Genomic DNA, 72089 nt, shown 5'->3' on the forward strand with positions numbered 1-72089 from the left:
AAGGCAAGGTTTCTAAAATTGGCCAACTTTCAAGCCCTTCTGTTTTGATGATGCAAGCTTCAAATGAAAAACCCTCCAACATCAAAGTTGTAGATCTTTTCAAGACCATCAAAATGGACTTAAAGTTTGAATCATTTGGAGTTTTTATGAATAAGTTATGGGCACTTGAAGTTGGACTTTTTTAACTTTTAATGCCTTTGACACAAAAGGACCTATATGTCTTGCATTATCACATGTATTTCCTTTGAGATTTTGAAATTTTGTTCAACATAACATTTGAATTAGACATCTTAAGATTTCCAATTAATTTGATCCCACCTCAAAATTATAAAAAATAAATGAGTTATGTCCTTGGGAAGTTGACCCAAAATTAGGGTTTCAGTCAAAATGACCTATAATGTATTGGAATGGCAGATGGTTTTCCAAGCTTCAAATCAAATTTTGATGAACATGAAAGTTGTTCATATTATCCTTAAGAACATTTTTACTTTTAGAACCATCTCCATTTGACCAATCACATAAAAAGTTAGGTCTTAGTGCATTTCAAAATAGTCAGATGAATTGACTGATCAACTTCTCAAATCCATGACTCATACCTTGATGAATTGATGATTGAGGATACTCAAATAAGTGCAAATATGCATGAAATGAAGAGTTAAAGAACTTCCCTTGATTGTATTTGACCATGGGCTGAGGTTACTTCATGAGCAAGGCATTGTGGTGCACAGATGGATTAGGGTTTCTTTGAAGAACAAGGCTTCAAACCCTTTGACTTGCTTTGATCAAAATGATGAATTGAGATGCTAGGAAGGCATATTTGATGGATGAGAGCCTTGGGAACCATTACCATGCTTGCTTTCATCTTCTCTTGGCCATATCATTGCACAAAGGATCTCCTAGAAGCTTCTGACCTTGTGATTGCTCAAGCTACAAACAAAAGATGTTAGTGACATATTTTTGTGCTTTTGGTTAGTAAATAAAATGTGAAAAACAATGATGATACAATTCAAGCATGCTTGGTATTCTCAAACCACTCACAAGGAGTCTCACCCAAAGGTAAAGGGGACTAAGATGCCCAATGATCCTTGAGGCTATGCAATGCAATGTTATGATGCTATGAGGGATCTTAGGGACAAAATTGGGGTCTTACACATTGCTAGCAGTTCAGGAAGAGATTTGTCCATATCATTCATATTGAAATTTAGGACAAATTGACTGAATCTATCTGGCAACGATTGCAAGATCAAATTAGTCGCAAGTTCCTTTCCGAGGGGAAAATCCAATCTCTCAAGGTTTTCCACATACCCAATCATTTTGAGCACATGGGGATCTACAGGGGCTCCCTTAGCTAACTTGCCTTGAAAAAGGGCTTTTGAAACTTCAAACCTTTCATGCCTTGCTTGCTCTTGATAGAGCATTTTAAGGTGTTCGATCATATCGAACGCTGCCATGTTCTCAATGTCCTTTTGCAATTCTGAGTTCATGGTAGCTAGCATGAGACAAGCAGTTTCATTGGCATCATCGACATGCTTCTTATAAGCATCTCTTTCTACCTTAGGTGCAGAACTAGGAGGTTCCTCTTCAGGAACAGGTTTCTCCAAGACATACAACTTTTTATCATGTTTGAGGATAATCCTCAGGTTTCAGTGTCAATCCAGAAAATTTGTCCCAGACAATTTCTCCTTGTCAAGGATTGATCGCAAGATGTTGTTAGAGGTGTTTGTTGTCATGGTAATCTACATAAGGATTAATGAAAATATAAGTATCATTGACATATTTAATTAGGCCTTTAATTAAATATGCTCCCACTATTTTACTCAAAACAAATGACCCTCATCATTTGATTCGGAAAATCCCGTTGAAAGATTTTCTAGTGGGTCGAGATCCATATTTCACTTCGTTCTAAGTCCACGTAGGCGGATTACACAAAACTAGGTTATTTAGGTAGGAACTCCTTCCAGTTGTATCTCATACAACTCTCAAAAATTTCAGTTGGGTGAATAACTCCTTATTCCAATCCATCATATGGATCATTCCCAACTCTTGCTTCTAAACATATATAATATTATTATAATTAAGTTTGACCCATCGTTTTAGCAGTTGGATATTACAATTATCCCATCGCACCTTACCAATATAGAAAATGCACCTCGCGTAGGCGAAACCTACATTATCCGATACTAGTCTTGATGAGTGCTAAAAATTGGAAAGCAAACATATATAATATTATTATAATTTGTTTATTTAAGTTTGACCCATTGTTTTAACAGTTGGATATTACAATTATCCCATCGCACCTTACTAATATAGAACATGCACCTCGTGTAGGCGAAACCTACATTATCCAATACTAGTCTTGATGAGTGTTAAAACTTGGAAAGCATAAACTTAATATTTAACTTGAGGGAATTGCAATTTTTCTGATCTCACCGACTTATTTATCATATAAATCGTCTCTCACATGCATCAACATACATACACATGCATCAACATACATATATAATGAAACAATTATGGCCCCTAGCGCAATTGTTCTCCCAAGCCAATGAGAGAACCTAAGCTAACCTAATAACGATCTAAGCTTCTCCAAGCAAGATCTTCAAGGTTGTCCTCCTTTGGCACTGACTTCTTTGCTTTCTTCATAACATTATATTACATAAAGAAACTCGTTTTACATACGAGGGAGTGAGATGAGAAAAGAAGTTACATTGAGAGATTAAAAGAGAGGCACGACACGCAGGTCGTATTTTAAAACCCAAAACAAAATAAAGGAAAACTAAGGCCATAACCGATCACCACAAGACAATAGTAAACACATTATTATTATTATTATCAATTTTAATTCTTTTAATCAATTAAAACCAAATTAAATCTCGACGACCGATCACATTACACAGAGTTAGCCGAACGGGTGAATTTTGCCTTGCATTAACCGGTTAACCTAATGCATTAACCGATTAACACTGTTGAAAAACTGTTAGAAAATTTTCTTACTGTCTTGCGTTAACCGGTTAACACAGTTTGAAAATCTGTTTAAAATTTGTTTTCTGTCTTGCGTTAACTGGTTAACCAAATGCGTTAACCGGTTAACACTGTTTGAAAAACTGTTAGAAAGTTGTATTCCGTTTCACGTTAACCGGTTAACCATATGCGTTAACCGGTTAATACTGTTTGAAAACCTTTTAGAAAACAGTATTCCGTCTTGCGTTAACCGGTTAACCATATGCGTTAACCGGTTAACACTGTTCGAAAAATTGTTTAGAAAGCACAACTCTTGTGCAGTCACAACCCCAATCGCATAACTCTCTGACAACACAACCCTTGTGCCGTCACTAACCCTAATGCACCAATTTCAGACCGTCAAACACATCTCGATTGTTGATTTAGTATAATTGATCAACACGTCATTGCTTCACCATACTAATGTCGGATCAAGAAGCAAACGACCATTGATCGCTCAAAGGAAAACAACCATTGAGTGTTTGAATGAACGAAACAAGAACACTATATCATATATAATGTATTTTGCATCAGGATTACTTATATCATATATATAAATTGATCGATCTCAATTTAATCTTTGATTCATTCTGTCTTTAATCGTATTAATACAGAAAATAAACAGTTATCAGATTCATGGTTTCGTAAGTGGCTTTGATACCACTGAAGGAGAATTGCCATCCAAGGCGCAACGGAATTTAAAATTTTCTCCATTTAGTGATCCTTACGAATGGGCATGATCAGTGATAGAATCGTTACCTCTTGTGGCGATCACGAACGTTGAACGATGACAACGCCTCTACTCAGTCCACACGAACGGATTCCTTCAATCTCAGTGCTAGCTGCTATGAATGAAGGCTTTGAGTGAGAGAGAGAGAGAGAGAGAAACGAAAAATGCAAGAGTCATCTCAATGCTTCTGCACAAGGGTTCTATTTATAGAACCACTTGTGTGGGCTTCAAGCTAAAAAGCCCACTTAAGTGTATTTTGGCCCATATCTTATAATATACCCAAAATCACTTAAGTGTGTGGTACCTTACCATATTTCCATTTAAGTGCACCGTACCTTACGGTGTTCCTTAGTTACTCTATCTCTCATCAATCCGTCCTTTTTGTGTGACCATGTAGGTTTCGCAACGTTGGCAATTATATTAAATCACACATTTAACATAATAAACAGTGAGCGGTATCTAGCAACACATCACTGCTACCCAAGTCACGAAAATGTCATGTGATCTGACAAATCCTTCTGTGATAATAATTATGTGTATAATTACCCTTTTTCCCTTATGTCTATATTGAACACAAGGCATAGACCGTGTCATCCTTGTCCAGTTCAATATTGGGCCCATAGACATTTATCCTGTTACGCAGGATGGGCAAATTCCATCTAGGCCACTCATGTCCCTCAGCATGCTTTGTGGAGTACCCATCAACTGTCTTTATGGTTATCCAGTTACGTACAACGTTGGATCAGCAATAAAGCACTCGACTCCACATCTAGGGTCCATAGTGGTTTCAGGTCGAAGAGTGGTATACACCATTATCACCATGAGAATAACTTATGACACTTTGCATAACTTTCTATACAGTATTCTCATAGCGGGTCAATCCAGTATAAATATTACTCTTAATATTCATACCTATGTTTAAGACTTGATAACTCTTTATCCATGATCCATGAGATGTGATCATCAGTCTACAAACATAATAGTCTCAATGCTTTAATGTTATCCCACTTCACAATAAAGCTCGACTACGGATACTTTAAGAATAATGTCCTTATGTTTAATGTGATCTCATGATTAAGTCATACTTGATACATTAAACGGACTAGCTATTCTAGGGACTTTATTAAACAACCATAATAAAGAAAAAGCCTTTTATTATTAATAAATAATTCGATACAAGTACCAAAAGTATTGGCCTCTAGGGCTTACAGCAACAGAAGCTTGGAAGAAATTGCAAGAGAAATTTAAGGTAATGATGGAGAATAACTTTTAATAAAAAAGGCTTATGCATTAGGGGTAGGGTAGAGGAGTCCTCAACCTCCAATAGGAATTGTATTAGTTATGTTTTATTGTGTTGTTGTTGTATGATTTTTTTGTGCTTTATTGAGTGATATGTGTGCATTCTTATATTTTGATTCGATACATATGTTGATGTCGTTGATAAGGCAAAGTTAATTTGATAACCTTGTTGATTTCATATTCTTGAATACCTTGTATAGGGTTAGGAATAACTATTTATTTTTGGGATTTCTGTCTTGCCTAGTAATTAGGTGATGATTGTGTTTGTGCCCTTTGGAACAAGTTTTTCTAATAATAATTAAATCAAGGTATATACCTATTTGGAGCCTGATAGATGTGTTTTTAAGGGAGGTTAGAACTCAAATATGTAAAATATATGAATTTCGAAATATGTTCAATAGGGAGGAAAGCGCAAATTAATTTTATTTGTTTTGGAATAAACTTTAACTATGTTAAATTTTTGTAAAAATGTCAATAAATTTTTATTATAATAATTTGTTGTGGATTGTAATTTAGAAAATAATATGAATCAATCATATATAAATATATATTTATAACATTGAATTGATATGCACTCATAGTATAAAAATCTCTCTCTCTCTCTCTCCCCCTAGTTGGAAGAGAATATGAAAATAAAACAATCTAGAAGGGGGAGGGAAAGAGGGGATTTAATAGATTGATCCCCTTATACCATTTTCAAAAATATTTTCTTTTAGAAAATTATGTTTATGTGGATTATTCAAATGCTAATAACTAAGATCTTCAATGATCTTGATACAAAAAACTTGTTAGACACAATAATCATGCTTCAAATTTCAATTCTGCAACAACCTTTACTCGGATCTGATGAAGACTTGTCTGAGCCATTGTTCTAAACAAGAATGATTGGACAACTTCCAACTTTGTTATTCGAAAATCTTTACTCTGATCAACCAAAGTCTTCCTTGGAGTATAGAGGAACTCTCCTCTTGCTTGATAAGCACCAACAAATACTTTAGAGAAAAATCAATCCTTTCTCCTGATATAAACAACAAACTTCACAGAAAAAAAACATCAGCTTCCCTAATGTATCTTGAATCTACTTATCACACTCAATCTTTAGAGTTGAGTGAAGGAGATTAGCAATCCAAAACGCAACGGAATTTAAAATTTTCTCCTTTAGTGATCCTTACGAATGGGCATGATTAGTGATAGAATCATTACCTCTTGTGACAATTGAAACCTTTGATGCAGATCTACAGAGCGATCACGAACGTTGAACGACGACAATGCCTCTACTCAGTCCACACGAACGGATTCCTTCAATCTCAGTGCTAGCTGCTACGAATGAAGGCTCTGAGTGAGAGAGAGAGAGAGAGAGAGAGAGAGAGAGAGAGAGAGAGAGAGAGAGAAACGAAATTGTAACTGCACAAATGCTTCTGCACAAGGGTTCTATTTATAGAACCACTTGTGTGGGCTATAAGCTAAAAATCCCACTTAAGTGTATGTGGCCCATATATTATAATATGCCAAAATCACTTAAGCGCGTGGTACCTTACCATATTTCGTATTCCACTTGAGTACATCGTACCTTACGATGTTCTACAATTCACTTAAGTGCACCGTACCTTACGGTGTTCCTTAGTTACTCTATCTCTCATCAATCCGTCCTTTGTGTATGACCCTGTAGGTTTTCGCGGCATTGACAATTATATTAAATCACGTATTTAACATAATAAATAGTGAGCGGTATCTAGCAACACATCACTGCTACCCAAGACACGAAAATATCATGTGATCTGACAAATCCTTCTGTGATAATACTTATATGTATAATTATCCTTTTACCCTTATGTCTATATTGAACACAAGGCATAGACCGTGCCATCCTTGTCCAGTTCAATATTGGGCCCATAGACATTTATCCTGTTAAGCCGGATGGGCAAATTCCATCTAGGTCACTCATGTCCCTTAGCATGCTTCGTGGAGTACCCATCAACCGTCTTTATGGTCATCCAGTTACGGACAATGTTTGATCAGCAACAAGACACTCGACTCTACATCTATGGTCCATAGTGGTTTCAGGTCGAAGGGTGGTATACACCATTATCACCATGAGAATAACTTATGACACTTTGCATAACATTCTATATAGTATTCTCATAGCGAGTCAATCCAGTATAAATATTACTCTTAATATTCATACCTATGTTTAAGACTTGATAACTCCTTATCCATGATCCATGAGATGTGATCATCAGTCTATATACATAATAGTCTTCATGCTTTAATGTTATCCCACATCACAATAAAGCTCGACTACAGATACTTTAAGAATAGTATCCTTATGTTTAATGTATCTCATGATTAAGTCACACACTTGATACATTAAACGGACTAGCTATTCTAGGGACTTTATTAAACAAACATAATAAAGAAAAAGCCTTTTATTACTAATAAATAATTCGATACAAGTACCAAAAGTATTGAGCATCACAACATGGTTTCTTGGTATAAGATTGAAAATGATGAAGATTATCTAAAGGATCTCACACAATACAACTATGAATTCTCATGATATCAATATTCTAGGAAGTTCTCACAAGGTTGAATCAAGGATATAACATGTTTGTGAATCAAGAAATCTATGATGGTTTCTCTCAAGATTCTTGACATAAAGAGTACTTAATTGGTTATTGGTGAATATCATGGGTTAATCATTCTAATTTAATTGACCAACTCCCATGATCAATCAATTGAATAACCTTCTAGCTAACTAACCAAAATAATTAACCTTGATTTAACTATTCAAACTTTTGATTCATGCTACACTCAACATTTTGACTTACACCAAATTTTAAAGGCTAAAAAAACACTATCATGGGTCCAAATCTAATACATTAAATGTAGGGGTATCTCAAGGTACGTGTCTAAATAAATAATGAAACGATCCACTTACAAACAAAGAACAAATGAAATACAAATATGTGATCAATCAAATTACACACACAGATCAAATTTGGACAGTACATTAAATAAAATGATATTCAATGCAATGTGATATTAGTCTCCCATTTTTTATGTTTGGAAAATTTGAGATATTATTAATTCAATTTGATTTATGAAGATGATTTGAAATTTATAACTTGTATTCTGGTTCAATATGATTCGGGATTTATTTATCAACATATAACAAATAATACAACACTTGGAACTTAACTGTTTATTGAGCTCTTAAGTCCCTCTACATTAAACACTTATTGAGCATAAATATAAAAATATTATCTTACAACTTTCTCCCCCTTTGAAAAGTATGAAAAAGAGAAAGGCAAAAACAGATAAGACGCATTATATGCACACATACAAATGAACCCACGACAACATATAAACCAATATCACATCTAGATAAACCTTCACATCAGGAGGCATGACATTACAAATGGTAAAAGATGGAGCAGATGGACCAGCTAGAGCAAAGACCTTCCCAAGGACATAACCTTTAGGAGAGTCTATTAGTACTGAAAATGTGGAACCATTATATCCTTAGTGCATATGGACTTGCATTTTATGGAATTCAAATTTGATTTATTCAAATTTGATGACGTTGTTGTCAAAATGATAAACCAGTAATTACCTACGTGGAAACAATTATTAGCTCACACTATTCTGTATTAGCCTCTATGGTAATTACTTTTCTATTTGTGCTTTAATTGTATTCTAGCTTTTCCATTTGCAATAACTTATATCAAAATTGAATTAGAGATAGAATTAATAACTGATTAACAACAATTTATGGGGTTACGTTGTTTTGTTCACGTGCATATCTTATACAACCTATCAAAAATTGGAATAAGATTGAGCTAACTTCTATGAATCAAAATTCTTTAATAAAGAATAATTGGTACATTGATGATAATCAAAATAACCTAATCTTAAAAATGAATGCATCCTAATTAGTAATGAAACCAAAAATTCAAAGTAATCCTTGTAACGGTTTTAACACCTTGGGATAAAGTAGTAGAATTCGAGGATAACGTGGAGGATAGGAAAAAGAAAGATTTCCTTAGTGAAGTCCTTAGACGGAAGGATCCAATGGAACAATCTAGGAAAACAGAATTTGCAAAGGAGTGTGATGCATAAATTTTCAAACAACACGATTTTGAGATTCAACATTGTGGAGGTAGAGTTGAGATTGAAGCGGTGCATGAGCATGGTGGAGGCAACCATAGGAAAGAGCATGCGTTGAGCAGTGATATTGAACGATGGATTGATCCAACGGACGAGGCGAGGGACGTAGATGTGAAAAAAGAATGTGAGACATGTGTACAAAATTAACTCTGCAGTCATATTCATTGTATCGAATGTATGTATCCAATCCATGAGAGGAGGGAGAAAGAACTCAAAAGAGAGTGTGTAGGTTATATGATAAAGTAATTCCTTGATTTCCATTGAATCTCACAAAGAACCGAAAGAGAGACACTGCTGCTACTACTACAAAATTATGTTATCCCAACTCAATAATACTTTCTTCTTTCTCGCTAACCCTATATATAGAGATATTATCACACATAATCTCTTTCTTAAAGGATAATTCAAACAAGAAGAAGTCTGTCATTGGGTTGATTTTTAGCCTAAAATATCTCAACAAACTATTCATATCTATTTTTTCAATAAACTTTTTTTATTAATGTCTAAAATTTTAGAAATTAATTTGTTTAATATAATTTAATTTTGTTATTTTTAAATTTCATCATTTTTTTAAATATAAATACTATTTATTTTATTTAACAAAACTAAACTACACGCGTTTACTTTAATTTATCCAACGAAAACTCTTTCTTTTTGGAAACTAACCAAGTTGTTATTAACAAACTCAAACTCAAGCGAGACTTAAACCTTACTTGGGGGAGGGAATTGTTCATTGTTTAAATGTTATGTGTTTTTCACAAATTTTATAAAAATTATAAAATATTCATGATTAAAATTATCTTTGGAATGCTTCATTTACAATTTTGTTCAATTGGTCTCGCGCAAAAAGTACATCCCTTAATTTAATGTTATCTTTAATTTAATCATTATATATATATATATATATATATATATATATATATATATATATATATATATATATATATATATATATATATATATATATATATATATATATATATATATATATATATATATATATATATATATATATATATATATATATATATATATATATATATATATTATTATTTTATTTGACAAAATTAAATTACACACATCTACTTTATGATTGCACATGGAAATTGAAAAGTATTGGTCGTACTCTTCCTGTAGTAAATTGAAGCGACAAGCATATTTTGGACCAGTTCTCGACAGTTGAATTAGGTCAAAGATACCCATTTCTTTCTAGTGTCACCCATCTTACAGCCAAGAGATATAATCATTATTTATTTTTTAGGGGGGGGGGGGGGGGGGGGGGGAAGCGGAGCGAAAAACTCGCAGGTTATTAGTCTGGTACTCTAAATCTAGTGATTTCTTAATGCTAGTCACATGCCTAGTCCTAAGATACAATAGGGATACGTCTTTGCATTTAGAAAGCTCCTCTTTAGGGTCAAGCATGCGACCCGTCAGAGCATGTTCGTTACCAGAGATAATAAAAGGGATAAGTACCTGGGATTTGAAGATCCTGAGTTTTTCTTCAAGATTGGGAGGTTCCGGTACGTATTCCTAGTTCCCAACCGCATTGACATGCTCCAATGTGTAAGCTTGAGGAACATGTTCTTTTCCTGGAGTGTTTTTGTTGGAAGGTTCCATTAGAAGAATCCAAATCTTTAGTGAAGAAAGTGTGAAGAAATTTGTCTGAAGATTTTCTTTGCGGTTGAAGATGTGAGGAGAAAATGGGGAAAAAGTGTTTGAAGGGTTGAAGATGACCTATTTATAGGGAAAACGAGAAAACTCATCGGTTTCCTCTAACTAGTTGTACAAGAGAGTGGGGTGACGTGTCGCCAAAGTGAAAGCAACAGGTGGTAGGTTACTGCATGTAGCTGACCCGATCCTATTTATCCGAGGTCGTGATAATGAGGGTTATGTGAAGTGGAAAAAGACGTGGTCTTGAGGTGACAGTTGAAAAGAAATGTCATGATGAGATGATGTCATCCCACTAGGTGAACATTTGTGTCAAAAATGCCCCTACCTTCTAAGAAAGTGTCGAAATAGGCCTTTTGCGGGGACAATTTGTTAGTTGGGATTTCGACCAATGAGGAAGACCCAACAAACAAGGGAAAGTCTTGGAAGAGGTATTAGTTTGAAGGATGCAATGTCGTGGATTGTTTTTTACGAACTATCATTGATTAACTATAAATTATCTCAATGATCCCAAGTTGAGCCAGATTTTTATAACCATCCATATTATTTGATTTTCCTCATCAAGTTTAAGAATACATATCTAATTAATGGCCTCCATGTCTATTGGTAATGTTAAGAATTTCATGTCGAACAATATATGACATGAATTTATGCTTATAAGGGGGTGGCATTTCTTATCCTACTAGTCAGTTTTGTAGGGTTGAGTTAGGTCGAACCACATTTCTTAACATGGTATCAAGAGTCTCGTTTAAAATTTGACGGAACACCTACTATCAGATTTTCATTATCGGGTAACCCACCATTTATTTTCACGCTCCAAATATACAGTCATGGGCGTAAGGAATGTCTTAAGAGTTTTATATCATACAATATATGATCTAAACATGTTCTTATAAGTGGAGGTCTATAACTCTATTCATCCTTCAACCTAGAGTTTATGTGTTGCGATTTTAAACTCACACTAGTTAGGAATCCAATTGTCTTTCTCAGCTCTAGCAGTGATTCATTTTTCTAATTATCCAACATGCACTTTATGCATAATCTAATTAGCTGAAGTGATGCTTTTTTATATGTCATTAGGGGATCTTTCAAGGTTGGTCTATGATAAACTTACAAAATCTGAGTTTGACTTATATCTATTTTTTCAATAAATTTTTTCTTTAATGTCTTATACTTTAGAAATTAATTAGTTCAAATATAATTTAATTTTGTTATTTTTTTAATTTCATCATTTTTTAATTTCATCATTCAAAAAAAATATAATTTCTTTTTTTTAGAATGTGATATTTCCTTGAATTGTCAGATACTCCTATTTTTGATTATTCCTTGAATTGAATCATAATTATATCCACTATTCTGATATTCAAATTGGATAGAAATGAAATTCGAACAATGAATCTTTTTTTCTTTTTAATACCTTTTTGGTTCTAACTCGGCAAGTATTTGTCAATATTACGGATAAAATCTTATTGTTTCTAGGAATCAAAAGATGGAATGTTATAAGAAAAAGTTTAATAGTCGTTGTTTAGAAATATCCAAATTTTGATTCCAAATACCCCAAATAGTTACAACTAGATAGGATCAATAATCAATTTTAGCTCGAATGGTTTGTAGAGGAACCCTACCTTCTCTGACCCATTCAACACATGCAATTTCTTTTCCGTCGATACTTCCCGCAATTTGTATTTGTACTCTTTTTGCATCTTCTTGCTCAACTAATTCAATATCTTTTTTCATTACTTTACGAAACAAAATTCTATTCAGTAAATGTTTGGTTATAAATTGTGCAAGAATATGAGGATCTCTATAAATATTTGAAATTTTTGTAATTCCAAGCTTGATTTTTCGGTTCACTCAATTTACTTTTTTTTTCACATGAGTATTTAATTCTTCGATTATTTGAGCCTTAACCTCTTCCTTTAATAAGTTTGGAAGTCTCATATAGATTATCACTTAAACCCGATTGATTCTTTTTTTAATCTTTATTCGTCCAATTCCATAGCCAGAGATATCGACATCGAATTCCAAGGATACATTTATCGTGTTTAGTATATAATGTAAGATACAATATCATACCATTTATCTTCTTTTACATTCTTGGAATGAACTATTGGTTGTGAAAACCAAATAGAATCATGACATTGAGTTACACCAAGTCTGAAACCAAACGAATGTATTTTTTGTCCCATAACCCCTCATCACTCTATATCAAATGATACGTTTTATTTATCTAGTTTTTTATATATATTTTTTTCTGCTGCAGAACAAAGCAATTCAAAAAAATAGAATAAGATGTCCAACTCCATAAAACATAAGTTTGATTATCATAAACCTTTCAATTTTTTAATATTATTAATATTAATTATCATTCATGCTTTGTTTGTGTTGTGACTCGACACAAATTGAGTAACTTCTTAATTAATCATCATTAATGATGATTACTAATTGTAGTTTCAAATGAATGTTAATGAAATATACGTCAACATTCATGTTGGTGATTGAAAACCACTTGATCATCAAATCAATGAATGGTAACGGTAGGTTAACAAATATCTTAACGACGAGATTTATTATCATTTTTCGCAAAGCCTCTGAAGTTTAGAGTAGGTGAAAATTCTCCCAATTTATGGCCTACAATACGATCTGTTATATAAATAGATAAATGCTCTTTTCCATTATGGATAACAATGGTATGCCCAATCATTATATGTATAATGGTAGATTTTCTGGACCAAATTTTTATTATTGCTTTTTCTCCTTTTGTGTTAAGCTTCCGTATTTTTCTTAATAAATGATTCGCTACAAAATGATTTTTTTTCGTGAACGTGTCATAGTTGTTAATTATTCTTCTTATAATTTGTAAAAAAATGAATTTTTTTTCACTTATATTTTATATTTCAAATTTTTTAAAATACAGAATCTCAAAAAAAAATCATATAATGTCATAGTAAATTGCTATTTTCTTTTGTAAAGATGAAGAAACAAATTCTATTTTCTCTACGTTCCACTCACTATTTACTACGGCGGCGAAGAATCAAATTATCACTATATTTATTCCTTTTTCTAGTTCTTCTTCCAAGTGCAGAATAACCTCAAGGAGTTGAGGGTTTTTTCTACCAATTGGCACCCTCCCTTCACCACCCCCATATGGATCGTCTACATGGTTCATAACTACCTCTCTTATTACAAGATGATTGCCTCGCCAACTCTGGATTTGCCCAAACTTTTCTGGTTTACCCTAACATTCCCTACTTGTTCGACTGTTACTGAGTAGTTTTTTGATATCAAACGGACCTCTCCAGAAGGTAATTTTAATGTTGCTGATTTACCCTCTTTTGCAATCAGCTTCGCGATAGCACCTGTATCTCTAGCCAATTATCCACCATTTCCAAGTGTTATTTCTATGTTATGTGTGGCCGTGCCTATGGCATATCGGTTGAAGTAGATTCTTATTTTTGATCAATCAAAACCCCTTCCCAAGTTGTACAAGGTTCTTCCAAAGCATACGGCTTTATGGATGTAGATTATAATATCTATACAGATGCATCTTATATATCATTTATTTCGTAGATTATATATGACATAACAAAGTATCATACCACATGAGTGGATATATAATATACAAATCAAAATCTTTTGAATGACTCGTGTTATGATCTTCTACATCCTAAGTCTTTCTGTTCTGTTCCTTCATCTGGCTTATGTTCTTCATGTAGCATTCAGACCGAATGCCTCTATGAAATTACGTTGCTACTTACACCTAGTACGAGGAACATGAGAGACATTTCTATTTTTTCCCTTACCACTGTTTCACTTTCAATTTTCGTTTGACCATCAAATGAAATGTGAATAATTTGTGTCTTCCTATTATTTGAAACGAGGAACACTTCGTGTTATCTCGGTGCTTAAAACAATGTTGTCTTCTCCATTACTATATCTCTAGGGTCAATAATTGTATATTGGAGTATTTTTCCTTAGAAAGAAGTACTCGTGCAAGCAGGGTTGGACAAAGAGGAAACGATAATGTTGGCTTGAGTAACGAAAACATTTGTGAGAATCCAATGCTCCGAAAACCTAAGGATTCCTCCACAAGGTTCCTCCATGGAGGGTAAGTCAGGACCTAAGATCAGGCCAAAAGGCGTAGTCGATGGACAACAGGTTAATATTCATGTACTTCCCCTTGTTGGTCCCGAGGGACGAAGGAGGCTAGGTTAGCCGAAAGATGGTTATCGATTCAAGAACATAAGGTGAGCCCTATTTTTTTCAGGGTAAAAAGGGGTAGAGAAAATGCCTCGAGCCAAAATTTGAGTACGAGTACGAGGAGCACGCTCTGACGCTAAAGTAATTGATGCCATACTCCCAGGAAAAGTTTGAACGATCTACAACAAAAGGGTACTTGTATCGAAAACCGACACAGGCGGGTAGGTAAAGAATACCTAGGGTCCCGAGACAACTCTCTCTAAGGAACTCGGCAAAATAACTCCGTAACTTTGGGAGAAGGGGTGCTTCCTCATAAAGGGGGTCACAGTGACTAGGCCCAGGCGACTGTTTACCAAAAACACAGGTCTCCGCAAAGTCGTAAGACCATGTATGGGTGTCGTACCTTGAAAAAATGAGAACACGGCCTAGAGAAGTGCGATCATACACTCACAATAATGGATAGAACAAAGTCGCCACCGAACTTTATTTATTCCTAACAAGAAAGGGGAAATATCGATAAAGCCCAAGAAAGAACGACAATTATTATGGTCGTCGCAACCAAATCAGGGTTCGGGAGTCGATTACGCAAGGAGAAGGTATTAGCACCCCCCCCCCCCACATTCGTTGTACTCAACGGGAACCGTTAGGTTAGTTGTGCGTGTTAGTGTTAGTTTAAAAAGTTGGGCTTTCTCAAGTTATTAGGTGGGAAAGAAAGATTAGAAAAGAGAAGAATGTTTTTGGATTTTCAACGAAGAGGGCTAAACCTAAGTTTTTTATTAATGGGCCTGACAAGATTTACAAATCATGCTCCTACGTATCTCCGGGTGCAATAGAGAACTCAAGGCTTACGTAGTTCTGGGTAGAAATTTTTTATTTGTTGGTCGATTTTAGCGAAAGCTACTTTGTGTCAGTCGGCGAAAACATTGTTGGACTACCCAAAACAAGTGGAGAAGGGGACGTTCGTATCACGGCCGAATGGATTTACAAATCAACATTTGCGGGCAATGTCGCAAGCTTACTCACACGTTCAAGTGGATGAAACATTGCTTTGCATCGTCTTGAAACAAAATACCTTTCATTTGAGAAAAAAGGTTTAAGGGTCGATCGCACGGCGGCGAGAAAAGAGTTTGATTGGTTTGAATGTGTTTTGAGTAATGGCAAGAACTTGGATGGGCGAGATATCCATCTCGAATCCTAGTCTCAAGAGTGTGTGGTATCCACCACATTCCATTTCCATCTTATTTGCAAAAGTATTTAATAAGAATTAAGTGTTTTTGAATTTGATTGAGAAACGGTTTGAAGAAACCGCATTAACAATTTTGGATGATGGCGAGAGCTAAGATAGGCGAGATATCCATCTCGAATCATAGTCTCAGGAGTGCGTGGTATCCATCATGTTCCATTTCCATCTTTATTGAAAAGTGTTAAATAAGAATTAAGTATTTTTTTGAGTTTTTATTGTGAAAATGGCTTGACGTTGGATCAAGAATTTGATGAGCGGTTGAGAAAGATTAGAATGATATGGTTTGAAAGAAATGGAATGGATAGAAATGAATTGATTTGTTTACTAAGAAAATACTCGATGTTGGATCGAGTCTTTATTTTTGTTAACTTTGGAAATGATGGATTTTATTTTTGTGTTAGTACTAAACTAAACAATCAAGCAATAAAGAAATAAGACGGTAAAATTATTACACATCATAGGAGTGGGGATACATTTTGTCGAATGGGGATTCAAGATAGTGAAATAATTAAATCATGCCCAATCAACAAACAAACAATGCATGAGTGTAAGTGCAAAACGATGGTCTCATTGTAAGAAGACCCAAGAGTAAGCCATGTGAAGAAAGCAACAAACACAAAGTTATATTTACAAGATAATCAAAAATTAAATCAAAAGGAGTAAAATTGGGACGTGCACGAATTAAAATCGGGATGCGAGGATGCGAATCAAGGTCACATAACGCAAAGACGTGCAAGGCGGGTAGAAATTGAGGAGCAAACAACAACTAGGTAATGTGCTCAAAGTCGGTTTCCGCATATTGACAATAATCGAAATGTCATATGTGATAAGTCAAAACGCGGCAAAATACTATCAATATCTCGATAAAATAATCATGGAATAACAACATGGGAATTGTTGAATCCCTAGATTAAAGATCGATGCTTAATTAATGAAAAAAAATCAAAGGCAAACATTAAAACCAACAAGCGTCGGAAAAATGAGAATAAAATAAAAAATGGATTAAAAATAAAAAAAAAACATAAAAATGAAATAGTAAAAAATATAATGAAATAAATAGATAATGAGTTGTACAAGGATCAAACCCATGACCTAGTGGAAGGTCAATTGCACCCATTAATATATAGTATTAATTTTATTAAGAAAATGGAAAAATGAAGAGGAAAAAAAACCATAAATGTAGGCACCAAGAATTAAACTTGGGACCTAAGCATTACAAGCCAAACCTCTTACCAGTCAACCAAATCCACTTTTCTAACGCATACTTGTAACTGTTAGAAAATATAATATAAACAATATGATAAAAGTAAAAACCAATAAAAATCACTCGTAGCAGTAATGCACTTGCAGTATTTTTCATATTTTTTCATCTTCTTCAAAGCTACTATTCAGTTATCTTCACCAAAATGACAATCAAACATTTGTAAAAAAACAAAGTAACAATTATTTCATTCTAAAGGCTAGTATGGAAATATAACACCAACGCACACAAGAAGACTATAATATGAAAAAATAATAACTTGTTTGAACCGAAAAAATTACCGAAAGTTGAGGTGTTGAACGAAAGAGTTCACAGTGGTTGGTTGAAGGGTGTAGGTTGTTTGAGGTTTATGGATCTTCGAACGTGGTATGTGAAGAAGGTTATATGTGTGCGTTACCGTATGAGAAGAAAGTGAGATATGAGGTTGAAGATGGGTGAGATAGCGGCTACGGTTGTGAGATTTGTTTGTATGAAGGTGAAGCTTTGAGTAAAGGTTATTTACTGGGTGATGGCTTACATGGAAGAGAGAAAAAAAACATTGCTTTATGAATGAAAAAAAATGTGAAGCATGAAGATGAAGGTAGTGTATGGCTAATGTGGAAATGAAGAGGAAAGTTATATTTTATGTTGTGAAGAGTGGATTTTTTATTGGTACTAATTACTGTGGAGAAGATGTATATTGTAGAAAAAGTGAGACATGAAATAGTGTGGTTATATGATCAATAGACATGAAATGGTGTTGTTTACGAGGTGATGTTGTTGTATGATGATGAAGAAAGAAAAATGTTTTTTTATGAACTTAGAAGAAAGTAGACAATGATCAATAGGGAGAGAAAATTACAATTGGTGGAATTGTGAATTGATGAGAGGTATCAGACGAGTGTTAGAGAGAATGAGGAGGTATTCAATGTGAGTGGTCCTTTTTTATTCTCCTTTTTGTCGTTTTTTCATGAGAAAAAGTTTGGATAAGGTGTTATCTAATGCTAGTTGGCAAAGATTGTTATGAGGAGAGGAAATTCTTATTTTCAAAATTAGTGAGGACATACATCCATTATTGAATGGGTGAGAAAAGATATTTATTTCTTTCATTTTTTTGATAAAATTAATTAAACAAACGTAACTTCAAAAAACTAATTAAAAATAAATTACACAATTAAAATTCAAACAAAAAACACAATTAATTCTTAAAAAAATGGCCCAATTATTTTTGCTAAAAGCGGAAATAAACGTATTAAAAATGAATAAAAATCGAGCGTAAAAATGCTCGAAAAAATAAATTGAATGCATTAAAATGATCAGTGCGAAATAAACTTATCGAAAAAATACAGCGTTTCTTTTAATTCTAAAAAAACAATTGACCGATTAAAAAGTTCAGACGGATCAAAATGCAACTGAAAAAGTCGTCGAAAAATATAACGAGCACACCAGGTTAAACTACGCGAACCGTAGATTAATAATACCGACGTCCGCAAGTTTGATTTTAAAAATTTTTGTCTACTGATTTGACGCACACCTGTCAATTAATTCAATCGATTTGCCTTTAGATCCGACAATTTATTTCGAATGATACTCTAGGCACTATGCTGTATGGAGTGCATGTTATGCTATATATGAATGCAATAGTTATGATGAACGTGTTGAATCGGTAATTCAGGGTCAAAATCGGGGTGTGACAATGGGGGTTGACGCCTCAAGGCCCATACTTCTACGAGAGGTAATAGTAGGGAATTTTCCGCAATGGGCGAAAGCTTGATAGAGCATTACCGCGTGGAGGTAGAGGCCCCTGAGTCATGAACTTCTTTTCTCGGAGAAGAAAAAATGACGGTATCCAGGGAATAAGTATCGGCTAACTATGTGCCAACAACCGCGATAAGATAGAGGATGCAAGTGTTATCCAGAATGATTAGGCGTAAAGCGTCTGTAGGTGGCTTTTTAAGTTAGCTGTCAAATCCCAAGTCTCAACCCTGGACAGGTGGTGAAAACTACTAAGTTAGAGTATGGTAAGGGCAGAGGGAGTTTTCGATCGAGCGATGAAATGCATAGAGATCGGAAGGAACACCAACGGCGAAAGCATATAGTTTACTAATTGTAAAACGGTTAATTACTCAAATGTATCAACAGAATCATTTAATCTTTTTGGCTAATGATTCTAACAAAAATCCATTTTTGGGGTATAATAAGAACTTGGATTGTCAAATAATAATATAGGGGTTTTCCATCGTCGTGGAAATTCCATTATTCCGACAATTAAGCTCTTCCTTCAAGGAGGCAGAAAGTTCAAATCCTTCGATACTGGGTGAAAGATGCTCCTTTTTTTCATTTATTACGGTGGTTTCTTTATAACTTTTGTAATTTGAATAGTTTTATTACTACCAAAAATTGATTTATACTTTTCCAAAAAATCGATTACTAAAAATGACGAATATGGGATTTGAACCCAAGACTTTAGAGTTGCGAGCCTAACAAATGCTCTCTTACTAATCATACTATTTCATTTATTCAAAATAAAGTGGCACTAAAACACACGAAGGATAGGATATATATATATATATATATATATATATATATATATATATATATATATATATATATATATATATATATAATATATATATATATATATATATATATATATATATATATATATATAGAGAGAGAGAGAGAGAGAGAGAGAGAGAGAGAGAGAATAAAACAGCAAGTACAAAAATGAGTAATAAACCCCAGTAGAGACTAGTACGATTCAATTCAACATTTTGTTCATTTAGGTTTGATTGTGTCATAGCTCTATAATTCGGATTAGATTTATCGTTGGATGAACTGCATTGCTGATATTGATCCCAAAAACGAAACGGTGGGTACCGCTATTCCGTGAACAGACAACCATCGTACTGTAAAAATGGGATAGGTTCTATCTATGGTCATTGGAGCCTCCTAAAAAGATCTACTAAATTCATCGAGTTGTTCCAAAGAATCAAAACGGCCAGTTATTAAAGGAATTCCTTATCGAGTTTCTGTAAAATACTCGTTTGGATGGGGGCTTCCAAATACATCGTAAGCTAAACCCGTGCTGACAAGTAACCAACCCGCAATGAATAAGGAGGGTATAGTAATGCAATGAATAATCCAGTATCAAATACTGGTAATAATATCAGCAAAAGAACGTTCTCCTGTGCTATATATATATATATATATATATATATATATATATATATATATATATATATATATATATATATATATATATATATATATATATATAGACACACACACAGCAAAACCCTAACACGCACTATCTCTCTTATTCATCTTCATTAGCTTTCATATTCTACAGTATAGTCTCAATCTTGTTCTTCATACATAGAGATATTCTTCTTCCTTATTCTTCATACATAGAGATTTTGACATTCTCCTGTGCTATATATATATATATATATATATATATATATATATATATATATATATATATATATATATATATATATATAAAATTAAAATGTCTATCACCACCAGTGGGGATGTCAACCGTTGTCAAAGGAATTACATTTCATCACGGTTTGTGAATACGATCGTGGTGAAATTATTTATCCATATACAAGTGAATTAACTCTCGCTTCTTGACAATATCGATGTATCTCTCATAGCAAAACCCTAACACGCATTATCTCTCTTATTCATCTTCATTAGCTTTCATATTCTACAGTATAGTCTCAATCTTGTTCTTCATACATAGAGATATTCTTCTTCCTTATTCTTTATACATAAAGATTTTGACATTATTTTCTTCTTGTTCGAGAGTTTATGAATTTTTTAGTTGTTGTATGTTGTTGTTGTTGTTGATAAATGTATATAAATGTTAGTTGACATATTTTTCATATTATTTACTTTGGTTCACATGTTTTGTTGTTGGTTGTTATTGTTGACAAATCTTTCTCCATATTTCCTCTTATTCGTGTATGTTGCTTTATTATTATGTATGTTGATAATTTTTTATTGGATTAACGTATTGCTTGTTTGTGTTAACATGTTGTTTTTTCATGGTGTTTGTAGAATTACCATTGATTTGTGTTGCTATGAAGAAAAAATACAAGAGATGATGAAATTGAAGTGAAATATGAAAACTTGTGTGATAGACCTAGAATAACATCCATTCAAATTTAACACAAGTTTGTAACTTTCTCCTCAGTTTCATCCTCCTTTCATTTTACAAGTTTTCATATTATAGGTGTGGTTCACATGATGGTTTGTCTTACCTGTCCACTAATTTTTTTAATTAAAGGTATGTATGATGTAAATAAATATTGTTGTATGTTGTTGATATTGTTGTTGACGTTGTTCTGTGTTATTTGGTGATAGATGATTTTTCATGTGCAACTAGCAAGTGATTATGGTTCTTTACTTATCACTTATGCAGCTGGTTGTGTGAAAATGGATAAAAGAGAGTTGCGAAGTTGTGTTTGCTGTAGAAATTTTATGAGTCTTTCATATAATATTCTCATAGTGAATACATGTTTTCTACTCTCCCTTCTACTTTATCATCTTCATAGCTTCCATGAACGGTAAGTCAAGTTCTCCTAATTTATGTTAATTAATTAATATCTTTGTTGATAAATATTGTTAGTGAGTTTGTTGTATAAAATATGATAAGCAGAACAAATACAATAATTAAACAACAACACAAGAAACTAGAACAAATAAAATATCATCACAAACAACTACAACATATAAACAATATAACTATGTGATTACAACCATCAAAATAATTTTGTGAGAAGTATATATCATCCTATGAACATCTCTGTCAGTTTTAATATTGATCTAGAAACGAACTTTTCCATTTTTGTTGAACGTCGTATCAAGCAATTGAATTCTTCTGATCCTTTCACCATCTGTAATGTCTCCATCTAACCAACTGTTAAATGTCCTGTTAAGATGTTCGAACGTATCTTCATTCCAAAGTCGGATCTTCATTGGAGGTTGCACTGCTGAAAATATTAAATCGACATTTCTCTTGTGAATATAAGGACACGGGTATAAATATGCAGACATTTTAAAGAAAATTGAAGGAGATCGAAGGAAAATGGAAGGAAAGGGTGAGAAGTTGTGTGAAAAATTCTTGGAGGGATATGTTGTATTTATAATAGATGAGTGGTGGAGCAGTAACCACATGCAACTTCTTATTGCGGTAACTCATACCGCCTTCACAGTTCCTGCAACTTAATAACTTAACCTTCTCACCACCTTTATAATACTTGACAGGAATACCTGATGCCTCATTCGCCGATTCAGCATGAGAAATTCGATCAAAAATTTGTTGCATCTATTGTAGATTGAATACATAATGCAGTCTTGCAATGTTTCTTTTAGGCAACCTTTTGAGTAACTCTCTCGGCATCGTTTGCATTGTGAGTAAGCTCAGGAACACCATTAGTAATCACTTCTAGAGTTTCGTGAAAACCAAATAATGACTACATTTGTTTACTCCATATGATCCAATTTTTGCCATCAAGAATTGGAAGAGAATTAGGAATATTCTTACTACCATTCATCTTTGCAAAAAACATGATTTGCGATCCCTGGAAACACGACCACCGATGTGAAGTTCTTGAATTCTCGATCAAGAAAAATGAACCAGAAGCTCTAGATATCAATTTGTTAGTGCTAGTGCACTTAGGTGAGGAGTTAATGAGAGAGAGAGAGAGAGAGAGAGAGAGAGAGTATTATATTTTTATTGTAATGAGAGTTATTTACACATATATTTATATACAGTAGGTTACTTGTAACCAAAGTAGCTAGCATAACAAACTAACTTTCTAACCAAGTAACTAACTTGGATTATTACACAACATGTATAACCTTTTTTCGAGATTTTGGACATGTTTTGAAGAGAGAGTGATCTTAATCTTGTGGATATGTTCCCGAGACTCTTCCAAACCATGCTTAGTGGAGTGTCAAAAATCATAGGCTAACACATCCAAGGTCTATCAATATATTTTGGTTAATTAATAAATCAAATTCCTCAAAATAGAATAATTATCTTCAAGTTCGAGTGAGTTTCAGAGAGAGAGAGAGAGAGAGAGAGAGAATGGAACAATGTTAGTTGTATGGATAAGAAAATTATAAAAAAAAACTAATAAGCTTAAAAACCTAGTCAATCCAACACATAGGGAGAGAAAATAATTTGGGTGTGCCATAGATTGACCAACAACCTATTCACGAGAATAACAAGGTTTGGTTAAAATAACAATATGGAGATGTTTGAAAAAATGGCACGTTAAAAAAAATCACATCAAAAAGCCATGTTAAAGTGAAAGCTTTGTTTTATAGCTTTTATATTTTCACGTAAAAATTGTCTTAGAATGTGAGAAATGATCTTCCAACGCAATTCTAAATCTATGTCTTTGAAGAATGAGGAATGTGACCTTGCTAGTAACGAAACTCTGTTTATATAGAGAGAGTTTGGAATTAAGAAAAAGCAGGGTTCTTTACTGTGCATCAATGGATATAAGAGATATATATTCTTGGTATTCAAGCACATCTCCCCAACTTTGACTACCGTTGTTTCTCTCAAATGTTTATTTGTTAGAACCAGCTTTGACCATCTTGATAATTGAATAGTTTGTTCACAACCATTCTAACTAAATTTCAACCACCTTTCTAAAAATTTCTTTTAGATTGATTATGTTATCAAACATTTTTTATTCTTTCATGACAAAGGGGAGAAACAAACATGATTTTGATTCATTTTTATCCAATTTTGATAAAGTCCCAAACATTTATTTTCTTCAGTGTCTTTTCTTTTTTTTCTTTATTTTTCTATGACAAAAGAGGGAGTAGATATAGAAGTATTTAAACACCTAAATTTGATAGTTATTATTTATGCTTAAATTCGGAAGATTTATTATTTGTGCTTTAAATTTTAAATTTAATTAATCTGAATAGAACTTAGGGAGAGCTTACAAACCTCACTCTCTGTACTATTAGACTCATGGGAGCTTACAAACCTCAGACTCTGAAGTCAACTTATTGATTAAATTGATAACCATTATTCTTATATACTTATGTTTGTTATCATAAAAAAGGGGAAGTTTATTGAAACAGAATTGGTTTGTAGCATACCCCTTAGGTTTTGATGATAACAAAGTATTTAAATAATAATTGAGTATACTAATATTTATTCAAGTGTGGAGGATCATAGACTAAAATTTCATGAAGAAACTAAAGTATTGATTCTGATAAGTGAACATCTAAATAAAATCTTAAAGACTAAAATCTGAAGGATTGAGAGTCTACTTCTGAAGGTCAGATTCTAAAGAGGTCAATTCCTGAAGACTAGAGTATGAAGAAGTGAGTCTCTGAAGACCAAATTTTGAAGAACTCTTTCTCTGATGATCAGAAATTGAAGCAAATCAAAGAGTACAGACCAAGGTGACTCTAATAGATCCCTGTCGGAATCTGAGCCTACTTTGTCTTCTTCTAATCACGTGAAAACCTAAACTTTTTCTCATAGAGTCAGTTATGATGTAACTGATAATTCCATATGTAGAAAAGTTATTTCAAACAAGTTTTCAACGATATTAACCATTTGAAGAAAGCTTTCAACGTCCTTATTCAAACTTCTTAAAGACTCTCTTGTGCAAGCTCTTCAATGACTCTTTTCCTTCTCTATTTAAATAGCTAAAGACTTGAAAAACAACAATGAACTATTGACATTAAAAAGAGCAGTTACTCTATCAAAAGAAAAGCATACATTTAACTTAAGATTTCTTATCTTTGTATATTCTAGAAATCCCTAAGTCTTAAATAGTCTTCTTGTATTTTATACTGTCTACACCACTTATTGTATATCAAGTGTATTATCCTGAAACCATATTTTATTTGTTAGGTGGAATGTTAGAAGTCTCTTACTTAATGTTTGAGCATTTGAAGTCTCTTGCTTGTGTGTTTGAGCATAGAAATCTCTTGCTTGTGTGTTTGAGCATTCAAAGTCTCTTGATTGTGTGCTTGAGCTAGAAGCTTCTTGCTTGTGTGCTTGAGCATTGAAAGTCTCTTGCTTGTGTGCTTGAGTATAAAAGTCTTTTACTCTGTGGTTGAGCATTGAAAGTCTCTTGTGCGCTTGAGCAAATTATAATCTTGTGTAATTATAGTGAAAATCTCTTGTAAGTACAAGGGGATTAGATTACTCTCGGTTTGTGAGAGGAACCAATATAACTTTATTTGTCTCTCTTCTTTCTTTTATTTGTTATCTGCTGTCTATCACTTACCTCTGATTCAGATTCAATCCTTTGTGTTTAGAATTTGACTAGAGCTTAAAAAAAAAGTCTAACACAATTTAATCCCCGGACTCTTCTTACCCAGAAATATTTAGTTAACTTTGGAGCATTACAAATTGTAGGTATGCTCATATTTATAATTAATTTCATTTTTACTTCATAAGCATGCGTTACTATGGTTTTAGGATATCAAGTTTCAAAAATCATGTTTATCTATATTCTTTAACAATATGATAATGTTGACATTTATGAGGAGGTGCATGAATACAATGTAGTACATGTTTTATGCTCTTAGTAATATTTGTTCTATGCATGTTATTATGTAAGAAATATTTAACTATTTTGATCCGTGTGTATGATCAACCACGTCTCCATTTAAGGATTGCCATAAGTGATTTCCTCTAATAGACCATTTCTATTTTTCTTTTGGCTTATGTCTGAAAAGGTATGATCAATAAAGGCCACTAGTCCACCCTCTTGGTATGATCAATAAAGGCCACTAGTCCACCCTCTTGTACCAATATGGCTAGTAACTCCTTGATTGATGCAGAATGAACGGTTGTTCAAAGTCTGGAATACTAGGAGTCTGTCATTTTTTGTGTGTGTAGAATTTCAAAAGCTTCTCTGACATTCATTCCATCAAAAACTTAGGAATATTTGCCTTACCCTTGACAGCGGGATTTTCCTTACCCTATTTGTATTGAATTAAAGTAACATCCCAACAATTTTGTTACCGACTTTTGCTTATTACTTCCTCCGTCCGTCTCTTAACGAGTGATCTATTTGAAATAAAAAAAAATATTTTAATCAACTAAATTGTCGCCCATTAACCGTCCCTTAACGAGCTCCCCAAATCCAATGTACCACAGTACCATGTTATCTGACATCAGCTCTGGCGCCGCTTCCTTCAACTCATTCGTAAAAGCTCCACACAACATCTTCTCATAAGCATGGCGTAACCGCGATGGCATGAGTTGAAATTGGTCAATAAACTCAGCCACGGAATGAGTTTGCTTCAAACTCATCAACGCGTCCTATCTTAAAAACGACTCAACAAAACTCAGCGACGGCAATTGAATACATGAAATGCCTTAACCACTAACTTAATGGAATTTGCTGCTTGCTGCAATATGTGTGGTGTTACACAACAAGAGCTAAGAATTGAAATTTAAGAGATGTTTGACATGATGAAGACCATTTTTCTTTAATGCATGCAAGACTTATACAAAGTTTGCAGCAACATTGTTAGAGAATGCAATTTGGTGAGTCATAATGCTAATAACACAGTATCCACATTATTTCCAAAAATCTAAAGGGACTTACATAATTAATCTCAACAGAGAATGCCATCACTTGCTATGATATTTACAAAAGTTAGTTAAGTAAAGCATGCACAATAAAGGTAATATAATTCCAATCATGGAGTGAACATTATTGATATCACAATGTTGTTTCTAAATCAAATATTCACGTTTGACATGGAGTGAATAATGCTCTAAGATTTAAATAGGAAATACATGAATATGGCGATGAGGACTATAATTGTTCCAGAGATAACAGTCCTCATGTACCACCTAGACCTAGACCTAGCTACTTTTTGATACATCAAATACAGCATATATCCAACGATAATGGCTGATACTATACACATCCGAGCAAATAATGGCACCATTGTAGAACACCTGCAAATTTCAACAACAAAAACATCCAAACAAATTAGAGTTTTTACTCCACTGTTCTTTTCAAGATTGATTGAAATCTTCACTTTCAAGATTGATTGAAATCTCCACATTTCTTTTCAAGATTATTCTTTCAAGAACCTCTTTGCATTATTAGTTTTGTTCTACACTATAAAGAACTAGTTACGAAGGAGGAAACAATTATGGAAGAAGAAACAATTATGGAAGAAGAAAGAGTATTGAAACAGTTATGGAAGAAGAAAATATGGAGGAAGAAACAATTATGGAAGAAGAAAGAGTATTGAAACAGTTATGGAAGAAGAAAATATGGAGGAAGAAACAATTATGGAAGAAGAAAGAGTATTGAAACAGCTATGGAAGAAGAAAATATGGAGGAAGAAACAATTATGGAAGAAGAAAGAGTATTGAAACAGTTATGGAAGAAGAAAATATGGAGGAAGAAACAATTATGGAAGAAGAAAGAGTATTGAAAGAGAGTTTTTAGATTACCTTGGTGTAAATTGTTGAGACAAGACTTGAATGTGCTTGATGGAATTGGATTTTCTCTCACTGCAGTTCAACTTTCCGTTGATGTTGTTTAAATAACATTCTGTCAATGAATTGGCTCTTGAATAGTTTTCTTTTTTCCAGTTCTCATTAATTCAAAATTAGAATCAAACCCACGCAAATTAATTTTATTGAACAATAATATGGAACAATAATATCCTTTACGGCATAAAGATTGAATATAAGCAAAGTCATTCATGTCATATACTAAACCAGAGTTCACAACTTTTGTTGGATTAATATGACCTGCACAAAATGCAAACTCTGCTTCATTGGCTCATTACAAGTTATTAAATAAGTGTTGATACTGAACTTTTATGGTTGGAAGAATATTATAAAATAGTCCAATTTATTTAGAATCTTAACGGACTTTGTAAAATTCCTATAACGGACTGCACTCATTATAAATTAAATTTCACAATTGTTTAGAATCTTAAAAACTCTATGAATCAAAATAGTTTCATAATTAATAAGTCATACATGGATGATAATCAAAATAACCTAATCCTAAAAACTGATAAATCCTAATTAATAATGAAACAAAAAATTCAAAGCAGTCTTTGTAATGGTTTGAACACCGGGATAAAGTAGTAGAATTCGAGGATGGCATTGAGGATAGGAAAAAGAAAGATTTCCTTAGTGAAGTCCGTAGACGGAAGGATCCAATGGAACAATCTAGGGAAACAGAATTTGCAAAGGAGTGCGATGCATAAATTTTCAAACAGCACCATTTTGAGATTCAGCAATGTGGACGTAGAGTTGAGATTGAAGCGGTGCATGAGCATGGTGGAGGCAACCATTGGAAATAGCATGCGTTGAGCAGTGATATTGAATGATGGATTGATCCAACGGACGAGGCGAGGGACGTAGATGTGAAAAAAGAATGTGAGGCATGTGTACAAAATTAACTCTGCTGTTAGATTCATTGTAACGAGTGTATGTATCCAATCCATAAGAGGAGGGAGAAAGAACTCGAAAGAGAGTGTGTAGGCTATATGATAAAGTAATTCCTTGATTTCCATTGATTCTCAGAAAAAAGGAACGATTTACCTTTAGTCTATGAACGAAAAGAGATAAACTGCAACAACTTCCAAATCATATTTTACCTTCTTTCGCTAACCCTATATATAGATATTTCAAAGAAGAAAAGATCTATCATTGGGTTGCTTTTTAGCCTAAAATATCTCAACAAACTATTCATATCTATTTTTTCAATTAAATTTTTCTTTAATGACTAATATTTTAGAAATTAATTAGTTCAAATATAATTTAATTTTGTTATTTTAAACTTCATCATTTTTTTAAATATAAATACTATTTATTTTATTTAACAAAACTAAACTACACTTGTTTACTTTAATTTATCCAACGAAAACTCTTTCTTTTTGGAAACTAACCAAGTTGTTATTAACAAACTCAAACTCAAGCGAGACTTAAACCTTACTTGGGGGAGGGAATTGTTCACTGTTTAAATTTTATGTGTTTTTCACAAATTTTATAAAAATTATAAAATATTCATGATTAAAATTATCTTTGGAATGCTTCATTTACAATTTTGTTCAATTGGTGTCGCGCTAAAAGTACATCCCTTAATTTAAAGTTATCTTTAATTTAATCATTATATATATATATATATATATATATATATATATATATATATATATATATATATATATATATATATATATTATTTATTTTATTTGACAAAATTAAATTACACACATCTACTTTATGATTGCACATGGAAGTTGAAAAGTATTGGTCGTACTCTTCCTGTAGTAAATTGAAGCGACAAGCATATTTTGGCAATATGTTGGACCAGTTCTCGACATTTGAATTAGGTCAAAGATACCCATTTCTTTCTAGTGTCACCCATCTTATTTTCTATCTTGTCCAACCAAGAGATATAGTCACTATTTTTTGGGGGGGAAGCGGAGCGAAAAACTCGCAGGTCATTAGTCTGGTACTCTAAATCTAGTGATTTCTTAATGCTAGTCACATGCCTAGTCCTAAGATACAATAGGGATACGTCTTTGCATTTAGAAAGCTCCTCTTTAGGGTTAAGCATGCGACACGTCAAAGCATGTTCCTTACCAGAGATAGTAAAAGGGATAAGTACATGGGATTTGAAGATCCTGAGTTTTCTTCAAGATTGGGAGGTTCCGGTACGTATTCCTGGTTCCCAACCGCATTGACATGCTCCAATGTGTAAGCTTGAGGAACATGTTCTTTTCCTGGAGTGTTTTTGTTGGAAGGTTCCATTGGAAGAATCCAAATCTCTAATGAAGAAAGTGTGAAGAAATTTGTCTGAAGATTTTCTTTGCGGTTGAAGATGTGAGGAGAAAATGGGGAAAAAGTGTTTGAAGGGTTGAAGATGACCTATTTATAGGGAAAATGAGAAAACTCATTGGTTTCCTCTAACTAGTTGTACAAGAGAGTGGGATGACGTGTCGCCAAAGTGAAAGCAACAGGTGGTAGGTTACTGCATGTAGCTGACTCGATCCTATTTATCTGAGGTCGTGATAATGAGGGTTATGTGAAGTGGAAAAAGACGTGGTCTTGAGGTGACAATTGAAAAGAAATGTCATGATGAGATTATGTCATCCCACTAGGTGAACATTTATGTCAAAAATGCCCCTATCTTCTAAGAAAGTGTCGAAATAGGCCTTTTGGGGGGACAATTTGTTAGTTGGGATTTCGACCAATGAGGAAGACCCAACAAACAAGGGAAAGTCTTGGAAGAGGTATTAGTTCGAAGGATGCAATGTCGTGGATTATTTTTTACGAACTATCATTAATTAATTATAAATTATCTCAATGATCCCAAGTTGAGCCAGATTTTTATAACCATCCATATTATTTGATTTTTCTTATCAAGTTTAAGAATACATATCAAATTGATGGCCTCCATGTCTATTGGTAATGTTAAGAATTTCATGTCGAACAATATATGACATGAATTTATGCTTATAAGGGGGTGGCATTTCTTATCCTACTAGTCAGTTTTGTAGGGTTGAGTTAGGTCGAACCACATTTCTTAACATGGTATCAAGAGTCTCGTTTAAAATTTGACGGAACACCTGCTATCAGATTTTCGTTATCGGGTCACCCACCATTTATTTTCACGCTCAAAATATACAGTCATGGGCGTAAGGAATGTGTTAAGAGTTTTATATCATACAATATATGATCTGAACATGTGCTTATAAGTGGAGGTTTATAACTCTATTCATCCTTCAACCTAGAGTTTATGTGTTGCGGTTTTAAACTCACACTAGTTAGGAATCCAATTGTCTTTCTCAGCTCTAGCAGTGATTCATTTTTCTAATTATCCAACATTCACTTTATGCATAATCTAATTAGCTGAAAGTGATGCTTTTTTATATGTCATTAGGAGATCTTTCAAGGTTGATATATGATAAACTTACAAAATCTGAGTTTGACTCATATCTATTTTTTCAATAAACTTTTTCTTTAATGTCTTATACTTTAGAAATTAATTAGTTCAAATATAATTTAATTTTGTTATTTTTTTAATTTCATCATTTTTTAATTTCATCATTCAAAAAAAATATAATTTCTTTTTTTAGAATGTGATATTTCCTTGAATTGTCAGATACTCCTATTTTCGATTATTCCTTGAATTGAATCATAATTATATCCACTATTCTGATATTCAAATTGGATAGAAATGAAATTAGAACAATGGATCTTTTTTCTTGTTAATACCTTTTTGGTTCTAACTCGGCAAGTATCTGTCAATATTACGGATAAAATCTTATTGTTCCTAGGAATCAAAAGATGGAATGTTATAAGAAAAAGTTTATTAGTCGTTGTTTAGAAATATCCAAATTTTGATTTCAAATACCCCAAATAGTTAAAACTAGATAGGATCAATAATCAATTTTAGCTCAAATGGTTTGTAGAGGAACCCTACCTTCTCTGACCCATTCAACACATGCAATTTATTTTCCGTCGATACTTCCCGCAATTTGTATTTGTACTCTTTTTGCATCTTCTTGCTCAACTAATTCAATATCTTTTTGCATTGCTTTACGAAAAAAAATTCTATTCAGTAAATGTTTGGTTATAAATTGTGCAAGAATATGAGGATCTCTATAAATATTTGAAATTTTTGTAATTCCAAGCTTGATTTTTCGGTTCACTCAATTTACTTTTTTTTTCACATGAGTATTTAATTCTTCGATTATTTGAGCCTTAACCTCTTCCTTTAATAAGTTTGGAAGTCTCATATAGATTATCACTTAAACCCTATTGATTCTTTTTTTAATCTTTATTCGTCCAATTCCATAGCCAGAGATATCGACATCGAATTCCAAGGATACATTTATCGTGTTTAGTATATAATGTAAGATACAATATCATACCATTTATCTTCTTTTACATTCTTGGAATGAATTATTGGTTGTGCAAACCAAATAGAATCATGACGTTGAGTTGCACCAAGTCTGAAACCAAACGGATGTATTTTTTGTCCCATAACCCCTTATCACTCTATATCAAATGATACATTTTATTTATCTAGTTTTTTATATATATTTTTTTCTGCTGCAGAACAAAGCAATTCAAAAAAATAGAATAACATGTCCAACTCCATAAAACATAAGTTTGATTATCATAAACCTTTCAATTTTTGAATATTATTAATATTAATTATCATTCATGCTTTGCTTGTGTTGTGACTCGACACAAATTGAGTACCTTCTTAATTAATCATCATTAATGATGATTACTAATTGTAGCTTCAAATGAATGTTAATGAAATATACGTCAACATTCATGTTGGTGATTGAAAACCACTTGATCATCAAATCAATGAATGGTAACGGTAGGTTAACAAATATCTTAACGACGAGATTTATTATCATTTTTCGCAAAGCCTCCGAAGTTTAGAGTAGGTAAAAATTCTCCCAATTTATGGCCTACAATACGATCTGTTATATAAATAGATAAATGCTCTTTTCCATTATGGATAGCAATGGTATACCCAATCATTATAGGTATAATGGTAGATTTTCTGGGCCAAATTTTTATTATTGATTTTTCTCCTTTAGTGTTAAGCTTCCGTATTTTTCTTAATAAATGATTCGCTACAAAAGGATTTTTTTCGTGAACGTGTCATAGTTGTTAATTATTCCTCTTATAATTTGTAAAAAAGTGAAAAAAAATTTCTCTTATATTTTATATTTCAATTTTTTTAAAATACAGAATCTCAAAAAAAAATTCATATAATGTCATAGTAAATTGCTCTTTTCTTTTGTAAAGATGAAGAAACAAATTCTCTTTTCTCTACATTCCATTCACTATTTACTACGGCGACGAAGAATCAAATTATCACTATATTTATTCCTTTTTCTAGTTCTTCTTCCAAGTGCAGAATAATTTTCCCTTACCACTGCTTCACTTTCAATTTTCGTTTGACCATCAAATGAAATGTGAATAATTTGTATCTTCCCGTTATTTGAAACGAGGAACACTTCGTGTTATCTCGGTGCTTAAAACAATGTTATCTTCTCCATTACTATATCTCTAGGGTCAATAATTGTATATTGGAGCATTTTTGCTTAGAAAGAAGTACTCGTGCAAGCAGGGTTGGACAAAGCGGAAGCGATAATGTTGGCTTGAGTAACGAAAACATTTGTGAGAATCCAATGCCCCGAAAACCTAAGGATTCCTCCACAAGGTTCGTCCATGGAGGGTAAGTCAGAATCTAAGATCAGGCCGAAAGGCGTAGTCGATGGACAACAGGTTAATATTCATGTACTTCCCCTTGTTGGTCCCGAGGGACGAAGGAGGCTAGGTTAGCCGAAATATGGTTATCGATTCAAGAACATAAAGTGATCCCTATTTTTTTCAGGGTAAAAAGGGGTAGAGAAAATGCCTCGAGTCAAAATTTGAGTACGAGTATGAGGCGCACGCTCTGGCGCTAAAGTAATTGATGCCATACTCCCAGGAAAAGTTCGAACGACCTACAACAAAAGGGTACTTGTATCGAAAACCGACACAGGTGGGTAGGTAAAGAATATCTAGGGTCTCGAGACAACTCTCTCGAAGGAACTCGACAAAATAATTCCATAACTTTGGGAGAAGGGGTTCTTCCTCATAAAGGGGGTCACAGTGACTAGGCCCAGGCGAATGTTTACCAAAAACACAGGTCTCCGCAAAGTCGTAAGACCATGTATGGGTGTCGTACCTCAAAAAAATGAGAACACGGCCTAGAGAAGTGTGATCACACACTCGCAATGATGGATAGAACAAAGTCGCCACCGAACTTTATTTATTCCTAACAAGAAAAGGGAAATATCGATAAAGCCCGAGAAAGAACGATAATTATTATGGTCGTCGCAACCAAATCAGGGTTCGGGAGTCGATTACGCAAGGAGAAGGTATTAGCACACCCCTCCCCCCCCCCCCCCCACATTCGTTGTACTCAACGGGAACCATTAGGTTAGTTGTGTGTGTTAGTGTTAGTTTGAAAAGTTGGGCTTTCTCAAGTTGTTAGGTGGGAAAGAAAGATTAGAAGAGAGAAGAATGTTTTTGGATTTTCAACGAAGGGGACTAAACCAAAGTTTTTTATTAATGGGCCTGACAAGATTTACAAATCCTACTCCTACGTATCTCTGGGTGCAATAGAGAACTCAAGGCTTACGTAGTTCTGGGTAGAAAATATGTATTTGTTGGTCGACTTTAGCGAAAGCTACTTTGTGTCAATCGACGAAAACATTGATGGACTACCCAAAACAAGTGGAGAAGGGGACGTTCGTATCACGGCCGAATGGATTTACATATCAACATTTACGGGCAACGTCGCAAGCTTACTCACATGTTCAAGTGGATGAAACATTGCTTTGCATCGTCTTGAAACAAAATACCTTTCATTTGAGAAAAAAGGTTTAAGGGTCGATCGCACGGCGGCGAGAAAAGAGTTTGATTGGTTTGAATGTGTTTTGAGTAATGGCGAGAACTTGGATGGGCGTGATATCTATCTCGAATCCTAGTCTGAAGAGTGTGTGGTATCCACAACATTTCATTTCCATCTTATTTGCAAAAGTATTTAATAAGAATTAAGTGTTTTTGAATTTGATTGAGAAACGGTTTGAAGAAACCGCATTGACAATTTTGGATGATGGCGAGAGCTAAGATAGGCGAGATATCCATCTCGAATCCTAGTCTCAGGAGTGCGTGGTATCCATCATGTTCCATTTCCATTTTTATTGAAAAGTGTTAAATAAGAATTAAGTATTTTTTGAGTTTTTATTGTGAAACTGGCTTGACGTTGGGTCAAGAATTTGATGAGCCGTTGAGAAAGATTAGAATGACATGGTTTGAAAGAAATGGAATGGATAGAAATGAATTGATTTGTTTATTGAGAAAATACTCGACGTTGGATCGAGTCTTTATTTTTGTTAATTTTGGAAGTGATGGATTTTATTTTTGTGTTAGTACTAAGCTAAACAATCAAGCAATAAAGAAATAAGACGGTAAAATTATTACACATCATAGGAGTGGGGATACATTTTGTCGAATGGGGACTCAAGATAGTGAAATAATTAAATCAGGCCCAATCGACGAACAAATAATGCATGCGTGTAAGTGCAAAAGGATGGTCTCATTGTAAGAAGACCCAAGAGTAAGTCATGTGAAGAAAGCAACAAACACAAAGTTATATTTACAAGATAATCAAAAATTAAATCAAAAGGAGTAAAACCGGGACATGCACGGATTAAAATCGGGATGCGAGGATGCGAATCAAGGTCACATAACGCAAAGACGTGCAAGGCAGGTGGAAATTGAGGAGCAAACAACAACTAGGTAATGTGCTCAAAGCCGATTTCCGCATATTGACAATAATCGAAATGTCATATGCGATTAATCAAAACGCGGCGAAATACTACCAATATCTCGATAAAATAATCATGGAATAACAACATGGGAATTGTTGAATCCCTAGATTAAAGATCGATGGTTAATTAATGAAAATAAATCATAGGCAAACATTAAAATCAACAAGCGTCGGAAAAATGAGAATAAAATAAAAAATGGATTAAAAATAAAAATAACATAAAAATGAAATAGTAAAAAATATAATGAAATAAATAGATAATAAGCTGTACAAGGATCGAACCCATGACCTAGTGGAAGGTCAATTGCACCCATTAATATATAGTATTAATTTTATTAAGAAAATGGAAAAATGAAGAGGAAAAAAACCATAAATGTAGGCACCAAGTATTAATATATAGTATTTTAGAATTTTAATTGAAAAAAATGATTATTTAAAAAAATGACTTGATCGTGTTAATTGAGACTGATGTCGTGACATTTATTTAATTTTTTTCTATTTTTTAAAAATATTCTATAACTAAAGTTGTGTCTCTTAATTTGTCAAAAATATTTAATTATATAATTGTTTCCAGGTCCACATATTCAAGAACTTCATGAATTTGTTGCTAATTATTTAAATTTTTTAGAACTAATTAAAAAGAAGTAATTCAAACATATAATTACAATTTTTAGCGTATATTATAACTTTTTTTATGGAGGGTCTAAGCCCAAACAAAAAAATATAATTTTTTCTCTTTTTAGCGCTTCATAAATATATTTAGTATTTATAGAACACATATTATAGTTAATATATGATAATAAAAAAATATAATAAATATATTTAGTGTTTAAAGAACACCTATTATAGTTAATATATGATAAAAAAATATAATAAATAATTTTTTCTTTTATATTTTCTAATTAAATGTAGTTATCAATCTATCTATTTCAGCACATATGTTTTTTTCTTTTTTAACACATATTATTTTATTTTACATTTATAATACATAAATTTTTAGAATCCTATTTTTTTATTAAATTTGTTGAGAAAAATAAGTGTGACTTAAAAATTTTAAGAAACAAAGTGTAAGACATTGTCTCATCAAAGTGTGGGGAATTGTCAACCCATTGATGAATTGTCTTATTTAAAAATAAAAGCAAATCTGTTTTAAAACTATTTTTTAAAGTGTAAAAATAAATTAAAAATCAATTAACGAATCATAAAATTATTTTGAATTATTTTTATAAAATATTGTGTTTTATTGTGATTAAATACATAAAAATTGTGTAAAAATTATAATTATTTACAAATTTGTGGCAAAATACATTAAGTTCTATTTTTAATAAATATGTCAATTTCGAAACAAATTTTATAAAGTTACTTAAAAAAAGGTTGAACAAAGCCATTGATTGGATCGTAGAAGCCTTTTATTGTAGTAGATCAAAATTGAATTAGAGATAGAATTAATAACTGATTAATAACAATTGATGGTTTACGGTTTTTTTGTTCATCTTAGCAATAAAATTAGTGACAAGTTCTTAGCAATATGGATTTCACGTATATCACTTTCATAATTAATAATCGGTACATTGATGATAATCAAAATAACCTAATCTTAAAAATGAATACATCCTAATAGTAATGAAACAAAAAATTCAAAGCAGTCCTTGTAATGGTATAAAGTAGTAGAATTCGAGGATGGCATTGAGGATAGGAAAAAGAAAGATTTCCTTAGTGAAGTCCGTAGACGGAAGGATCCAATGGAACAATCTAGGGAAACAGAATTTGCAAAGGAGTGCGATGCATAAATTTTCAAACAGCACCATTTTAAGATTCAGCAATGTGGACGTAGATTTGAGATTGAAGCGGTGCATGAGCATGGTGGAGGCAACCATAGGAAAGAGCATGCGTTGAGCAGTGATATTGAATGATGGATTGATCCAACGGACGAGGCGAGGGACATAGATGTGAAAAAAGAATGTGAGGCATGTGTACAAAATAAACTCTGCAGTCATATTCATTGTAACGAATTTATGTATCCAATCCATGAGAGGAGGGAGAAAGAACTCAAAAGAGAGTGTGTAGCTTATATGATAAAGTAATTCCTTGATTTCCATTGATTCTCAGAAAAAAGGAACGATTTACCTTTAGTCTATGAACGAAAAGAGATACACTGCTGCAACTTCCAAATCCTATTTTACCTTCTTTCCCTAACCCTATATATAGATATATTTCAAAGAAGAAAAGATCTATCATTGGATTGATTTTTTAGCCTAAAATATCTCAACAAATTATTCACATCTATTTTTTCAATTAACTTTTTCTTTAATGTCTAATATTTTAGAAATTAATTAGTCCAAATATAATTTAATTTTGTTATTTTTTAAATATAAATATTATTTATTTTATTTAACAAAATTAAACTAATACGTCAACTTTAATTTATCCACCAAAAACTCTTCCTTTTTTAAAACTAACCTAATTGTTATTAACAAGCTCAAGCTAAACTTAAACCTTACTTTGAAGAGGGAATTGTTCATTGATTAAATTCTATGTGTTTTTCACAAATTTTATAGAAGTTAGAAAATATTCATGTTTAAAGTTATCTTTGGAATGCATCATTTACAATTTTATTCGATTGGTCTCGCGCCAAAAGGCACATGGATATTAACCTTTAATTTATTTTATTTAACAAAATTAAACTACAAACGTCTACTTTAATTTATGCGGAATATATACATTCTTAGGTTTCGTTAAAAATACATTCTCCGTACTATTTACCATTGCTTATTATAAAATTATATTTAATTTAATTATATATATATATATATATATATATATATATATATATATATATATATATATATATATATAATTTATTTTATTTAACAAAATTAAATTTATTTTATGATGGCACAAATTCCACCAAAAATTCTTTCATTTAGTTTTTATTAACAAGATCATGTCTCAAACCATATTTGATTAGGTCTTAATTGAAGAATACATTCCGGAATCATCCAACTATGAAGAAAATTTTCATATTTACAAGTCTCAAGTAATTATCTCTTACTCTATTTTTGGAAATACCCACCCACTCATGGGTCTAATGCATGATCCCTTAGTGGATCTTACTTATCTTAGGGATTTTTTCCCTTTCTTATCATAGTATAAAACACATAGTGAGCATTAAGGAACCTTTGAACTTATAGTACATGACTGTCAATTTTCGTGTCTTTCGTTCATCTCCTCCTACTAAAAAACATGAGGATTATATCCTCTAGCTGGACAAAGTTGAGTCGAAAATGAATGAAACTTGGAAGGCTCGAGGTATCTTCAAATTGATTCAGCTGTCTAGAACATGTCATGCTTATTGTTAAAACATATTGGTCGCATCCCTGTGCTTCTAGGAAAGCACCACTAACACCTTCCAACTCCCTTGTGGAATGATGACACCCACCTTATTTAAGATAGCAACCATTACCGGCTTTTGCCTAACTAGCGAAACTTTCTACCCTAATGAGAGTGACGAAAACACCATCATCTTCGATGTTAATTGTGCCAGTTTTGGCAAGTATATTGAAGACTATCATGTCGCTGACACTACTGAAGTTTCAGATGAGGAACATATTGCCTTTCTTGAATTGTAGTTGTCGAGATGCACTTTTTTTCTACAAATCCTTAAAGGTAGGCAAGAGATATATCACCTTAGCCAATCAATTGTATGAAGACAAGGATACTTGCCTTAGCTAGCTGATTTAGGGCCTCTATATGAATCTCTAGGATTAGCCACAAAAGTCTTAAGGAACATCCAACCTAAATACATTTTATTGTTGTCTGGACCCTTTTGGTTACTTCAACTATGGTTGAATGCCATATTTGAGCTTCCATTAGATGTCGATAAGCCCAACAATGCCAATGAAGCTATTAGGGATAAGCGTAATAAAGGTGTTCGATTAACCCAAATTACTCCAACCGGAAAAAAATATGCCAGATAGAGAAGCATTCTCATCATACTTCTTGATGTTCACCAAACATTACCAGTTTAACCCAACATTGGCTCCCTTTTCCAAAAGGACTCGTGGACCTGAGTGGTTCACTCAACCATTCACAGCTACTTGCGAACAAGAAGCCGAGTCAAAGAGAATATAGAAAGCCTTCTTGACTCATAAACTCATCTCCATTAGACTTGGGACCTCTATGGAGAATATGAAAATTCTTTGTTATCATCCCAATCTGGTGTCGCATCAATTTGGAATTATCCATATGATGCCCAAGCCCTTTTTCAGTCAAAAAAACAAACTATGCCTTTGCACTATTGACTTTTCTGAAGACGAGTACCTTTGACGGCTAGTTCGACATGTTGTTGATCGACAATTATCTGCAACAAAGATCCAATATAATAATCTCAAAGCTTCCTTCCCCTTCTAGGGCTGCATTTTACTTTTGTTTTCTAGTTAAAGTTTCTCTGTCATTTGCCATAACATTTTGGATTTCTTGTACTCGTTAAATATGCTCTTTGCGACATTTTGACATTTAAGGCCTCTATTTTTGGCGTTTTTATTTCTGAAGTTATATTTTATTATGCATTAATATGTATCTCTTACAAAATAGGCCTATATTGTTTTAAGTACTTGTCATTTATTCGCAGGACTTGATCCTCAAGGGTCAATTCTTCGACTTCGTATGCGTTGTTTGTAAATACTTGCAGAATTTTAAATGGTCCTTCCCAATTTGGAGACCACTTGCCCAAAGTTCTATCTTTTTTATCCTTAGGCAGGATGACTTTCCAAACTCAATCTCCCATTATGAACTTCTTTGGCTTAACTTTATTATTATAAGCCTTGGCTACCCTTTCTTTTTGCCTCATTAATACATCTAGAGTAGCCAATCTTTCTTCATCCAAGTCACTTAACTCATCTAGCATTGTACCCCAATGTATTCAGTTGGAATATCTATTTGTCTTTAAATTATAACTGATTACAGATGAATTTCTAGAAGGAGTGTTGCATCATGACTGTAAACCAATCAAAACAATATGGAATTAGTCCATTCCTTGGGAGAGTTTCGACATGCCCACAAAACATGGCTTAAGGTTCTATGCCAATTCTTTGGCTTCTGACCCACATGTATTTTATTAAATCAATCATTATCTTGTTAGTTGCTTCGACCTGATCATTAGCTTAGGCATAATAAGGTGTCGAAGTTAGTAACTTGAAACCAACTTCGGCGGCAAACTCCACCATTTTCACCCTGTAAACATTGAGCCTCGGTCAGTGGTAATAGTCTCGGGTATTCCAATCTATATATAATATGATTTTGGATGAAAAAGAGCTCTTTTTCTTAGTCGACATTAAGCAAAGGGATAACTTCTATCCACTTAGTGAAATAGTCAATCTCCTCCAAGATATACCTATGCCATTTCAATAACAAGGGCTTGATTTCACTAATTATGTCCAAGCATATCCTCTAAAATTCCATGGATTGAATATTGAGTACAACTCACTAGAAGGCACATGTTTGATACCTGAATGTTTTTGGCATTCTTGACAACCTTTGGCGAAATCTATGCAAACTTTTAATATAGTTGGCTAATAAACCCTAGTTGAAATAAAAACCATTTCATATTATGGCATGCCTGATGAGAGCCACATGATCCTCTATGTACCTTGGAGATTGCTAAATATGTTTCTCTCTCGCCAAGGCACTTCAGAAGAATTCCTTCATCAGTTTTCTTAAACAACTCATTCGCCATAGTTATATAACTTAGGGATCTGTATTTAATCTTTTGATCAGTCACTCATGTTAGATTCCCCAGGTATTCGATAATGGGTATTCGCCAATCATTGTCTGACATTAATCCAAAACTTCATAAGTCTCAAAATCTTCAAGAAATTCAAATTTTCCTAGATTTGTTGTAACCTCAGTTTCATCTGCCCCCTCCCCCCAAGTTTTAACATTGACGAAGCTTCTAGGGAGATTTTTGTTCTTGCTAAAACAACACTAAAATATTGATTTCCTTGTTCTAAGTCAAGGATATCCTAAAGTGAATGGTTGAAGTGTCTGTTATGTATGTTAGTCTCGTTTTTCGCTTGTCCTTTACCCTCAGAATATCCTTCTATTTATAAGTCTCCATCTTCTTCCCTTTTTTCTCCGCTTGACTCTACATCTTCTTCATAAATATTTCTGGAAATAACGTCTGCTCCTTTATAATTGTCATGTAACGTCCGCCCCTTCACTAAATATAACTCCCGTGTCATAGTGTATCATCTTGTAACCACTCTCTTATGACTCTTCAAATGGCATCCTAGCCTTGTCATCGGATCTGATTTATACTTGTTGAACCATTCTTGACTTATGAGAAGTCGGTTCCACCCTGCTTACTATGATAGCCTAACCAGATTCTGATTAGTAGATGACATCCTGGTTATCCGAGCTACTAACCCTATCATACTCGACTATCATGCCAACTCAGCCTCAAAGAACTCACATGCTCAAAATAGACTTCACCAATCTCACACCTTGGTTGGTCAAATAATTTTTTGGTATTTACATAAGCCCCCTGAGGACGAGGTCTGAAAGATCGAAGTGTTCGGATAAGAAAAGCCCAGAAAATATTCCTCGACTTTCCACCAATCTCTACGACGGAATACTCGATTTTCCACCGTCATTTTTAATGATGACAAGTTTTTTATCTTTCCTCATTATGATGAATTTTATGGGAACTACCAATTCTTCATTTGTCTTTTGCTACAACCTCCCGACCGTTACAATTATATTACTTTTAAAGGTTTTATCTCATATTTGCGTGATCTGAGTAACATTCTCTAAATCTTGATCTTTCAAGAAAAATAATATGTATCTTGGTGGAACATGACGCTTTGCTAAATCAACAACGTGTTGTTGCTCATACACACTTAGCTGACCAACAAACGAATTACCTTGTAATCTATCAAGTAAATTATGGTTATGAAATCCAAATTTTACATCAATCTTCCATCCAGAACCATCGTGTGACGATGTTGACCTGATTTTGAATGCACAATCACATTTCATAGTGGCATTTTGTGTTCCACTATATATTTCCTTGTATTTCTCACATTTACCACAACCAAATATTGAAGGTGAGAAAAACAAGAAAGGGGGGGTTTGAATTGTTTTGGAAAAATAAGCGCTTTTTCAAAATGAAAATCACACAAGGATTTTATACTGGTTCGCTTATAACACAAAGCTACTCCAGTCCACCCGGCCAAGGTGATTTCGCCTTCAACAAGGACTTAATCCACTAATCTTGAAAGATTGTTTACAAACAACGTCTAAGAGAAAGATCTCTTAGTCCTCTCAAGTATACAGACTGCACAGAGTCACTTGAGGAAAATAAAACAATAGATGAAAGACAATGTAATCTAGAGTGCTTCTAAGATAAGCAAATATTACAACAGTAAGAACAAAGTGTTTCACGTACTAAGCAAAAGCTTCGTGAAGATTGAGAGAGTAAAACGTGTTTATGTGTGTTGATGTTTCAGTAAAATCTTGTTGTACGCTCAATGTTGATTTGCAGTCCTTTATATAGAAGAGAAGGATCCGTTGAAAAATCATAGCAGATAATAACTCTTGAGTAATAATTAGTGCCATAACTTATGTTGCTTGTTGCCAAAACAACTTTCTCTCCTTGAATGACTACTTTCCAAAATTAGTTCCTTTTCATTTGAATTTGGAGTTAACGTCTCTTTCTGTATTAGGAAATCCATTTCCATAACTTTATTTGAAGTTAACGTTACTCTTCCTTATTTAGCAATTCCATAATCAGAGTCTTCGTGTTTCTGGAGATCTTGGAATTTTGCTATCTAACTTCTGATGTTGATCTCTTTTGAGTTCTGATGGTTTCTTCAGATAGCGCTGAGAATTTCTGGAGTTTGACATACGTTGTTCAGAGTCAGAACTTCAGAGCGTACTTCTTGTTCAGATGCTTCTAATATTTTGATAATTTGTATCTGATATGTTTTTGTATCTGATGACGTCATCAGATTTCTTCCTTCTTTCCTTAGAACCCTACACACTTAGAAACTTTTCGTTAGGGTGCCATTTTTGGTTTCATCCTTTGTTATCATCAAAATCATGGAAACTGTTGTAGAACAATTTTTGTTCTTACAATCTCCCCCTTTTTGATGATGACAAAACAAACTCAATTAGCAGATGAAACATAAACAATATCAGATCAGATAGACAAGAGCTCCCCCTGAGATAAGCTAGGAAGTTCAGAAGTCCTTACCAGAGCTTCCAAGCAATGAGGTTTCTTGATACCTTCTGCAATTTCTTAAGTCTAGAGTTAGATAAATTTATTCTTAAGAAAAATATGTAGCAGAGTGCTTAAGGTATTTAGACAGTATTTTCATATTTTCATCAGAGCTATTAATGACTTCTCCCCCTTTTTGTCAGAATCAAAAAGACATAGCAAAAAAAATAATAATTCAAGAGAAAAACATTGTATTTAGATAAAAAGCATCAGAGGCAAAAAGAACAAGTAAACATCAGAAACAAGCAAAGCAACAAAATCCTAAGTGCCTAAGGGTTAGGAGGCGGAGGCATTCTCTGAAGCAATTGAGCCAGCATGTTCTGAATGTTGTCGTTGACAGAGTCTTGTTTATCCATTCTGGCACGGAGTTCCTTCTGATCTTTCTTCAGTTCTTCCAGCGTCTGGAGAACCATAGGAACAACAGATGAGGACTTCCCCTGAGTCAGAGTCTGCTGTGCTTCAGCAGCGGCCATTGCTTCAGCTTCAGCAGCAGCTTGTGCTTCAGCTTCGGCAGCAGCAGCTGCATCGGCCAGAGCTTTAGCTTTAGCTTCCTTTACCCTTAGAATTTCAGCTTCCCTTGCTCTTTCTTCCTCCAGCCTTCTGGCTTCTTCTTCAGCTTCTCTTGCTAGTCTCTCTTCCTCCAGCCTTCTGGCTTCAGCTTCTCTTGCAAGTCTTTCCTGGAGTCTTGCCTCAGCATCTCTGATGTAGCCATTTCTGACTTGTTCAGAGATGTTCTTCAGTTTAAAAGCCTCAGAGATCATCCAGCCAATGACTCTGTTCCAGTGTGTCCTTACAGAGTCAGGATCATCACTGACTTCAGAGTTAATGGTCAGAGACTTGACCTTTTGTACTGAAGCCCCTGCGACCAGCATTATGGCTTCCTCAAGGGTAGGTACGGAAAGGTTAGGTTCAGAGGTTTGAGGTGAAGAGGTTTGAGGGCTGAGATTCAATGTTAGAGGTTCAGGTTCAGCTTCAGGTTCAGGTTCAGCGGAGGTGTTTGGAGGGGTGATATCAGAGGTGTGGAGGTCAGAGGGTTGAGTTTCAGAAGGTTGGTCTTCAGAAGTAATGTTGGTTGTTTGTTCTTGGGAGGTGAAGTTGCTTCAGATTGTGTTGGTTGTTGTGAAGCAAGGTTTTGAGCCTGAATTTGGGCTAGGGTTGGAGAGTTAGGGTCAGAGTATTCTGGGTCAGAGGAGAGGTCAAGGTATGGAGGTGATTCTGGGGCTGAAGATGATGAAGAGGAAGTGGTAGTGTGAGCAAGATTAAAATTGGGTAGAGGTTGTGAAGTTCTGGTTGTAGAAGGTGGGGTTTCAGAGGATGTGTATATAGGTGGTGTTGGGAGAGGATTAGAAGAAGCCATAAGTTGTTCAGAGGGAATAGAAGGAGCAGACGTACCAGTAGTTACTTGCAGAGGCGCTGGAGATCTGGTTCCAGAAGTTTCTCCTATCCTTGCTCTCTTTGCCTTTGAAGACTTATTCTTAGAGGGGCCTCTTTTGAATCTGACAAAGTCTTCTTCTGAATCTAGACAATCGTCCAATCTGAAGTCAGAGATATCGACTCCTTCATCCTTCAGACGCTGCATATAGAAGAGGATTGCATCTACGGGTTCATTCTTGAAGAACCTTGCAAGACCATGGGGCAGCTTCCTCTGATCTTTCAAGGCATCCCAGGAGGTGTCCATAGTGGGTCTGACTTGAATCTTCTTCAGAATTCCCATGCTTTTCAGATTTCTGGCGTTCAGAGGCTTTCCAGTATCTATCGCCAGATCTTCCATCAGTCTGTTGTTCTCCAGATGATCTACCAGCCCATTCTCAATGAAGACATCAGACAGAAGTCTTCCCAGAGGGATGTAGGATCTGGGTTTCATGTTGTTTCTTGTCTCTCTTACAGAGTCTCTGAGATATCTGAAGAGAAGTGCAGGAAGGCAGAGCTTCACACCCTTGTGAATGCAATACAGAATGCACTTCTGATCTGCATTGATGTAGTCAGAGGAGTTTGATGCTGGGCAATGATGAATGGTTCTCAGAATGATCTTGAGTCATACTCTGAGGTTCTGATGAAGTTCTTTGTTCTTTGAAGGATTTCCTTCAGTGTTGAGTTTGAAGATGGTTGGATTGATTTCTTCAGTAATGCGCCTTGACCTAGGGTTGATGTTGTAAATCCTTTTTCCTCCATCTTTCTCCATGTTCAGTAAAGAAGCAATTGACTTTTCAGTAATCACTATCTTTACCCCCAAAACATAGGAGACGATGAAATGGTCATCAGCGTCAGCAAATCTCCAGAATTCTTTGATGAGATTTGGGTAAACAGGGCCATACAGCCTTTGGAAGTAGTTTTCCCACCTTTGTAGACGGAGTTCTTCAGTAAGATCTACTCCATTTCTCCTCATGTTGTCGAAGTCCACCAGTGTTTCACATAACACATCCAGTCCCTCAAAGGGAGTTGCTAGGTTGATATGAGGTTGACGATCAAGAACATGGGGTTCCTTGTACACTAGAGTAATGGAAACGCCTGTAACTGTTGGAGTTGGAGTGCTTGAACTTTGAGTTGTGGCGTTGGATTCCATTTGTTGAGAAAAGTTGAAAACTTGTTGTTGTTGAGCATCTATAGTTGATGAAGAAGGAGATGAAGATGAGGTGTTTGCAGAAATGCTTCAGAGAGGGTTTGAGAGTGAGTGAGAGTGATAAGTGTGTGAAATGTGAGAAAAGTGTTTAAATACCCTAAACGAAAACACATGCAAAACGACACACTATTCAGCGTTAGCACAAAGCACAAGTTAGCACGCTTGGGGGAGAATGATTAAGGCTCATTAATGAATGTCTAATCCCAACAATATGCACACTGCTCGAGGAGATCTCAAACGTTTCCCCTTTGATCTTCTTCTGGACAGCTGTCTAGAAGTTCTAGGGTTAGACGCTAAGTGCTCCACGTGTTGATGTATCTGATCTTCAGGAATACCAAAGGATTGGTTCCTGGAGATTTCTAACTCAGATATCTTCTTAACTGGTAGAAGTATCAGAGTCAGAGGCAGAAGCACATTTGTTTATGTCAGAGTCACATTTTACATCTTCAGAGCCACACTTCATTCAGGACAATTTTGAATGTTCAGATTTTCTAAGATAAAGAGAAATCTATCTTCAGCTAGAGGCTTAGTAAAGATATCTGCCCATTGATGATCTGTATCAATGAACTTCAATGTTACTATCCTTTTCTGAACATAGTCTCTGATAAAATGATGTTTTATTTCAATGTAGAATGGGATTCTTACTTAGACAAATGGCAGCAGTATTATCACAGAAGATAGGAATGTTACTCTCGAAGATTTACAGATCTTCTAACTGATTCTTCATCCAGAGCATCTGAGTTGTGCACAGTGATGCTGAGATATATTCTGCTTTTGCAGTAGATAGAGCAATAGTTGACTGTCTCTTGCTAGCCCAGGATATCAAATTGTTTCCCAGAAGCTGGCAATTTCCAGATGTGCTTTTCCGTTCTAATCTATCTCCTGCATAATCTGCATCACAGTAACCCGAAAGTCTATACTCTGATGTTTTCTTATACATCAGGCCCAGGTTAGGAGTTCCTTTCAGATACTTGAGAATTCTCTTAACTGCTGTTAGATGAGATTCTCTAGGATCTGATTGGAATCTGGCACAGAGACAGACACTAAAGAGAATATCAGGACGAGTAGCAGTCAGATAGAGAAGAGAGCCTATCATACCTCGATAGAGCTTCTGACAAACTTTTTTGCTTACTTCTTCCTTTTCAAGAATGCATGTTGGATGCATGGGAGTTTTTGCAGAGTTGCAGTCTGCCATGTCAAATTTCTTCAGAACATCTTTAATGTATTTGCTTTGATGAACGTATGTGACTTCTGAAGTTTGGTTAATTTGAATTCCCAGAAAGAACTTTAGTTCTTGCATTAAGCTCATTTCAAATTCTGCCTGCATTAACTCAGAGAATTCTTGACAAACAGAGGCGTTAACTGAACCAAAAATAATATCATCAACGTATATCTGGCATATCATGAGATCATTGTTAAGGTTCTTACAGAAGAGTGTGGAGTCAACTTTCCCTCTGATAAAATTGTGTTCCAGAAGAAAATTGTTTAACCGTTCATACCAAGCTCTGGGAGCTTGTTTAAGTCCATATAAAGATTTTTTAAGTTTAAAAACATGTTCTGGAAAATTTGGATTTTCAAAACCTGGAGGTTGGTTGACATACACTTCTTCTGAAATATAACCATTAAGAAATGCGCTATTGACATCCATTTGATATAATTTAATAGAATGATTAATAGCAAAAGATACAAGAAGACGAATAGATTCTAACCTTGCGACTGGAGCAAAGGTTTCATTATAATCAATACCTTCTTGTTGACTGTAACCTTGAGCTACCAGTCGAGCTTTATTTCTGACGACTTCTCCTTTCTCATTAAGTTTGTTTCTGAATACCCATCTGGTTCCAATAACATGAGTGCCTCTGGGCTTTGGAACAAGATCCTAGACATCATTCTTTGTGAATTGATCTAATTCTTCTTGCATGGCTGAAACCCAGTCGTTATCTTGAAGTGCTTCATCACAAGACGTAGGCTCAATCAGAGATACTAGTCCCAGAGGAGTATCTTCAGAAGTCCTGAAGGTAGATCTGGTTCTAACAGGTTCGTCCTTGTTTCCCATAATCAAATCTTCAGATACGTTGATACGACTTTTAACTTTCTTTGGGATTTCTGGGGATTTAATTTCTTCAGAGTTCTGAGTGACAGTTGCTTCTGGAGCTTTATCAGAACCTGCAAGGGTGATTTCTAAATCTGCAAAATCTTCAACTAGCTTTGACTTTTCAGGGTCAAGCTTATCATCAAATCTGACATGAATTGATTCTTCCACAATTTTGGTTTCTGTGTTGTATACTCTGTAGCCTTTAGAGCGTTCTGAGTATCCTAACATAATACCTTTCTGTGCTTTGGAATCAAACTTGTTCAGATGTTCTTTAGTGTTTAAGATAAAGCAAGAGCATCCAAAAGGATGAAAATATGAAATGTTTGGTTTTCTTCCTTTACACAGTTCATAGGGAGTCTTTTCCAGAATAGGTCTTATAGAGATTCTATTCTGAATGTAACATGCTGTATTTACAGCTTCTGCCCAAAAATGCTTTGCCACATTAGTTTCATTGATCATGGTTCTGGCCATCTCTTGGAGTGTCCTATTCTTCCTCTCTACAACTCCATTTTGTTGTGGAGTTCTAGGGCAGGAGAAATCATGGGATATTCCATTAGAGTCAAATAATTCCTCAAAATCTTTGTTTTCAAATTCACCACCATGATCACTTCTGACTCTAATAATTCTAGAGTCAAATTCTTTTTGCACTTTGGAGCAGAAACTAGTGAATACAGAGTGAGACTCACTCTTGTGCTTTAGGAATTTCACCCATGTCCAGCGACTGTAATCATCAACAATGACTAGTCCATACTTCTTTCCATTGACTGATGCTGTTTTCACAGGACCAAATAAGTCAATGTGGAGAAGTTCCAGAGGCTTAGAGGTAGAAACAACATTTTTCTTTTTGAAAGACGTTTTTGAAAATTTTCCTTTCTGACATGCCTCACATAGAGCATCTGAAGAAAACTTCAGTTTAGGTAGGCCTCTGACTAACTCGAGTTTATTTAGCTGAGAAAGTTTCCTCATGCTAATGTGGCCCAAGCGTCTATGCCATACCCATTGCTCTTCGTGAACAGTCATCAGACATTTAACATTTTGTTCTTTTAAATCAGAAAGATTGATTTTATAAATGTTGTTTTTCCTCTTGCCTGTGAATAGGACTGAACCATTGTTTTGATTAATGGCTTTACATGTCTTTTGATTAAAGATCACGTCATAACCGTTATCACTTAATTGACTTATGGATAACAAGTTATGCATTAATCCTTCTACGTAAAGAACATCAGATATAGAGGGAAGAGTGCCATTACCAATAGTTCCAGAGCCTCTGATCCTTCCTTTCTGATCTCCTCCGAAACCTACGAATCCAGCATCTTTAAGTTCCAGGCTTTGGAACATAGACTTTCTTCCCGTCATGTGTCGCGAGCATCCAGAGTCCAGGTACCATGACTGGTGTCTGAACTTTGCTGCATAGGATATCTGCAACATACACAATCTTATCTTTTGGTACCCAGAATCTCTTGGGTCCTCTTAGATTAGTTTTCCTAGAGTTTCTTATAACTTTGGGTTTTCTAGCATTTTCAAATTTTTGTTCTTGTGTGTGCGTATAGTGATATGAAAACGGAGATTTAAGTTGGTCACCAGTAGAAATTTTATCTTCCTTAGAATCATACCCAATTCCCTTTTTATTGTTCTGACTGACTCCATAAATCATGGATGCCATGACACTTCTTCCTATCCCATTTTTCAGAAATTCTTGAAAGGCTTCTTCGTATTTATAAATGATTGCATTTGAAGTCTGTGGAGTTTGAGATGACACTTCTTCCAGTTCTAAACATTTTTTATTCGCTGCATCTCTTTGTAATGTTAAGGATCTGATTTCATCCTCTCGTTTTAGAATTGTCATCTCAAGTTTGCCACATTCTTCAAATTTTGCTTTAAGACAGCCTTTTATATTTTTAAACTTTTGTTTTAATTTTTGATATGAGCTAAGAGTTTCTGACAAGCATGATTCTAGATCAGATCGAGAGAATTCAGAAAATACCTCTTCAGATTCTTCATCTGAGCTGCTCCTGGATGTGGTAGCCATAAATGCCACATTTGCCTGTTCATCAGAGTCAGATTCTGATGAGCCAGATTCACTATCATCCCAGGTAGCCATTAATCCTTTCTTTGTCCTGAAGGTATTTTTCTTGAAGCTTTCTTTTCTAGAATTGTCTTTCTTTAGCTTGGGGCATTCATTCCTGTAGTGACCTGTTTCTTTACATTCATAACAAGTAATATCTTTGTTAGTTTTACCTTTTGAGGTTGATTCTAATCGATCCCCTCTGGATCTTGGTCTTCTGAAGTTGTTGTTCCTCTTTTTCCAGAGTTGTTTAACTCTTCTGGTCAGGAGGGACAATTCTTCTTCATCATCAGAATCTTCTGGTTCAGAGTCATCAGCATCTTCAGTTTCTGCCTGGAAAGCTTTGGTTCTGTCAGATTTGCGTCTTTCAGATCTGGACTTTAATGCTACAGACTTGTTCTTCTTCTAAGGTTCATCTTCCTCTAGTTCTATCTCATGGCTTCTGAGAGAACTGACAAGCTCTTCAAGACTGATATTGTTCAGATCCTTAGACAGCTTCAGAGCAGTGGCCATGGGTCTCCACTTCTTTGGCAAGCTTCTGACAATCTTTTTGACATGGTTTGCGGTTGTGTATCCTTTGTCTAGAACCTTGAGACCTGCAATCAGAGTTTGGAATCTAGAGAACATTGCCTCTATAGCTTCATCATCTTCCATTTTGAAAGCTTCATATTTCTGGATAAGCGCCAGAGCCTTTGTCTCTTTGACCTGAGAGTTTCCTTCATGAGTCATCCTCAGAGAGTCAAGTATGTCTTTGGTTGTTTCTCTATTGGTGATCTTTTCATACTCGTTGTAAGATATAGCATTGAGGAGTATGGTTCTGGCCTTGTGATGATTTTTAAAAACTCGCTTCTGATCATCTGACATCTTACTTCTGGGAACTTCAGCTTCATCCTCTGTGACAGGAGGTTTGTATCCATCTGTGACAATGTCCCAGAGATCAGCATCATAGCCTAGAAAGAAACTTTCGATTCTATCTTTCCAGTAATCGAATTTCTCTCCATCAAAGACAAGAGGCTTAGCATTGTAACTATCCTTTTCATTTGTGTGGGCCATAGTTTTTCTCGTCCTGGATCTCTCTACACTGTTAAGTGTTTGATTAGAAAATCAATAACAGAGTCGGAGCTCTGATACCAATTGAAGGTGAGAAAAACAAGAAAGGGGGGGGGGGGTTGAATTGTTTTGGAAAAATAAGCGCTTTTTCAAAATGAAAATCACACAAGGATTTTATACTGGTTCGCTTATAACACAAAGCTACTCCAGTCCACCCGGCCAAGGTGATTTCGCCTTCAACAAGGACTTAATCCACTAATCTTGAAAGATTGTTTACAAACAACGTCTAAGAGAAAGATCTCTTAGTCCTCTCAAGTATACAGACTGCACAGAGTCACTTGAGGAAAATAAAACAATAGATGAAAGACAATGTAATCTAGAGTGCTTCTAAGATAAGCAAATATTACAACAGTAAGAACAAAGTGTTTCACGTACTAAGCAAAAGCTTCGTGAAGATTGAGAGAGTAAAACGTGTTTATGTGTGTTGATGTTTCAGTAAAATCTTGTTGTACGCTCAATGTTGATTTGCAGTCCTTTATATAGAAGAGAAGGATCCGTTGAAAAATCATAGCAGATAATAACTCTTGAGTAATAATTAGTGCCATAACTTATGTTGCTTGTTGCCAAAACAACTTTCTCTCCTTGAATGACTACTTTCCAAAATTAGTTCCTTTTCATTTGAATTTGGAGTTAACGTCTCTTTCTGTATTAGGAAATCCATTTCCATAACTTTATTTGAAGTTAACGTTACTCTTCCTTATTTAGCAATTCCATAATCAGAGTCTTCGTGTTTCTGGAGATCTTGGAATTTTGCTATCTAACTTCTGATGTTGATCTCTTTTGAGTTCTGATGGTTTCTTCAGATAGCGCTGAGAATTTCTGGAGTTTGACATACGTTGTTCAGAGTCAGAACTTCAGAGCGTACTTCTTGTTCAGATGCTTCTGATATTTTGATAATTTGTATCTGATATGTTTTTGTATCTGATGACGTCATCAGATTTCTTCCTTCTTTCCTTAGAACCCTGCACACTTAGAAACTTTTCGTTAGGGTGCCATTTTTGGTTTCATCCTTTGTTATCATCAAAATCATGGAAACTGTTGTAGAACAATTTTTGTTCTTACAAATATTACTTTGTTGTTTCTCTCTTTCTTACATGTTTCGGTATCTGAACGATTGATGATAACAATTACTTTATTTTTTATTCCAACATCCTTAATCCACCTTATCACATATTCTTGTGTATCAAATATTTATATCGTTGAGAATGGTTCAGTGATATCTACACATATCTAATTTTTATCACATATATATAAAGGAAGTTCCATATCTAAACAACATAAAAAAAAGATTAAAATTCTTTTTTTTTAAATTACCTACCGGATTACTTAATGATAACTAAACCGATATACAAAATGAAAGTCATTGGATAACATTAAGAATATACCAACATGTTCTCTAAAACATAGAAACCAAATAACTTGGCAACAAGTTCTTCGGTTAAGAAAAAAAGTGCATCGAATGACTTTTCTCAAAGTACTTTGATATACATATGCAAAGGTGCAAAAGTTTTGAAATACAAAAAACTTGAGTAGAATGGTAAAAGAATAGGTAAATTATAAGTTAACGGAACAAATTAGAAATATTTTTAAAATTGTTGAGGTAGAAAAATAAATTTAGGGATAGGAATAAAACTTTCATCGAATCCGTTTTAGAATGACATTCATTTTATCAAATAAAATTTGTTTTAAAATGAATGTCATTTTCACTTATTTAAAAAATTTAAACGACTTGAAATCTGAAGGAGAGATGGAATACGTTATTTCTAAATAGACAGGGTAAAACATGTTTTGGGGAATATCTTACGACATGATGGTAAGACATATATAAGGTAAGACATGTTGTGGGAAATATATTTGTGCATAGGGGTGTTCAAAACAAAACCAACCCAATAGAAAACCGCAAACCAAACCAAACCGAAACCGCAAAAAACCGCATTTGGTTTGGATTCGTTTGGGTCATTTTTTAATAAAACCGCACGGTTTGGTTTGGTTTGCGGTTTGTATTTTGCAAACCGAACTAAACCAAACCAAACTGCATTATGTTACAACCCAAACTTCACTTATCACACATCCAACCCAAACCTCAAACCTAGGATGCCTTAACCTTACAATTACAAACAATTTTCTCTTAATCACACTTAGGGTTTCAATTTCAACCTTCTTAAATCTCTCACAGTAGTATCACACATTCTTCTCATCTTCTTTTCCATATAGGTCTCGCCTATTCTACTCTAATAAGTTCTCTATTATGTTCTTTCTTTTTTATCTTTTATGTTACTATTTTCTCTTCCAATTATGTTTTTATTGCACTTTTCTTCTCAATCTCGCATCTCTTATGTTCTTTTTTTCATCTTCTCTAATCTCTCATCTCATATGTTTTTTTATGTTTTGTTATAATATATTGGATATTATTTTATGCTACTATTTATATTTGTCTTTTATTCCACTTTTGTCTAATCTGGTTTTTTGTATATTTAATGAAACATTTTTGTTTAAATATGATGAATTTTGATGTTATTTAGTAATGTATGAATGACTAAACACAAAGTTATGTCGTTATTTATAGGAGTATAAAAATATTATAAAAAACCGAACCAACCGAACCAACTCAAACCGCATTGATTTGGTTTGGTTTGGTTTGGTTTTATTTCTAAAAGTCAACCGAATCAAACCGGACCGCATGTTTTTTTCTCTTGCGATTCGGGTGATTTTTATCGCAAAAACCGCCCAAACCACACCGCGAACACCCCTATTTGTGCAAACATATTCATTAAATAAGAAAATCAAGGAAGTTAAGATCTAATAATACTTTTAACCCTTCGATTATCACAATAGTGTAATTGACCTCACCTTTGTTATGAGCAATTTTACCCCTTATGTTTTCTCCATTTGTACTTCAATAGTCTTGCTCTTAATTTTCTTCAAGATTTTGATTATAAAAAAAATAATAATAAAAACATTAACAAGAATGAAATCCATGAAAGCATCTAAGTTCCATGACTCCTTCAATAGTCCTTCCTTTCAAGAAAAGTAATGTTAGCACTTACCAAGAAAAAGAAACATAAAACTTCAACTTGGTCACAGCTTAAGAACTAAATATCCTACAATGCCATATACCCAACAAACTGGCACAGCACAAAAGAGGATCGACATCACTTGGTATTCCATGAATTAATCCATCAAGTTTTTTTGTCAAGTTTTTCTCTTTCTTTTAGAGCTTTTGCTTGGATTGGTCTTAGGGTCCTGATTTGATTTAGGTGCTGATAACTTCCCTATAGCACAACTCCACAAAGCCCTTTCTACATCAGATGGGGTAAAGGGGGTCTCTTCTGAACTTAGTTCCTGCAAATTGTTTTCCATGCAAACGGTATAGTTACGGAGGTACTTCAAATATTAATGTTGTTAATTTAATAGCAGAAAATGCTCACACTAAACAGCACATGATTGTTTCTCTGCCACCAAAAGAGAGATAATGCAACATGCATCCATAGGAAATTTGTATGGAAGAGTACTTATTTTTATCAACTTAAGTACAGAACCACAGTTGAGTTCAAAATAATCAGATATCAAATGAATCAATCTATTCCTATCTTACTGTATCAAAATTCAAAACACCAAGCATGAATCCTTTCAAATTAAAAAGACATAGAAATGATAGAATAATAGTACCTTTGCTTTCTCCTGCAGTTTATTGGCAAATATAAGATACTGCTTCAGCGTATAATCTTTTGAGTTTCCAAGAGCAGCCTGCATAGCCTGCATTGCCGCACAGCCAATGATCACATAATCAAAAGAAAAACCAAAATAATTGATAAGTAGTAAATAATATAAGCAATAATAATAACAATAAGAGGACTGTTCCCAATCCCCGGTGTCTTAAGAACAAATCTTACATAACTACAAAATAAAAAACAGGGCAAAGCCTTACATTGTACATGATAAAATACACTGAGGGTCTATAAGAAAGGTACTAAATTTAGTCTTCAAAAATAATCATTTCAGTATAGTTTCTAGGGATGTATTAGTTCTCATTAGGCATAATTTCGACCTAAATTGTAAACTTTTTAACACTATTTGACACTCAACATTATTCAGACACTCCTAAACTTCTTTACCATAAAATCATTTACTGAAATTAATAGAGTAAATAAGCATTTTAATCCTCAAAATTATAAGAATCAAACAACTTAGTCCTTTCAATTAAAGAACACAGTCAATTTATTCCATACACCAAAAAGTCTACTATGAAAACATCCATCAAAACCAATAAAATAAAAGACTTACTACATATTGCCTTAAAAATGGTCATATGAGGGGATACATCAAGACATGCTAAATTCAGAAGAAGAAAAAAAATAGCCTATGTTTGGTAACACGGCGGGTCACCGCTGCCGCACGTTTAAGTCCTTTTTCACTGTGATTTTGAGAAGTTGGTATGTGTAGCTTACGCCCCACTGTAATGAACTAAAACTAAGACTATGTTTGGATTGATGAAATGGAATAACGATATGTTCCATGTTTGGATTAGTAAAAGAGCATGGAAACTCCATCCAATTTCATCACTTACTCTCGTTTTTGTACACCTATTGAATTGAGCATAATAACAATTTTATTACATTCCGTCCTAAAATATCCAAACAAAGATATCTAATCCGCTCCGCTCAATTCCACTCTATCACATTCCGCCCTACTTAGTTCGTTTTAAAATATCCAAACATAGCCTAATTTGTTATTAAATTGACCCAAACATTATAATTTCAAGACTAAAATACGGATACACTAAAAAAAGTTGATATCAAATGCACTGTGATCATGATAATGATGATATAAGGGATTGAACTGAAAATGTAACTTGTGATAAAACAAAAACGAATAACTACCTCATCAGACATAAAAGGGGCCAAGTTCGGAGCAAAAGCAGCCAAAACAGCGGAAGCAGTAGCAGGACCAACTCCTTTCAACGCACTTAACTCAGAAATCGCTTTCTCCACATCAGGAAGACTCTCAAAAGCTTTCTCAGAAGCACGTTTCACAACAGCATCTTCTATCGAAGAGACAAAATCCAACAAACGCGGCCTAAAAAGCAAAAAAAAAATGGTTGAACGATAAAATAACAATAATCGAACAAATGGTGACGAATTAAAGTAACTACCTCCATTTTCCACGGGTGAGTTTCCATTGCATGAGTTTGGAAAGTTCTTGAGTGGTGATGAAAGGGTTAGGGTTTCGTTGGTGAATGAGAGAAGGGAGTTCGTTGCAGTAGAATTGGTTGAGAGAAACCAGATCGGGTTTTTTCTTAGTGAGAGAAAGAGATTGGATTTGAGATGGGTATGTAGAGAGTGCTTCTTTCCAAAGGCTAACGTCCTTGCATTCAAAATCCATTGCTTGCTTTGCTTACTTTTGCATGAACACCCAAAGCAAATTCCCGCTCCACGGCTTTTAAGTTTAATGGGAAAATTGGAAACAGCTATGACATGACATCTAATTATAAAAATCTTTAAGTTATTTTAAAACGGAAGAAGTATTAAAGAAAATTTTAATGCTTCTTCCTATTTTATTTTATTTTTAATCTATTATAAAAATACTCAATCTTTTGATATTCGTATTTAATATTATTTAAAAAAAATTATTCATTTTAGATTTTATTAGTTGATACTTAACATATGATGTCATATTATATAATTTTATCATGTCATATATTGTAAATTAAAATTTAATTTTTCATATTATTTTATATAATAATTTAAATTATAATATTTTAAATTATTTATTTTATTAATAAAATAAACTTTTTTTAATTTTAAAAAGAAATACTATTTATGTAGGCTTGATTAGTTGGCTAGAAATGAACTTAATTTTATTTATGTTATTGCAGTGAATTGTTAGGAAATGATTTTGTTAGTGTGTTGGCGGTTGATTTCATTATCAATCTTCTGATTCGTCTCTTGTGTGTGCGGATATGAAGACTTGGGTCACTTCTTACGTGGTTGACGGTGACACCTCCTAAACTTCCTGCTTGGATCCACAACGTGGTACTTTCCACCCTTCATCTATGCTTCAAATACGTTGATGAAAAGGGATAAATTGGGTATTTGTCGACAATAAGCCCTTTTTTAAAGGAGTATAGGCATACTGTCTGTACGGATGCGCGTCTTTACAACGACGGCCCAGACAATGATGGATGACGAAAGCCCGCCAGCGAAAGCCGGAACACAGGTTTGTAGACCTCTCTGAATCCCTCGAAAGCTAAGGGATTTATGGTCAACGATATCTCAAAGAGCATGACCCCGTTGACGAAATCTCTAAATTGGGACTGGGAGAATTACTTCAACTCTCGGTAAAGATGACACTTCCTGCATTACAACAACCTTTTCAGGCAAAGGACCCTAATGGAGTGAAGCGACATTCGTCCTCTCAATTGAGGGGTTTTTTCCTCATCTTTCATAGGGTAGCCCGGAAGTCTTATTCTACGCTGGAAAGAATTGTCATTGATGGTGAGATAAGAAAAAGAAAGTACAGTCCAATTGCAAAGAAGCGAAGGACATGGGCTATGACCTCGAGGAGCCTGTCAGGCTGAAGTGAAGAACGGTCGAGGCAGAAAAGTACCCCCGAGTTGCATCTAAGTGAAGAAGAAAGGAAGCTTGGCTAGTCGGCCAGTACATCGATCTCAGAAAACATAGGCTTGGGCTACCTGCCAACTCCGCTCCCTGCGCCAAAAACTTTGTCTTACGCCGAAAGTGATGGATATCTTTCTTTCAGATCTCTTCCAATTGTATATAAACGTAAAACAAAGAGAAAGGAGACGAGAGTAAATTCAAGAATTGAATGTAGAGCCTGTGCCCCCTAAAGAGGACGAGGTCAAGTAAATGGATCTCGGGACTGTTGACAATCCTCGCCATGTATTCCTAAGTGCAAGCTTCTCAAATGAAAGAGATTTGACAGTACATGGATCTATTCAGAGAATTCTTTGATGTTTTCGCTTGGAGCTACGCTGAACTGGACTATACAGAAAGATAAATGAGTTAGCTCAGGCTCAGGGCATAAAAGAAAATATAAAATAAAGGAGATTCCTAATCTGAAGAGTTTGCTATAGTGGAATCTGTTGAATTTGGGAAGGCTCACAGGTTTGGTGGTATATACTTACATATATAAGTAGTTTTTATCCCGACTCTGGTCAAATGGATTTAGGAAAGCTTCCACGTGACATCCTCAAGTTAGTCTTCTGCTTGAACTGTCTTATCGAAAGCTAAAGGTAGTTAACCTAGGGGTAAGGGGAATATCTGACTAAGTTTTGCCTTGAACTTGGCACCTTACCTTATAATCCTTTGCTTGGAAATTATATTCCAAAATATGGACTCATAGATTGGACAGTGGCATTGGAATGATAGCAAGCATCCTTTCTTATCTTTCTTGGTATGAAAGAAGTAGCTAGGACCCATCCCCCTCACAGTGTCCTTTCGCGGATTCTTTAAGATCGGCATCCACACGATCAGAAAGTAGTGACAAAGGGTCAGGTAAAGGTGCTAACATGCAAAGAACGGAAATGCCGACAACAGCCTTTGGGGATATGAACTTCGCCCGACGAAACCACATGCTTTGAGAGTTCCTTTCTGCTAGCACTTTCTTTCTCTAGTCGGGAGTAACTTCAGTACCTAGGACTACTCTCCCAGGATGCCAAACATACATGGAAAGTCTCAACTTTGACTCACAAGCGCCACCCTCACCGGGTAAATCCGGAGAAGGGCAACTGCTTCTGTAGGTAACGACTCAAATTATTATTAAAATTTATAGAGTCATAAACCAACAAGTCAGTCTTTAAGTAAGTGGGCGTTAAGCATAACGAGCTTAAAGGAGGTAGAAAATATTTGTCGTTAGTCTTTTATAAAGAATCAAGTTAGGCTAGTAAGATAAGGAATACTGGTAAGAAGTAGAGAAGTTAACTAACTTATCTTTCCACTCCCCGCCCCGTAGAGGGAAATTTACCTATGAATGTGGTGCAGGTCACGGCTCTCCCTTTAACTCGAAACATGAGTTCCGTGCCAAGCATAAAGATTGAATCAATAGAACCGTATTCTAATCCTAGAAATGCCATAACTCTCTTTCTGAATGTCTCGACTTTCTTTCTCAAAAAATCGGACAGGGGTGCGGAAATAGCAAGAATTAAATGAACAGGCTCTTGTCAATAGGTTGTTTGGAGAATCCACACTAGCTAACTTTACACAGAAAGGACCACTGTCATTGATACATTGATAGTGGGTTAAGTGGCAAACCTATAATATGCCAAAGTGTGGACTTACTTAAGTAAGGGTATCCTATTGCTAAACATCTGGTTACCCATAGTTTGAAGGGAATAAGCCCATGTCTAGAGCTATGCCACTGTAGAATCATTAATATTCACAAAGACTATTTATATTATCAGACACAACAACCATAAGCCATATCTTTCGAAGGAAATTAAACTGAGAATGATATAATGAAGTAAATAAATATAGAATTAGAAAATCTAGAGTTGGGTATAAAGGCTTACGACCTAGAGATTCTTAGCTTGTTAGACACAATCTATCTTACTAGATATTCAGTGGATTCCTAACCCTTGACTCATGGTAGAGAACACCAAAGGGTACTGCTCGCTTTGTTTCTCTTTATGTGGGGACGAGAACAAACTGACTATAAATCTGTAGAATCCACTACCCGCCCTTGCTTCTTGGTCACCAGAAGGGTAATTAGAGACCAACATTAAACAGCCATCAAATGGCCGTTAAAAGGCGTTTAAACGGGCTTGAAACCAACTTCATGGGCTTCCCTGCTCGCTCGTGCTATCATTGGGGCCATATTCTCCTATACTATCTTCATGACAAGCACTTATATTACTAGCTCCCTCAATGTAAAAGGGAAAGAAACAAGGACTTACTCAACTCTATTGACTCTACTTACTTCCCTTACTAGACAGGATTCTCAACTAAACTAACGACTAACTCGCTTGAGAGCTTAACTACTGCTTACTACAATTTTCACACTTAGAAAACTAACCTACTAACTAGCCCTTATACTCGCTCCATTTATTCCAATTGCTTACTTTTCAATGAAAATTGTCTGTATTGATAAGAGATTGTATCCTCGATCCTTCAGTTAGCTTGCCAAAGCAATCACTGGCAACTATTTCATAGCCTCCCCTGGCAACAGGTTCCTCTTCTTTATGTAACTATACTTTATCTCTCTACATTGGCTTGGCTTTCTAATAATCTCTTTCCTTGCCTACGAGATGTGTACATGAATTACTATTATCTAAGTAGTATGCTTTCTAGTTCAAGTAGCAATTCTTGTCTATGCTTCGACAGATGAAAGAGTTATCTTGAGTTGACCCTGACTAAAGTTTAGAACTTTTCTTCATTTCCTAAGGGGTTGAAAGTTAATATTAAGTATAATAATGGAAGGGTCTTTTATTTAGATTTTTTTTTACACTGAACTCTTTGTGGTAGCCGGTGTCAGCTAGCAAGTTGCGGTCACACTGCAAGGCTTGCTTGCTTACCCATTTTGATCTGACCCTAAGTCTTTCTGTTCCTGATTTAACTTCGTCATGCCATTGATTGATGACTTCGTATCTTGTGTAAGAAATATTCCATCAAGTTTATAGAGACTAAAAGTTGCCTAAACTGGATCAATAGAATATAACACATGTAAGGACAAATGCAAGAGAATGAGACTCGTAGGTAGTATTTGTTACTTGCATCGGTCATTACACCGACGCCAAATTAAGGTCGACATGGAGCCATGCGCATGATTCCAAAAGTCACTAGAGGCATAAGAATAACTAGTAACGAATGGTGAAGCAGACACTTTTAGATGGTATCGATCAGAGTCAATCAACCTTTTTCCCTAATTATCGTCACTTAAATCCCACTAGCCGAAATGGAATCCATCAAGTAAGAGATAAGCCAGAGATCCAGATCATTAGAATACGTCACCGGTCCGAGACGAGATGGGCCTTCTCACAAAAAAGAGTAGGTTATTCCTATCACTAGGAGTAGTAGCGCTAGCAGCGCAGAAGGATAAATTAGCTAAGCGCTAAAAAGCTATCTAGATAATTTCAAGCTGAGGGATATTGGATTAGATTTTTCTTAGCTTTGACTCGTAGTCTTCGACCACTCTTCTTCTTATCCCCGTAACTCGCTTCCATTCAGGTAGCCATTGTTGAGAAATGGCCGAAAAAAGTAATGTATTATTCCGCTTGCTTTCTCGCTTGACTTGAAAACTAGAAAAACAAAAGCTATCGGAAAGAAAACAAACAAGGAGTTTACTACGCAAGATCTTTTTAGAGAGAGAGAGTCTGGGGGTTTTGCTTGCTGGCTCTCAGGGCTTATAGTCGGTTCTGTTATAATTTTAGGTATTCCATTTCATTAGCTACGCTTAGGTTTCACCAACTTCGCGTCGGGTTCACTTTAGTTAAATCTTGTTAAAGCAAACCAACGGTTGGTTGAACCTTATGACGGTAGCGAAAGGAACCTTATAGCTAACCGGGTAAATTCAAACCCACTACATACTCCATGGAATTGAGAACCCGACGTGATTGGTTTTCTCCAGCAGCTCTTTTTCCTATATTCTTTCGGATGGCCCTGCTATGTCTGCCCACTACAAAACAGGCCTGACTCCCGTGAGCAAGTCCGCAGGCTCTTAGTATGGCTTTTTACTTTTCTGATCCGACATGATAACAACTCGAACTAAACTTCTATTTTTTCAAGAGAAAGGCATCAAGATCCCACCGCTGTTTGCCTTATGCCAATAGGATCGACTTGGGTTGTAAGATTTGATTGTGATATTCAAAAATACGAAAGTCAGGGGCCGGGATCAAAAGGTTGTTCTAAAGGACTGTAAATCCTTTCTCCTAGGATCCCAAAAGGGGGGTTTTGTTCAAAAATTGGTAATTACATAACTGACTACCCTACTAGTGTAGTGTCTACTGACTGAGTCGTAAATTAGATTGGATGGGCCAATGGAGAATAAAATTAGGAGTTGTGGAAAGGATTTAAGAGACTATGTATCAAGACTCGCTATAGGATTTGGGTGCTCAATCATTCAATACTTAGTGCTTGTGTTAAGGGATGACTTGGTTGATTTTTTTTTATGCCCATACTATTGTATCGATAGATCCCGGGATCAATACAAAAAAAACCTATGAATTAGAGTAAAGCAGTTGACGATTATAAAAAATTTATTGGAAGAAGAATAGGTGTAGCGAAGAAAATAAAATAGGAGCTAGAAAGAAAAGGTAGGTTGAATCTGAAAAGTACTTTGTGGGGGTAACTATGTTAAATTAATTGTGTATCGTAAAAAAATGTTATGGGGAAAGAAATTACTACTCTATTCGATGGGCCAAGAACAATTGAAAAAAGCCAAACCTGTACGGTCTCTCTTTGAATCCTTACTTAATATGCTTAATAAATATGGTGATACCCTCGATTGTACCAACCTACATATGTCTCTCCTCCATCAATCGGTACTACTTATTGTAATTTTTATTCCTTGATTTCTCCGATGATAAATGCGAAATGAAAGAAGGATCCTCCTGCTGGGAATTAGATCCTAAGCCCCCCTACAGAGATGAATTGATCGATTCATGGGATCCTAGGTCGGGACTGACGGGGCTCGAACCCGCAGCTTCCGCCTTGACAGGGCGGTGCTTTGACCGATTGAACTACAATCTCAGGAAAAAAATAGTAGGTGTACAGCCTAAAAATTCCTATATTAGATATATATTATCTTTAATTTCTCTTCATTATTCATATTTTATGTACTAGGACATAGATATTCTAGATACCAATTATGAATCGCCCGCCAAAGTCTTCCTACTGCTCAAATGTTCCAATCAGATCCGAAGACAAATCAATCAAAAGTTAGTGGACCTGAATTGAATCATGACTATATAAGTTATTTTGATATTAAGATTCAATATAGATGAAATCGTGGAAGCGAACCTTTGATTTCCTTGGACCACGTATGAATTCTTCGTCCGATTGAATCTTCTTGTTCCTGAATGCTTCATAGGAATCCATCGATATTCCTTTCTTCCACCGTGATTCATTCCGAGTCACAAGAGAAATTTATCTCTTTTTTTTCGTTATGGTAATGCAATGCAAGAGGTCTCGGAAATCGGGTTGTTTCTGATGATGAAAACCCGATATTTTAAGGTCGCTAATGTTAGAAGACGATTGTCGGTATCTGATGGTAAGTAAGATACCTACGGTCTGTATATCTTTGAAAGCTCAGACGGATATAAATGGACTCCTCGAGGGCTACTTAATCAATGGGATGAGAGGAAACCCTCATGTTCGATTTTCAAAGGGGGAGATCCATCTTATTGGATCCTATCCAAATCTTTCTTTTGCTAGGCCCGTAGTTAAAAAATCAACTTTCTTACGATTGCGAGGTTCATTCAAATATTAAATTCAATCTTGGAAATACGCTCCTTTTTTTTTTGCAATTCGATTTCGCTCTCTTATGTAACTTCGTTGAATTGTGCAAGTGGTGTGAAATTGTTTGTACTTCTCCTTTTAATTTAATTTTACCTTTGTTTATTAAAAAAATGTCTTTTAGTCGTAAGAGGGCACACTGATTCTGTTAAAATATGTTGGTCGTTACAAGCATTATGTTTTATAGTATCCTATAAAAAAATAAATTATGGAATATATATTATTCGATCTCAGTCCTAGATAGATAATAGGCTATCAATTTTTAATGGGTCATTTTTTTATTTTTTTTAAAAAAAATTAAGAAATTCTATAATATTTATTAAAATATAAATATAATATATTTTCAATTATTTTATCTATTTTAAAAATACTATAACATATTTTTAACTATAGTAAATGATTAAAATTGTTCAAAATAATACACAAATATTCAATGTAACAAAAACTAATAGAATACAAGAAAGTTTGAAAGTGAAACATGAAAATTTTAAATATTAATTTTGTTATTGTTGAGTATGACTAACATTGATAGATTGAAATTGAATATTGTTGAGCATGAGTCATATTATGTGGAAACTCCAAAAGGTCTTAAGCTCAGTCGTTTATTGGGAGTAGGTGATGAACTAAACTATCAAGTGTATTTGTCTCGTCGAAGTAATAAAATAATTCATTTTCACACGGATTGTGAATTAAAATAAGGAAATAAAAGTGCGATCTAAACTAAATACTTGGGGGTTTTAATAGCGATTTGTTGCTTAAGAACGAGAAAATTAACGAAGTAAAAGTCAATGAGGAAAGACAATTATATCTTTTTATTGAGTCCCCTAATTATACATGTTGATGAATTATGTATCAAATGAATTATAATTAGGCTATAATCTCACGACAAATTAACAAGATCATTGCACTCAATTCATTATTGTACAAGTTACTAATCTACACAATAATTCTCTAATTTCTTAAGTCAATTCAGAGTTAAACAAGAAATTACTAAGTTCATTAATTCAACAGCTACAACTTATAATTATTATTCCTAGTTAATTAATAAATTGAATAATTGTCATAATTTGGATAAGTAGACTTGCGATTAATAATCCATACTCATCTGATATCAATGTGTGCGTTTGTCAACACACAAACAACATTAAGCACAAGAACAATTAAATAATGATTATAACATAAATGAATTCAAATAATATCAAACAATCATATGATCCAACAAAGTATAATTAGGTTCATCTTAAAATATCTAATATAAAATAACTTAGTTACTCATAATAACAGTAACAATTATCATGAGTTTATAAAAAATCATCATTGAAATCAATGAAAAAATACTCTCCAATGGATCCAATGCTCTCCAAATTCATGCTACAAAGATCCTAGTTGCAGTGGCGGATCTTGACTAAAATATTAGGGGGGCGACAAATATTAACTAAAATATTATAATTTAAATTGACTAAAAAATTATAAAATTGAGATACAATTTTTTAAAATATTCAAAATGACTTCAACAAAATAAAAAATGAAATATATAAAGGGAGATATCCAACCTCTAATTAAAATACTGCCTTCCGCTTTTTTAAAGACTTTAACTCATCAATAATTGAATTAGTGGAGAAGTATTCAACTATTTTTTTCAATGTAAAGCATCATATTATCAACAAGATATTCATCCTCCATCTTATTGTGCAATTTGTATTGATTATCTTCATTGCCGAGAATGATCTTTCTGTAGAAACTGAAAGAGTTAAGATGCAATGAATAAGTCGATCAATCAAATAATATTAGGGATGACAATATGCAGGATTTGGTCAGGATACTATAATACTCATCCCCATACCCGCGATTTGAAAAAATCCCTGTGCCCGAGCTCGTACCCGCTTGGGTGCCAAAGTTAGCACTTGTATCCGTGCTCTATGGGTATGTAAGTACCCATACCCGTACGCGTGACCCGCATTCCTATTATAAATAAATAAATCAATTATAAAATATCATATAATTTTAAATTTTTAAAAACATTAAAAAAAATTCAAACAATTTTTTGTTGAAATAAACAAACATTTATATTAAATATGTAATGGCTTAACATTGATATACATTTTATAATTGATAGAAATACATTTTTATATAATATATAAACTAAAATGTATAAATAAAAATAAAAATACATTAATATATAGTGTGCGGGTATAGGGCGGGCTGGGTACCAAGGTGTCCACACCCGCACCCGTACCCGCTTTTTTTATGGGTAATTACCCGAGCCCATGCTCGTACCTATTTTTACGGGTTTTTATCCTACCCGTTGTGGGTAAATTTGCAGGTGCTCATTGGGGATGGGTCAAATTGTCATTCCTAAATAATATGTAGTTGTCCTCCCTATCTTTTTTAGAGTTTCACACAATTCAAACATACTTGAAAAGTTATTTAAATCTGGATGACCAACAAAATTAAGATAAAAGATTTGAAGTTGATATCACAAACTAATTTTCTTCGCTCACTAAAATTTGTAGGATAAAATTTATCTAAAAGAGCACATATATTATTCATATCAAATATTTTGTAAATACCCTTAGGAACCAAACTATTTCTTAGACTTAAAAGCTCAATTGTTTGCTCACAAAACCTATGATTCAATTCTTGAAGTTGTTGATCGATTATAACACAAAAGAGATCAACTCTTAAATGTTGACCAACAGTAATGTGATCCATTTGATGACGGGCACAACCTTCGCGTCTATATAAACTGCATTACAATCAGGAGTCAATATCATGTTTTTCACAAAACAATATTACATCTTTCAATAAATCATCCAATCATCTTCTCTCAACTTTTGAATTAATATCTTTGTAGTCGTGACTAACTGCATAACATTAAGTATATCTTAAGATTTCAGTTGTAAAGCTTGACACAAATGAATTGTAATTCCCATAAGTTCTCTCATCATGTGCAAAATTAATGTGAACTCAAATGATTTCATAAAATTATAAGCAGCATTAGCATCGCCACGTGTAACATAACTTCTTCCATTTTTTCTAACATCTGCAAGAATTACACAAGTTGGATTATTCAAATCTAGCATACTATAAACAGAAGAAAATTGTGAGCTACAACGTGTATCTTCGGCTCATTTCAAAGTATCAATCTAATTTTTTCCTTTGCCACTATCAAGCTCACCAATCTCTAGTAAATGTGAAATCTCCTCAAAAATGGTATTTTGAAACTCATCATGGTGCTTACTAGAGTAACATACAACATTGACAATAAGAGTCAAGTGTAAAAAGAAATCATAAACAAGAAAAACTTTTCTTGAAGCAGCAACCAAAGCAAGTTGCAACATATGTGCAAAACAATGTATGTAATAAGAATAAGGATAATCCTTGATAAATAAATCAATTAATCACACCTAAATCTAATAAAATAAAACTAAATCTAGAATATAAGATGGACAAAAAAAGTCCAACTAATCTTTGTAAGTGGACAAAAAAAGCCATTGGATTCTACTGAAACTATTCCAACTAAATCAAGAATAAACAAAATATAAAAATTTAGTCATTAAAGGTTTTACCATGTAAGGATTATTATTATGCTACAATTGTTATGTAACCGTAAAATAGTTGTACTATCTTTATAGGCATTATTATTGGAAATCCCCCAAATGCTATGGAGAATTTTAATTAATCTTGATGAACAAGATTGTTATTACTCACACAATAGCAATGAAAAAAGAAGAACAATGGAGAAAGAAAGAGTGTAAATAACGATGAAGGAGAAGAGGAATTAAATTCTGCAAAGTTTCTCTCTGCCCATAAAGTGTGCAAAACTTCTTATTGACCTTGCAACTGTAAAATAATATGAATACAATGTTATGAATACTCTTTTCACTTCATTACAAGAATAAGGGTTACTCCATCTATTTATAGATTTAGGTTAACTTGGACCTCAAGTCAAAGTCCAAAACTATAAAAACCCAAAATAGCTAACACTACTAAAATAGGCATAAGTCAAAATACTGGGTGAGGCAACATGCTTCGACACTTCGACACACTAACACAACTTAACATACTAGGTGGTTCAACACTTCCTTGTTCTGTCGAGCAATCTTCTTCGACACAAGGAATTACAATTCAACACACCATCTAATTCATTGTGTCTAAGCTATCTACATTCATCATAGCTCTTAGTATCCTGAACACTTCGACATGCACTCCATTTGTCATGATGTCTGCAATCTGATTCTCAGTTCTACAGTGTTCCACATTCATCTTCCAATCTGCTACCTGCTCTCAAAGATAATGGAACCTCATTTCGATGTGCTTGCTTCGACCATGTGCTATCGGATTCTTCGCCAGATTGATAGTTGACATGTTTTCGATCCTTATGGTAATTGCTCCATGACTCTTCACTGTTATATCTTCGACCAGATTCACCATCCATGTTGCTTGACATGCACAAAGAGAAGCAGCTATGTATTTTGCTTCGCACGATGATAATGCCACTACTGGATCTTTTCTCGAACTCCAAGCAACTGGTGCACCACCTAGCATAAACACATAGCCAGCTGTAGATTTTCGATCCTCAGCATCACTACACCAACTTGAGTCGGTGTATCCCACTTATTTGCATTTTTCCTTCATCAGTTACATGAAACAAAATGCCATAGTCGAGAGTTCCTTTCAAATACCTTAGTATCCTCTTCGCCGCTGCTAGATGTGATACCTTTGGCTTCTGCATGAACCTACTCGCCATACACACACTGTATGCTAAGTCAGGCCTTGTGTGACAACGGTATCGAAGTGACCCAATAAGTCTTCTATATTGTGTTAGGTCGACATCATCTTCATCTAAATCTTTCGACAGTTGTAGTCTGGGCTCAGCTGGAGTCGAAGTTAGGTTGCAATCTTGCATCTCAAATCTCTTGAGTATTTCTCCTACATACCTTCTTTGGTGCATCATCAAACCTCTACCACTCTCGTAGAATTCGATGCCAAGGAAATATGAAATGTCACCCAGATCTGACATTTTGAATTCCTTGTTAAGATCACCTTTGAAGTCTTTGTTCTCCTTCTTGCAGCTACCTGTTATCAACAGGTCATCGACATAGACATATAGTATAAGCAATACATTCTTGCTTCTTATTACATATACTCCATGTTCACTTGTCCACTTCATAAATTCCTTCTCCCTTAGAAAGCTATCTATCTTCTTGTTCCAAGCTCTTGGAGCTTATTTAAGTTTGTACAGGGCTTTATACAGCCTGTACACCTTTCTTTCTTCACCATGTTTCACAAACCCAACTGGTTATGCAACATAAACTTCTTCTTCTAAGAGGACATTAAGGAATTCACATTTCACATCCATCTGACACATCTGCCAGGTGTTCATGTTTTCTAGACCAACAACCAACCTGATTATTTCGATCATAGCAACAGGTGCAAAAACTTCATCGAAGTCGATTCCTTCTTTTTGAAAAAATCCTTTCGCCACAAGTCTCGCCTTGTGTCCAGTCACTTCTCCTTTGGGATTCAACTTCACCTTGTATACCCACTTCACATTGATTGCCTTCTTGTCTTGGGGAAATTTGACAAGTGACAAAGTGTTGTTGACTACGATTGACTTCAGTTCTTCTTCCATTGCTTTCATCCACTTTGAATCTTTCAATACCTCAGCTGCATTGACAGGTTCGACATTTGCATAGAAAGCATAATGTACCAGTTCACCTTCTTCATTGACCACATCATCTGATGTAATCACACATTCTTGCAACCTTGCAGGCATGTGTCTTGTTCTTTGAGGTATGCTTGTGCTTGATTCACCTCTGACTTTACATTCTCAGTCCAATCCCACTCCTTAAGCTCAGCTATGACCACGTCCCTGTTGATCACCACTTGCTTATTCACTAGGTCAAACAACTTGTATCCTCTAGTCGAATGATATCCTATCAGGATCATCTGACTCGACTTGTCATCAAGTTTTCTTCTTAACTGATATGGCACATGTCTATGTGCTATAGATCTAAAAACCCTTAGATGAATCAAGGTAGGCTTAACACCAGACCAACATTCTTCTCGCATGATTCCTTCTAGCTTATTCGTCGAAGATCTATTCAGGATATATGTCGCAGTCAACACAACTTCTCCCCATAATTCTTTGGGTAGATGCTTGCCTTTCAACATACTTCTAACCATATTCATAATGGTTCTATTCTTCCTTTATGCGACTCCATTCTGATGTGGAGTGTAGGGTGGCACCACCTCATGCAAATCCCTTCTTTCACATATAATGCATCGAAATCTTTCGACACATATTCTCCACCACCATCAGTTCTCAAAATCTTGATATTTCGACCGCTATGTCTTTTGACCATAAATTTAAACTTGGAAAATACCTCGATCACTTCACTTTTCTTATGGATCAGGTAAGACCATAGTTTTTGACTAAAATCATCTATAAATGTAACAAAGTATTTGTTATCTTCAATCGAATCCACCTGGAGAGGGCCAGATACATCAGAGTATATGACTTCAAGAATTGCCTTCGACCTGCTTGCTGCATCCTTACTGAAGTTGTTTTTATGCTGCTTCGCCTGTACACATTCTTCACACACTTCGTTTGGAATGTCGATTTCTGGTAATCCTGAAACCATATTTTTTCTCTTCAAATCTCTGATGTCTTTGAAATTGAGATGGCCAAGTCTATAATGCCATATCCATTCATCTTTGTTGGCTGCTATAGCAAGGCACTTATGCTCCATCACATTAAGCTCAATCTTGAAGGTTCTATTATGAGACATTGGAGCCTTCAAGATCAACCTTCCATTTGAGTCGAGAACTCCCATCATCTTGTCTTTGATCGACACATTGTAGTTCTTTTCGACCAACTGCCCTATGATGAGCAAATTACTCTTCATGCCTGGTATGTACAAACATTTAAAATTACTGACCTCTTGCCATATTTCCTCATAATCATAACATCACCAACACCTTCAGCTTCTAGAGTGTTGTCATTTGCAAATTTCACCATGTTATTCATTGAGGGCTTTATGTTGACAAACCAATCTTTTCTTCCAGACATGTGTGATGAGCATCCTTAGTCCAAGTACCACTGGCCCTTGAATCTCTCTTCTTCTCTTGTTGTAACCATCATCGACGTATCTTCTTCTTCGTGTTTCGCCAACATTGCATAAGTTTATTGATTCTTATGCTTTTCTGGACAATCACTAGAATAGTGACCATACCTTTGATAATTGTAACACTGAATGTGACTCTTTTTTGGCTTTTGACCACCACCTCTTCCTCTACTTGCAACATCGCCTATTTGGTTTCCTTGGTTCCAGGGTTTTCTCTGATTCAACCAATTTCCTTCTTGTTGATTTTGACCAGTCGAATTGTTGTAACCTCCTATGCCTTTGTCTCCATTCCAACTTCATTTTCCTTTTCTTTATTTTGTTGATTGAGCATGCAAAGCCAAATCACTCTTCGACTTTCCTGCAGCTCTTTCATCCATTC

At 34.5% G+C, this 72089-nt stretch overlaps 1 protein-coding gene, 1 long non-coding RNA gene and 2 pseudogenes across 2 annotated transcripts; all 4 read right to left on the bottom strand.

Moving 5' to 3' along the window:
• Nucleotides 1-12375: 12375 nt before the first annotated feature.
• Nucleotides 12376-13053, bottom strand: LOC127093725 (30S ribosomal protein S3, chloroplastic-like; annotated as a pseudogene).
• A 14177-nt stretch (nt 13054-27230) lies between these two features.
• LOC127098366 (uncharacterized) lies at nt 27231-28156 on the bottom strand. The gene is made up of 2 exons (XR_007793343.1): nt 28028-28156; nt 27231-27520 (listed from the first exon to the last, which is right to left on the bottom strand). It is a non-coding gene; the product is annotated as an uncharacterized LOC127098366 (long non-coding RNA).
• A 3754-nt stretch (nt 28157-31910) lies between these two features.
• Nucleotides 31911-32585, bottom strand: LOC127097189 (30S ribosomal protein S3, chloroplastic-like; annotated as a pseudogene).
• Nucleotides 32586-55072: 22487 nt separating this feature from the next.
• Nucleotides 55073-57607, bottom strand: LOC127096910 (uncharacterized). The gene is made up of 4 exons (XM_051035443.1): nt 57266-57607; nt 56994-57189; nt 55783-55869; nt 55073-55455 (listed from the first exon to the last, which is right to left on the bottom strand). The coding sequence occupies exons 1-4, from the start codon at nt 57493-57495 to the stop codon at nt 55306-55308; spliced, it is 663 nt and encodes a 220-aa protein (XP_050891400.1). The 5' UTR covers nt 57496-57607; the 3' UTR covers nt 55073-55305.
• Nucleotides 57608-72089: the final 14482 nt, after the last annotated feature.

Source organism: Lathyrus oleraceus, chromosome 6 (assembly GCF_024323335.1).
Source record: "Lathyrus oleraceus cultivar Zhongwan6 chromosome 6, CAAS_Psat_ZW6_1.0, whole genome shotgun sequence".
Taxonomy (NCBI): Eukaryota; Viridiplantae; Streptophyta; class Magnoliopsida; order Fabales; family Fabaceae; genus Lathyrus; species Lathyrus oleraceus.

Excerpts from the sequence above, each read along its gene's own strand:
- LOC127096910 (XM_051035443.1), bottom strand. The coding sequence starts at position 57,495 with ATGGATTTTGAATGCAAGGACGTTAGCCTTTGGAAAGAAGCACTCTCT. Across the intron at positions 57,190-57,265 it reads CTCACCCGTGGAAAATGGAG|GCCGCGTTTGTTGGATTTTG; the intron begins GTAGTTACTTTA and ends TTTGCTTTTTAG. Across the intron at positions 55,870-56,993 it reads CCCCTTTTATGTCTGATGAG|GCTATGCAGGCTGCTCTTGG; the intron begins GTAGTTATTCGT and ends GCGGCAATGCAG.